We start from the raw sequence: 59,391 nt of genomic DNA, 5'->3' as shown, positions 1-59,391 counted from the left end.
TGGAGCAGGCAAGAATGCTGGGAAGACTGGCTGACGCTGTGCCAGCACTGCCCAGCAGCAACCAAAGCACCACTGTGTTAGCAGCACCTTTCCAGCTGCCTGTGCACAGCACAGCACTGTGAGGGCTGCTAAGGGAAACTGAACTCAGCCAGACTCAACACAACACAGTAGCTCCTGGTCCTCGTACTAGAGATTGGTTATCATCACTGTTAGGAGTTAACATGGAAGCCACTTTCACAAGCAGGCTAAAATTGTCAAAACTCAGCTGCTACATTCATATCTCCCTCCTTGCATTTGTGAATTTAATATAAACAACTTGTATGGCAAGTTGAAAGCTCTTTCCTCAATGTTTTTAATTCTCAAAGTGACAGCAGGCAGATTAGATTGTTTTCACACAGACTTTCTCTTCCTCAATGAATTTCTCTTTTTACTGCAAGTCAAGACTATATTCTTCCTCAGAATCCTACTTGTTCTCCAGTGATAGCAGCCTGTCCAGTCCCATTCCCAAGTACAGAACCTGTATCTGCAGATAAACATTTTAAAGGATGCCAGTCTCACCTTAGTAGAAGGCAAGATCATGGAGCAAATCCTTCCAGAAATCATGGTAAGGCATATGGAAAACAAGTAGGTGATTTGTGACAGCCAGCATGGCTTCACTAAGGGCAAATACTGCCTGACAATTTTGGTGGCCTTCTAAAATGGGCTTACACTGAGGGATGTGGAAAGGACAACTGACATCAAATTTGTGGACTCATGTAAAGCCTTTGACACTGTACCACATGACATCCTTGCTCTAAACTGGAGAGGGTGAACCACTCAATGAATAAGGAATAGGCTGTACAGTCTCACTCAAAAGAGTTGTGGTCAACACCATGCAGAGACCAGTGATGAGGGGCCTTTTGCAGGGCCTGGTGTTGGGACTGGCACTGTTCCATATCCCTGAGGGCAGCAGGGACAGTGGGACTGAGTGCACCCTCAGCAAGTGTGCCAATGACTCTGAGCTGCTTGGTGCAATCCACACACCAGAAGGAAGAGCATCCAGAGGGACCTGGACAGGCTTGAGAAGGGGGCTTGTGTGAACCTCATGGAGGTTGGTACAGCCAAACGCAAGTGCAAGGTCCTGCAGACAGGCTGGGCAACAAATACATGGAGAGCAGCTGTCTGAGAAGGACTTGGGGGTGCTGGTGGGTGAGAGGCTGGACAAGACCCAGCCATGGGCACTCACAGCCCAGAAAGCCAAACGTGCCCTGGGCTGCATCCAAAGCAGCGTGGGGAGCAGGGTGAGGGAGGGGATTCTGCCCCTCTGCTCTGCTCTGGTGAGATCCTATTTGGAGTGCTATATCCATCTCCGGGATCCTCAACATAAGAAGAACATGGACCTTTTGGAGTGCATCCAGAGGAGGCCACGAAGATGGTCAGAGGGCTGGAACATCCCTCCTGTGAAGACAGTCTGAGAGGGAGGATGTTTGACCTGGGAAGTGGAAGGCTGTGGAAAGACCTTCAGCACCTCAGCACCTTCCAGTACCTGAATAAAGTTGGAGAGGTCCTTTTTACAAGGGCATGTAGTGACAGGACAAGGGGAAATGGATTAAAACTGAGAATGGAGGTATTAGGAACAAATCTTCACTGTGAGGGTGGTGAGGCACTGGGAAAAGGTTTATCCACAGAAGCTCTGGATGCCCCATCCCTGGAAGTGTTCAAATCCAGGTTGGGTTTGCTTTGAGCAACCTGATCTGGTGGGAGGTTTCCCTGACCTTCACAGGGGTGTTGGAAGAGATGATTTCTAAGGTCCCTTCCAACCCAAACCATTCTATGACTCTATGCTCTCACAATGTAGTTATCCAACAAGGCACTTTTCCAGTGCCTCAAAAATAAAGCACTAGTGTCAAGGTTTGCTGCCTTTGATGGGTTCAGCTTGAAGAAGGCTTTGGAGGCTGTCATGCTCTGTGTCATTCAGAAGACAGGCCCTCACCCAGAACATGTAACTTGGGAGAAAATCACATGACAAGAGCTACAGTTAAAAAGAAATTACAGTTTTCCCTCATTTTCTCAACAGTTCATTGATTTTTATTAAACTCAGAAACTAATCAGGCAAATAGAGACCAGGAACACATAAGCTTAAAAATGGTGAACAGAAAGTGTAAATCTACAACAAATTGTAACCACTCAGTGGAGTAATTTAATAACCATTTAGTATAAAGATGTTGAGACTACTTTTTCACCCAGTGTCATATGCAGTGAGGAAAGCCTGTTAAGTGGTCTTTTCTTGCAACAGCAAAAAAAGAGTTTTTCAGAATCACCACAGTATTTAATATCAAGGTAAACAGACCAATAATCTCATTCAACTGATGAATTTTGGAGATGTCTCATATTTAGTTGCAACAATAGCATCTTCTTACTTAGGGTCTCTCTGCTTCTTACACATGTCCTGACATCTCTTTGACCTCCACAGGGACACTGATAGCAAGTTTCTCCAAAATGCCAGGACGTGGGCAGTCCTTAAAAGGCTTTGACTTTGGAAATCACTGTTTCTTCCCTTCTATATTAGGCAACCCCATACTGAATGGCTCACTCAGCACAAAGTTGAAAAGTATTTTTTAGGGAACACAAGTTTCTATAGAATATTGAATTTCTATACTGGCATCCATGGAGAAAGCATATTTGATGCAGCTTCTTCAGCTCCTCTCAGCTTGTCTTTTACCTTGGGCAATTGAGCATAGAGCACAGTACTCTTAATATGTGCTTCAGCATATGCATTTCAGGTATTTCTGCAATACCCAATTTTCTTGCTAGTTTTTTTCAGTGATGATGATTGTTCTATTTAGAAAAAACAGTTCTCGGTATGAAAATTTATAAATACAAACATGCTTGGAAGCAGCCTTCCAAAATGGTGTTACCACACCTGTCAGCAGCTATGTACAAATCAAGTAGGCCTGAAAGCCCTAGTGACAATGTTTAAATCCCCAGACCTCAGATCCTGTGGAAAAGATACATTTGACTTCCTTTGTTCAGCATAACATTTTAAAGCTGTTTTTCTGGAAGAGAAACTTGGGCCACACATAGAGTTTGGGAGTGTTTCAGATAGGATAGAGGCACTCACATTTGTCAGCCTGATAGCCAAGAGATTTTACATCCTCAAGCACATGGTAAAGCCATTCAATGCATGAATTTCTTATGTAGGTTCAGTCTCAGCAATGTAAATCTGTGGTTAACACAAAACTATTAGAGGTAGGTAATGATCACATGGTTTGCTTTTTCTAGCTACATTTAAACTTCACAGTTCACATTTAAGTTTTAGCTCTATTTTGATTTATCCCCTTTAAAAGTGATTTTAGGCTATGGACTTCTGTGAAACTCTTGTCCACTTATTTCCCATTTAACATTTTTCTCGTCAGAAGACACAATAAACCACAAAAATCAGAGAGACAATTCAATACAGTCAGAATCCAGATGTTTGCTACACAGGAACATTCAATGTTCATAATCTATTTGCCTGACATAAATTGGGACATTCAGAATGGCAAATCACATATGCAGAAGTGGTTATTAGTACTGATTTTTGTCAACCTAAAAAAGATTAAAGATTTCAAAAGAATTAAAGTAATTAGATACTCAGTGTGAGATGAAAGCATAGGTATTTTGCTGCCTTCACCAAACTTTGAGTTAATGAGAAACAAATATGCCTTGTGCAACCTTTAGGAAAAGCTAGCTCCACAGTCAACACACAGCCTGGAAAGATGTTGTAGAATAACTGGGGCCAAGGAGATAAGAAATGTAAAATCCATATAAAGAACACAGGGTAGCTTACAGAAAACATAGCAAGAAATGGTACCTGTTTTTTGAGACAGAAAAAGTTAAATTACTTGCCATGAGAATTTTTCTTGTTCACATAGTATGATTTTTCACTGTTACCCCCATATTTTTTGCTGAGAGACCCCGATGAGCCTCACAGATGAGAATGTGGTCACACACAGGACAACTCAGGAACCATAGTTCAGGATTTTGCAAGTATGGATTTGCCTCACAATAATCAAATACATAATTTTTCACTAAGCTAAGTAAGAACAAATATTTAGACTGTTGCCCAGCACAGACTAAGAACACCTTATTCAACTCTTCTGAAATTCAAAGCTACTCCCTCTACCAGGGTATGTAGTAAAAGCTAAGAAACTCAAATATGGTTCACCAGCAAGGCAGAGAAGCAGTGGTGAGGATGGATAGCTACAATTACATCTCATCTTCATTGTAACTACACTGTGTTCCAGAAACACAAGCTATCCTACCATGAAGTCAACTTGTTGTCACCATCTGATGTAAAGACAAGAAAATACCATGCTTTTTGGATCAATTTTTACTTCAAGATTGGTGTTGTTTGGTTTTAAATGGGTTTTCATCTAGGTAGACACCCATGACCTTAGAGACTTCTGCTCAGGGAAACTACTTCAGCCTTTGCTATCCAATATCCCATTAAGCCTATCCAGGAAAATGTGATTCCCACAGGAACTGCTGTAGTGAGCCCCCTGTCTGGGAGATCCTCTCTTTTAGGTATCTTGCTAGCTCTTTTTATTTGTGGCTGGGCTTCTGGTCACCTTGGCTGGTGGGCAACAAAACCAATTCCCAAGCTCTATCTTCGTTCCTTAACTCCTTCATGGTCCTCGAGTCACTACCTTTCTTTCACTCCCTAATCTTACCCTAAGCAACTCAAATAATTTCCACCAGTTTGGTTCCATTACTGCTCCACATTCTTCGCTCTTGCCTCCAGCCTCAGTATCTCCCAGTTTTCATTTCTCTTACTCTGCAACAGTCCTATTCAAGCACCTCATTCTCCCACTCCAGTACCAGCCTCACAGTTCTCTTGGTTCCACCCCTCTGGACTTTGCAGTTTTTACAATTACTGAGTCTCTCCTCCTCCAAGTTTCTACTGGGACATGTCTAGATCACACACACCCTTCCCCGCTCCTCCTCTGCTTTTCCAAGGAGATCACTATCACTAGTTGTGCTCCCAATGCTGCCATGGAAATTAATCTGTTATAGAAATAAAACCTATCTATACAGGTAGGAAGGCTGCTACAGCTTTGGACAATGGGATTGTTCTTGTAGCCTAAAGATACCTATTGGACCTCTCTGACATGTGTGCTAGGGGGTACAAACTACACTACCCTTCTCACTTGCCCTGCATTGCAAAACAGGAATCATGTTTATCCCCAAAGCTCTTTTTGCTGGCCAAAAAGATCTACATCCTGTTTCTTTGGGCTCAGCAGTGGCAAATGGTGCACCTAATCTGTTTCAGGAAGTCCTCAGTTGTCTTTGGAACCTTTAGAAAAAAAAAGTGCTGTTAATGACTGGCAAGTAGAAAGACGTTGTGGTGTCTACTGAATGCACAAACTGCCCTGCCACAAACACACCAGCTGCAAAGTTACTTGCTCCAACTGTGAACAGCACTTCAAGCATACAAAGTAAGGCACTAGTAAAGCACTAAAGAAGCTGAGAATGTTCATCATTACTCTAATTTGAACAACTTCAATGTATTGCGAAGGTTTGTCTTTGGAAGCAGGTTCTAATGCTACTCTTGCATACAGGTATGCTTCCAAAAGACTGGGCTGAAAATCTCTTATTGATGCACATCAATATGCCACACTCTTAGTGAACTTCACATGAAGAAACTATTTCAAATGAAAACTCTTTGTCTGGCTAACAATCCACTGCATCTGTGTAAAACCTACTCAGAAGAATTATGAGATTCATTTAGTAAGGCCACACAACCTTAAAAGTCCAGTATATTGAATAAAATAATTTTATTTGTATTTAATTAATTTGTTTATGAAAAACAAAGTTTATGGAATCTGAAAGTTGATGATAATAGGTAATTTTTAACTGAGACTTAATGTGAGAAACTCTCTACCCAAAAATATGTCAAACAGTAAGATTATAAAGAACTTTAACGTTCTGTGCTATACTGTATGATATGTAAACAATTTTGAAAATACTTCCCCATTATATATTTTGACACAGTATGCACAAATTTAAAAAAATAAAATTAAAATGAAGTTTAAATGCCTCAAGGGATTTCTTAGAAGTAAAGCCATCTGAAAAGCCATTTACAGTCTGCGGTGACAAATTTCTATATAATCAAAATATTCCCCATTTCACAATGCAGAATAACCTGCTGAAGGCAACTCCCTATCAAAGTGATGCCAGCAACACAGATCTGATTGTATGACTCCAGCACTTAAAAGAGCACATTGGTTATACATGGCTTTTAACCCTGGGCTACAGTTATGCTACCAGAACTAAATTCAAGTCTAAATCAGTCATGTAGAGAGGTGTGTGTCGTCTGAGTGCTGTTTAAAGTCCGTGTTTTCCAGATCTGATGAAGGTGGTGAAGACGCTCTGATGCTCTTGTGCTCACATTTAGGGCGGGATGAACTTTGCAAATACCAGATTCTCCAATTAATGACAAACCACAGATCCCAAAGTAGGCATGTAAAGCATCTGAAAGAAAGACAGAAAAAGAAAAAAAATATTTCAGGCTGTAACAGCCAATATTTAGCCCATATTCAAACACTTCAGAGTAATTACAACCAAGGAAAACAAATCATTAGGTGCCGTATTTAAACTTGAGTTTTCATGGAAGCAACACACTTCTGCCCAGAGCTACCAGCATGAACTAAGGTCCAAATTTCTTTTATAATAAGTTGTGCACTACTTCATTTTTTCTGAGTGACACAGCCAAAAAGCAAAAGGATTTAAGTATTTGAAAATAACCAGTCCAGAAAGCAAGTTTTTTTTTTCTTGCAAGCATTTTTTGGCCGTTTACTTTATGAGCAGCTAACTACTGAAGTAACAAAATTACTGGAAATAGCTGCCAACAGCAAGACTTAGAGAAAGTGAAGAAGCATTACTTTTCCTAGTTTCCCATTTTCCTCAGTGATTATCCTAAGGATGGGAATTCATGCAGCTTGATCAAGAGATGACTGCCACCAAAATGGGATACTCTTATTCTCCTGTTCCATGCTGCTCCTGATGTCCACCTTACACCAGGGTTGCAGCTCGCTGAGTCTGCCTCCTGTGGGTAGCAGCAAGCTATTAGATTGGATTAGCTGCCCTTGAAATCACAGGTGAAAGATAGGAAGATGATGGGAATTTCATCTGCCCCTTGAAAAAGCTCAACATGTAGCACTCTATGTAGGTGTCAATAATTTAGTATCCCACTAAAATGATCACAGAATCATTTAGGCTGGAAAAGACCTCTAAGATCAGATTCCAATGCTTAACATTGCCAAGACCAGCACTAAACCCTGTCCCTAAGTGCCATATTGTCTCTCCAGGGATGGTGACTCAAACATTGCCTTGAGTAGTGTGTTCCAATGTTTACAACCCTTCTGGTAAAGAAATGTTTCCTACTATACAATCTACATCTCCTCCAGTGTAACCTGAGGCTGTTTCTTCTTGTCCTGTCAGTTCTGTGTTAAATAATAATGCTAGTGACCTTCACAACCAACAGTATTTTGATGTCTGTTAGCATGGGAACACAGCAAGACTACAAAATATTATTTCCCTGAATAATCAGCTGGAAAGAGTTACTTGTTAATATTGCAAGTCCATATAACACATAGATTATCACCAGTAGTTGACTGTCTTCTGAAATTTCTTCTAGTCTTCTTCTTTAAAACATTACTGCACAGCAAAAACAGCTTGAGTCCCCATTTTAAACAGAGCTTTTATAAAGTAGGAGCCACAGAATTCAAAAATCCAATTCTGATTAAGTCTTAGTTATCTTTATAGTGTCAACATGATCAAAAGACAACTTGCCGTTCAGATATGAGACTGAGCTTGCAGGAAGCTCAGTTGTGTATCTATAACAATGAAAACACAGAAGCAATCTTTGTAATCTCGATTTATAGTCTTTCTTTGTATCAGAACTGCACTTTTAACTTTTTCCTTCAAAATATGAGCACAGACTTATGCCACCATCTGCCTGAGGAAAAAATGCTACACTAAGCCTGGAAAATACACAAGCATGCACACACAGAGCAAAGGAAAACAATTATTATTTGTCTTGCCTTTTTAAAATCTTATCTCAAACAGTCACAACTGTACTAAAAGTCAGAATCATAGAATCACAAAATAGCCTGAGTTGGAAGGACCCCACAAAGGCGATCAAAGTCTGACTCCTGGCTCTGCATAGGACACCCCAGGAGTTACACCACATGCCTGAGAGCATTGTCCAAAAATTTCTTGAACCCTCTCAATTTGGTGATATGACCACTTTCCTGAAAAGCCTGTTCCAGTGCCCAACCATCCTCTGGATGAAGAACCTTTTCCTAATATCCAAGCAAAACCTCCCTAATGCAACTTCAGGCCACTCCCTCATGTCCTGTCACTGTCAGAGCAGAGATCAGTGTCTGTCCCTCCTCTTCCCCTCATGAGGAAGTTGTAGCTGCAGTGAGGTCTCCCCTCAGTCTCCACTTCTCCAGGCTGAACAGACCAAGGGACCTCAGCCACTCCTCACACGGCTTCACCCCAAGGCCCTTCACCTTCCTTGTTATCCTCTGGACACTCTCTAACAGCTCAATGTCTTTTTTGTGTTGTGGCACCAGAACTGCCCCCAGCACTCGAGGTGACATGTACTGGACAGTTTGTCCAGAAGGATCTTGGAAGGAACACTACTGAAAGCCTCAGTTTACATCAACTGGCTTCCCTTGGTAATCTAGGGGGATAACCTTGTCATAAATGGAAATTAAGTTTAAGACAGGTTAACACATGATAGGTATTTGAAATAGACTTTTCTAATCTCTGACTCACAAGGTAAATGTTTCATTAAGATAAACCAAAAAACTCCCTCCAAATGATACTGTTAAATCTCTATGATGAGGAGGAAATACATCTAAATTCCCCAGAAATACTAAATTGGTTTTCAGGGAAGAGGCAGAAGCAAATCTATTACAAGCACTGTATTTTCAGTGTGGGTTCACCTTGAAAAATTCAGAACTGTTGTTCTAAATGAAATCATCAACAGATAAATACCAGGGCACAGATTCTAAATAGACTATTATGACTAAATTTTTATCTTATTTGGTCAGTTTACAAAGACTGTTTATCTCCCCCGTGCAAAATGCCACGGGCACTGAAAACACTACTGGCACAAGCTTTGTTTTCAGAAGCTTGCAATACCTTAATTGAATTCTAACAACTTTGAAAATTAAAAGATTTTAACATCCTTTTGAGTTTTTTCACTACTTCAAATTATCCACTTCTGAAAGCATAACAACTGTCAGACATACTTGTATAAACACAATCTGTAAATCACAGTACATAACTGTGTACATTTTGACTGTTTTTATAGATATCAATGACTTCTGAATATGGTTAAATTATTAATTTACTAAAGAAACAAATATTTTGATATATTAAACTCAATTTACAGACATTCCTTTAAGCAGACACAGAGATTCCTTTAAGCAGAACAGTTAAACACATACTAAACAGACAGTAATACTCTTTTAACAGTAATCTAAACAATAACAGCTCACTTCCTCTGTGGCGGAACAAGGAAAAAGTTCATCTCCCTCTTTCTACTTCAAGAATGAAAACCCTTTTATATTTTGAGGTTTTTTTGGTTTTGTTTGTTTGGTTGGTTGGGTTTTTTTGCTTTTCTGGGTATTTTTTTTGAAGGACACAGTTTCCCTTACACGTCTCAGATGTATGCTGGAATTTATTTCTTACCTAGAACACACTCAATGCAATTTTGAGAAGTTATTTTACCTGGATGGCTGTCTGGCCACTTGGCGAACCCACCAACAAGGCGATCTTGAGTTGACAGGATGTAATTTCGGTTTTTCTCAAAATTTGTATATTGGAATATGTTCAAGAGCTGAAAAGAAATTAGATTGTAACAGTAATATAAGTCTTACTATACTTTTAACACAAAGTCTTAACTAAGTCTTAGTATATTTTTAACACTAGAATATAGTGCCTATTTTTAAGATAAGCAGTAACAGCACAGGTAGCACTTATCTGCCAAACCTCCATTTCTGACATTTTTGCAAGAGGAAAGACATTTATAGTCATTGGTGCATATTGGTGCACTTGTGTCAAATATCTAACTCTTTCAAACAAAGAAAATAGTGCTAAAAGAAATCAAAACAAGTCAATAACTATTCCCTACACTTGTTCTGTACACTACCTTCAATGTTGCTCCCACCCAAAAGGAATAGCAAGTGTCTACAGGTTTGTTGGGTCGTCCATGGTATCCATTCTGTTGCCTCATTATACACCATCTTCTTATTCTGTTCAGCTCTTTTTCTGAAAAAACTTCCTCCAGTTTGCCCATCAAACACAGTGATGCAATACCACAAAATGTAGAGCCCCCTGTGAAGAGAGAACAGGGTTTGCTATGTTTTGACACACAGATTTTCTAAAGCCTGTATGATCTCAGTGAGAACTTTAACTCAGCTATTAAATCAATGGACTTTTAAAAGTATGAAGAAGTAAATTTTAAGTCTAAAATCCAAATAAATAAGAACATTCTAGTTCAGCAGGTATGTCAAAGGTGGGGGGGAACGCCTCAACCCATCTCTTGTAGAAATAAACCAGCTCATTTTCATGTTTCTTCTTACAATGCAATACAATTTACATTAGCAGCAGTCCAGAAACAAGTAAATGGAATTGCAACAGAAATATTTCTTCACTGGTAACTTAAAAAAGAAAGCTATTGGAATGCCAGCAATCAGACTGAAGCAGAGATGCCAAAGCCAGCCTCAGACACAATCCCCCAGAGAATATAAACAGAAAGAAGTGTCTGGAGAGCAGAAGGAAAAAAAAATCCAAACTAAAATTATTTTAAAAAAAAAGTGCACAGTTAATATGATGAAAAGACTCCTGGGCTCTCATGCTTGCAATACATACAAATTGTGCTTCTAAGGAATTTTTTGCTGTCAAGGAAACTTCGTGGTAAAAAAGATAAACTCATGTTCTTTGTGTAGCCCAGTCACCACTTTTTAAAGCCCATCAAACTTTATTTTGAGTCTAATACTTGATATGATAAAATCAGAGGGCAGGAAAGACCATAAGCAAGCTACTGACAGAAGACTTGGACCCCAAAGTTCCTTATAATACCCTGGTGCTGGATGACCCCAGGAACTGTATGATTATTTTCACTCTGATGCTGAAATGCAGTGTTCAAGTACTGCTATTTGTTATCACTAACATTCTACAGAAAGTTAATTAACCAATTGTTTTAATACCCAGGAGTATAATTTAAATTTTTCAGCTTTATTCATCCAGCAAGAAGGAAACGGACAAAATCCTACTGAAGCTCAATACTAAGGGTAAAGATAACAAACATTTGATAGGATCATAGAATCATTTAGGTTGGAAAAGACCTCCAAGATCATCAAGTCCAACCTTGGACCAATCAGTCAAACAGACCACAGCACTAGGTAGAGTATCAGTCACCTAAAAGCCAAAAACTCCTCTGTCACAAGCAGACTGCTACATCATGGCATAGAAACATTTTGTTTAAAAATAGCAGTCTCTTGGGGATTCCTATATTCAGATCTACCAACTATTTACAACAATTAACTGTTACTTCAAGATTTAAACCCACAACCCACAAGATGCTGTATCTATCAGAGGAAATGTTTCTATGTTTTACCAAAGCTGTTGAAATTGGAAATGATCAGTTACATTACACAAAATATCTTGCAGATAAAATCCTCAGAGTCACAATGGCGCATGTGGAAAAAGTTTGCTCTGTCAGCAACAGCTGAGAACTACAAGCAACACCTTTCAACAAAACACTCATGAGATAAGATTAATGGGAGTGATTAAAAAAAGCCTGTCTGTTCAGATAATCTAGATCTAAAGGAAGAAGTGGTATTTGCAGGTTTGTTTTGGATTTGCTCCTCCTCACACAACTTCCTTAAAAGTCAGAAAAGAAGGAAAGGTATGGCATACCCTGCACCTCCTATAGCATTTTCAATACCACTCTGAAAGGTGCAGAACACTTTGACATTCTTACCATGAGATTCCAGTCCAGCTCCCTGTGCCAGGCCATTATCATAAGACTGAAGAAAAAAAAAAATCCCACAAAGCAGTTACTTTAGAACCACAGCACTTTGACAGACATTGCAATTCTTAGTTTACCAGCAAAATTATCATCAGATCATTGCCACAATTTAACCTCATTGAATTCTGAACCTCCATAAGTTCTTGGCACAACACAGTTAACAAATCAGCTCTTTTTCAATGCACTAAGTTTTTATGACTTTCATGGAATTAATTGTAGTTGTGACATGTTAGAAACCTGAAAAAGGGTAAGCCACAAAAAAACTCCCATGTAATGCAGGTATAAAAAGAAAAAAAATGCATATGCAATCAAAACAAAACAGAATTAAACAGGTAACTTAATCTGTCTCTAAATCCAAGGGCAGTTTAACATTAAAAAAGAGGTAAAATACAAAGTACTACTATGCGTAGAATACTTAAATCCAAGCAATTCTTTAGTAAGAAGCAAGTACATCAGGCTTTAAAAAACAGTGAGAAGGGAACCAGAAGTAAGAAGAAAATTATAACATGCATTCAAATAAACTTAAATTGGCCTTTCAAATATTACTGTTAAAAAATACCACTACAGTGCTGAAAATCCACTCTGTTAAGTGCAACAGAAGGGGAAACTCAAGTCTGACAATGCACCAGGAGTATCATAGTTCATGTCTCTCGCAAGCAATCTAGGAACATAGGTATATGTAAGAATAATAATCTTTCTTCCCTAAAAATCCATTCAATCATTTTTCTTGGAAAGAAACAAAAGATCATCACAAAAGAAATTATTCATAAAATGGAAAATATTTATTTTACAAGAGTTCATAGAATACTTAATGAATTATCTCTGAACAAACACCACATTACTTAGTAGGAACAATGAGGAGTAACTCTTGAAGTTAACTTACATAGGCCCTACGTATTCTACAACAACTGCTCAATTAAGGACTGGATCAGTATATGATCAGACACAAAGCACCAAAAATCTTTCCCCCACATCCTCCAGGTGCTGACTGTGAATTTCTCATGTCTTCTCTAAAACAGTGGCTAGTAGATACAGGACACCATGACAAACCAACAATGACTCCCACAGTCCTAACCAAAGAATGGCTACAGGACTATCGTATCTTTAGAAATTACCGAAGGATTATTTTGTCTATCGGCTTTTAAAGCTGACATTGAGGGAAAAAAAATAAACAGAAGAAGATGACACAGAAGCTACACTAAAACTGTATTCCTAGTTTTGAGTTGTTGCTGCAAGTTTTATATTTGATACATACACTTCAAGCTGCAGCTTGATTTTTCAGGGTTGAACCAGTAAATTTTAGTAATCTCTATGAACTTCTGAATGTTAAAGCACACAATGTGAACTCTTCCTTTTTCACTGCCTTTTGAGAATGCAATACAAATGTGCTACCATGCTCCACAGATGCATTTATTGCTAAGAAAAGGCAAGCTGATTGGCAAAGCTAATTAACTCTACAAGCAGCAATTTTAAGAGGAGGTGGTTTGCTTTATGTATGACAAAGTCATTAGCTCTAGAAAAAAGCTATTAAGTGTGCATCCCAGACACTACTATGTTGGGCTGTACAATCAGCTTTAAACTCTAATAAACAATAGCTGACCCTTGGCTAACTGACACCTATTTATTTACAGACAGCAGCTGCTCTCTGGGGACTTGTGTGCCTTAAAGAGCTAGGGACTACTTTTATTTCTTGGTCCTTTTGAACTCCAGATACTGCATGCAAAAGGAGCTCTTGATTATTGCAGCATGAAAACTGCATAGATAAATACTATCCTCAGGAATTGTGAAAATCCAGTTCAGTAAAATCTTCACTTCAAAGTCTACAAGTTTTACAACCAGTTTACACGTATCAACAGACCAATACAAGTGCATTTGAAGAACACTACACTAGAAGAAGCAGATGATATTTTAAAAGCTTCTTGCAATATCTCTACCTAAAAAAAAAATTTTTTGTTGCAAAGAACAGTGTTATTCAGTTTCTGGAAGTCACTCAAATTCTCAGCATTCTAGTGTTTGCTGTCTTTTGATTAGTGATATATCTGAGTTTTGAATGTGAAAGACAAGAGTTGCTCTACACTGCTAAAAATTGTGTGTTGAAATCTGACTATTTTACTGACAATAAAACTGGTCAATAATTATTTTTGTGATCAGCATTGTATGAAGACATTTTTAGTCGAACAACAAGAAGAAGGCTATCAATTCTATATGAAGATGCAATTATTTTTAACATTTTAAACATGGTTTATGTTCCAATCTCTTGCTGTTCTTGACATGCCTAACTAAACAAATGCAATTCCTCATTCAGCTGTATTGAATTGTATGTCACAATTCTTATACTGCATCACTAAAGGCAACAAATTCCAAAGAATAAGCTAAAAAATCCACAAGCTTATGACAAAGAGTACTGCGGTTAACCAGTTACATTATTCTCAATCCAGATCAGTTGTACTTCACATGTACGGCAATTTGAAAACCTGAAAGAAGTTCTGTTAATTGTCATATGCCTCATCTAGGTGCACACGAGTGACACACAACAGTAAATCAAAACCACACCTTCAGGTCAAAGCAGTTTGGTACTGAGCAATGCAATCCCTTTTTTTCTGTAACTAAAGAGACAGAATGAGGTGACATTGTAGCAAAATGGGAATAAGCATTTACAATAAAGCCTATAGTTATTAATGGTATAGTTAGTTACACAAGGAGTAGCAAATGAAATAACCTCAAACAGAATTTACTTTAAATTGTTCCATTATATAGGTTAGTTCTAGCACCATCTACAAAACCTTAATGAGAGAAATCAAGCTACCATTCTTGGATGCCACATTTCAGTCATTGCCTTTATTTATGAGATACACTTTAAGAAATATCTGGCTCCTGTGATAGGTAATTAAGCTGAAATACATCTCAAGGAAAGTGGTGGAAAGAGATTAATGAATGAAAGAAAAGAACAACCCCTGCTGTGAAATGATCTTCACAATGGGCTACTCCCTGACTGTCTTGAGACTTCTTCAGACACATTCACAGCTTCTAAATGTGACCAAGCAGGATGCAAAGGTTTTGGGTCTTTTCCTAGAATTGCCACCCACATTGCAACTGAATTAACTCACAGAAATACTGGTGGGCCAAGGAGTGAAAACCCAGTAAACACAGACAGAACCAGTGTACATTTGCATACCAGCTCTGCAGTGAATTCACAGCACACAAGTGGTTTAAAGAAGTCCTACTGAACACAGTGTAGATTACCTACGAATTCACAGTAAACCTGGATAAAAATACAGTGTGTCTTACTGCACATTTCTACATGCTGCAATTACTGCTCCCTACAGAGCATTGCTTATAGGATCTATCTAAGTTAATCCCTGAGCTAGCCAGGAAAAGACACAACCTTTGTGATAAGTCACAGTGTCTTCTGAGCTTTGACCATGCCAAGACTTAGTTCTACTTTACTGGTGAACTGAAGCTTTAGTAGGAGGCCTTCCAAGATGTCTTGCCATGGTATGGCTTCAATTATTAGTGTTTTTTTTTTAAATGATACCTATTTTTCCAATAGGAACGTAATGACTGGAATTTGCAGGTGCAACAATTGATTCTAAGCTCTAGAAGCAAAGTTTAAATTTGGTTCAAGACCACACTACACAATCAATCTCCAGTACCACTTCAAAGCTCTAAACTTTCAAAAAATCTTCACTTACCTGCCCTGGCCTCAGAATAGGCTTGTTAATGGCCTTATCTGAAGTTCTCTGTCTGTTCTGTCTTAGAAAGAAACAGTTGCTTCTCCCTCTCTTTATTTTTTCACTGCTGCCTGTTACATTAGATATCTCTGTCACACTCCAGTTAACAATCTGATTTCCAGAATAAAGACTCCTACTATATTAAATACTCTTTTTACAGAAGCTGATTCATGCCTTTCACAGTTCAACTCAACTTTCTTTGTCCGATTCCGAGTTCCACCATCTACTTTCTCTTAGAAAGAAACAGTTGCTTCTCCCTCTCTTTATTTTTTCACTGCTGCCTGTTACATTAGATATCTCTGTCACACTCCAGTTAACAATCTGATTTCCAGAATAAAGACTCCTCCTATATTAAATACTCTTTTTACAGAAGCTGATTCGTGCCTTTCACAGTTCAACTCAACTTTCTTTGTCCGATTCCGAGTTCCACCATCTACTTTGGGATCAAAACTGCACTCAAATGTTCACAAGGTTAACTAACAGACAATGTGATGTACAGAACTACAATGAGGATTTTGCTCTTGGGTTTTGTTTTCTATTCTTTTGTAACACTTGATTCTCCCATGGTAACTCTGCCAACCTATCTGACTAAAGACCGATCTCAGTAAACATTAAGGTCCAGAAATTATCAGAGGAGGAAGAATACTCCCAAGCTAATCAGTAGGAGCAAGCACCCTGCCTAAGCATCTCTCTCAGACTGTGAAAGGAGAATGGATACATCACTGTCCTTGGGTGAAACCCACTGAAAGGATTCAGCAAGGATATTGTCATGCTGAGAACCCATGCTAACTAAGGTAAGCTACCAACTATGGGAGAAGGGCTCTTATGGGATGGAGGGGAGGAAGATTCCAGGACTGTATAGAAACCCACTTTTCATGTACTGCTTTCTGGGGAATGCAGGGGTGAGCATAACTTACTATGGGATGGCTAGGGAAAGGGTCAGTGGTAAGAAACAGAAGTATCAAATCAGACTGGGGAAGAACAAGCAAGGGGAAACAGAGGGGGAAATGGGATAAAAGGTGCTAGTAGAGTGTGAACAGACTGCAGGTCCCTATCCTTGTATGACTGAGCCCTGGCCTTGATCATCTCAGTCTGTCCAGGACTGTGGCAGTGTGCCAGAACACTTCTTGAGGTGTACAGTAAGAAATACTAAGACATCCAAGTACCTCCTTTAAAAATAAACAACAAATAAAAAGCAACTTGGTCTGAAGCAGGAGATTTTGAAGTCTTGTTTTAAACTTGTTTCTCACATAAATTTTACGATCTTGCTGCTGACAGCAACTATTGAAAACAGTAATTTACAACAGAAGTTGTGTGTCATCATAAATTTGGGTCTTCTTTGTGGACCACAAGAGTTTAATCTGTGTTTACTCACACTAAGGGAACTGCAATTTTCAAGTTTGCTCAGCTTCCTTAAAAGACTGTGTTTCAATCTTTGAAAATGTAATGCAATTAAACTAATGTAACAACATGAAAAATAATGGAAATCTCCTTTACTCCAATCAAATACGAAGACAATTTGCACAGACATAGAAAAAAAAGTGTACGTCCTCGTGAATATATTTTTTCATTACAAGTATCTAATAAATAAATTATGAAGTGCATGACTGGAAACACTTAAGCATGAACTGAAGTCAATAATTAGTTTATTTGAATCTGTGTATCTTTTAAAAAGCAGTACTACAGCTCAATGAAATATGAGGACTTTATTGGTACACTTTTCCAAGTGCTTTATGCACTTTTTCTAATTTACACAAACATCACACCTTAGTTTTCAAAAACTTGCTTTCAGTTGTTTAATTATTTTAAATAAAGAGGTTTTTTTAATACAATTTGCAATGAACAAACACACCAAATAAAATTATCTTGCTAGCACAAGCATTTTAATGAAAATACAAATGCAAAAAACCAATGTATTTTGTAATTCTCAACTCACTAGAGCAGGAAGAAAAAATAAAGAAATTACTGTAACGCAGTTTGGACAGACTTTTTTTTAGCCACAGTTAAGGAAAAAAGCTTAAAGCCTTAAAGCATAGGAAGAAGCAACGTTTTGTGAACACTCACCATACTTCTTCTAATGTAGTCTATTGCTTTCTTCATATCCATGCCTGACCAGTTATCGAGCATGTAGCAGATACAGGAAGCACAGTACACAAACCTCATATCATTCTCACTTCCTTCCAGCACTGCACAGAAACTGAAAGAAACATTTCTGTCTTTAAACACTGTTTCGCCTGTTAGACTAGAAAATATGAAATGTGGTTCCAAGAATTGCACAGTGTTTTCTTTAAAGATTAGTTTACAGTAGTCTCATAAATATAACCCAAAGCTACACTAGATTTTCTTTTTAGAAGATGTGATTCTAAGCCAAGTAAAATGCATTAGAACTCTAAACATTTAGGAGCCTGAGCAACTGTTTCCAGCAACATAACAATACTGGTGTTTATTTATTCCAAGATGTCTATGCTTACAGTCTTTCACCTATTACAGTATATACCGATGCATGACTTACCGTTTTACCTCTTTTGGGCAGAATTCTTTGACTTCCTAGGAATCCTAATAGCTCACAAGGCTTTCCTTACTGTAACTTGAGGACCAGTTTCCCAGGTATGTATAAATGTAATTGCTCATACTACGATTTCTAATACAAATGGTGAATCAGTTTTTAATTAGTTATTGTTTCAATCACACCAAACTCTATGAACATTTAAAAATTTTTGTATCTGGTTTGTTTTTGCACTATCTCAGAGACTCTAAGATGATGATGAATGCCCTGATTTGGATGTTTGCACCAGAAAGTGGCCAACAGAACCAGGGCAGTAACCACCTCCCTGTACTGGGCACTGGTGAGGCCATGCCTCTAGCTTTGTGTTCTGTTTTGGCCCCTCAAGACAAGGAAGACCACTGAGGTGCTAGGGAAGGGCAGTGGAGCTGGGAAGAGTTTAGATCACAAATCTGATGAGGAGCAGCCAAAGGAGCTGGGGCTGTTCAGCCTGGAGAAAAGAACACTGAGAGGACACCTTATCACTCAACTACCTGAAAGGTGGCAAGGTGGGACAGAGGAAATGGCTTCAAGTTGTAGCAGGTGACTACGTTAGTCACCTAAATTAGGTATTAGAAAAAAATCCTTCCTCAGAAGGGTTGTCTAGCACTGGAACAGGCTGCCCAGGGAAATGGTGGAGTCACCATCCCTGAAGGTATTTTAAAGACATTTAGATGCGGCACTTAAGGACATGGTTTAGTGCTGGACTTGGCAGTGCTGGGTTAAGAGTTGGACTTCATGACGTCAAAGGTCTTTTACAACCTAAATGCTTCTACGATATACAAAAATAGGTAAATGTTGAATTACCCGCGACAATAAATAAACTTTTAATTTTTTCTTCTAGGATTTGCTGCTTGGCAAGCCCCCATTTGTTTCAAAGAGCTAGTTAGTGCCCTCTGATGACTTAACTACTTCCAAAAAGCCAGCATATGTTCTATGACTCATGTGACTACCAATCAAACTATTTTTCTAATAGAACAAAAAAATTATAGCTACTTCTATAAAAACCATGTTTCTCACGTTTCATTCCACATGTGGGTAGTGGGAGTTGCAGCATATAAAATATCTTTTACCTTCCATCCTCCAGCTGGAGAGCTCTCAGTCCTGCCAGTATGGCATCTTTATTTACTCGACTTAAATCATCTCCAAGAATAACCAGACATGATAGTCCTGTGTAAGTCATTGCTATGTGCCCACTATCATAGGGATGAGATATACCTGGACCCTAAAAAAGGAGGAAAAAAATAGAAATATTGAAACATCACAAGAGCTTACACTACAGCAAATCTTTTTTCTTCTTTTTTTTTCTTTTAAGGTAAGAGGTAAACAAATAACTTTTCCCTTCACTCATTATGGTTAAACTGAAGGTATCCTGCTCGGCTTTCCTCATCCAACTCTGCTCAGCTCTCCTTATCAAACTAAGCTACTGCATAACTCTGCTGCTCTTGTAAACACTTGGTCAACAGGAACCTTTGGAAAAAAGCTTTCCCAAGAGCTCCATTTGTGAAACGATTAAGGAAAAAATGGGATGTCCTCAACTGTACCTAGGTTTCTACTGACACAACTGGGAATTAGCTTTCTGTCAGCTGGGTAAGCACTCTTAAACAGCGAAACTCTGGAGGTCCCTCAGCAGAGATTTTACACCATAATGATCTACAAGGAGAAAGCAGTATGAGAGATTATTAGTAATCTCTCTGACAACTGAAGCAATACCAAATTAGCCACTTACCTACTTTCGTTTCTATTTTAAAATAATAACTAGAATTCAAAGTATTTATATACCAAATAATTAAAGAAGCATACAGTATCCTAAGTTGGAACGTACGCACAAGGATCACTGAATGTCAACTGAGAAGCAAAAATTATAGTTAAAGGCTGACTAGTCCCACAATACTTGTCATAGAAATGGGGAAGGGATTGATACAGCTGTGCTAAAACTACTGTTTTTCTTTATGGTATTTTACAGGCCCATCCTGGACTGTCCCACTTCATGAAAACAGAGACCACATGTGAAAAGATGACTGTGGATACTTGGGATGGTTCAGTTTGGAGCAACTGGAAAGTAACTATTTTATACACAGTAAAAGCTATTTCAATACTGAGTAGTAGAGATAGATTTTTAAATGATATTTTATCAGCATTATTGCCTAATCAGTTGCAATTCATCCTAAAAACACAAAGAAAAAGCAGTATAAAACCAAATTTAATATTATGTTATGTGTAATTGGTAATTTTCAGGCAAGTCATGCTTATTTCCAAAGTCAAAAAACTTTGCTTCTAGTAAGAAACTGGTAGAAAAATTGTTATTACCCACTGGACAGCAAGAGACTTTCACTCAAAGGAATCAAAGACAATTGGGAAACAGAGGCAGAAAACAGGGTGAAATGGGTTCAGCAGCACTGAAAAAGCTGGTAACAGGTAAAAGTGAAGGAGAACAGGAGTGTATGTGCTGAGAGTTGCACCTCCTCTCCCTTATTTCTAGCCCTAGACCCTCTCTTGAGGTGTCATTACAAATCTCAACAGCTCCCACTCCCATCCCTGTACTGCCAGTGCTCCCATCACTGTCTCCTACCCTACACATTAAATAAACATATAAGGCACATTAAATTGCTTTTGTTAAGTGCACTCTACTGACCTGAGCTAATGCACTGGTGCAAACATACTCTGAGAAGACAGCAAAGGGGTATGGCCAGGGTCTGTTCTCTATGCACTTTGCCTTTTGTAAGAATTAAGTCTGTAGGTCCCACAGGAAATAGGTTTACTTAGATCTCAGAGATGAGTAAACAGTTATATTTTGTTGGAATTACCATCATGTTCTTCACAATCTCAGCCTTTTTTAAAATAATTAACAGTTAAAAGATTTAAGCTGGGGGGAAGCTTTCAAACATTTAAACTTGGCTCAGTGATGTGACAGTGTTCCCTAGTATATCTATTAGAACAGCCATTAAAACATAACTCATGGCCACCAAGAATTTCCAGTGACCACTGCAGAGCCAAGAAACTCTGCTGCAGAAGCACAGGTAAGATCTCTTCAAACACTGATAAAGAATGCTACTAAACATGCACCTGCACTGGCACAGTCCCACTTTCAAGAAAGGGCTCCTTCAAGCAGGTGCCAATCCGCACACGGAGTGAAGTGGTTTCGACATGTTTGCACAGAGTATGTGCTGAGTGCTAAGTCCACCAACTCAACACGCCTGGTTACAGCCAAGAAGCTTAATTAAGCTTTCAAAATACACAAGTATGTAGTTATCTAATTTCTAAAGAAATGCCTACTTAATAGCTATTTGACAATCTACCTTTTGCGTGCTTTGATGTATTTCACAACACACTTTGCAGGTGTTCATTTGGTAGGGGTTTTCACTTGCACATGGGTAGCCTCAGCTTTAGAGGCGTCTTTTTCACGTCATAATGACTTAAGTGCATCTAAAGCACATGATTTTAGCTATTTAGCTAATTTGACTAAAACTTACAGCACATTGGCAAATGTAGTATCTAGCCACTAATTCAAAGTAACTCTGCTTCTGTATATCTCTTTAATAGTTTCAAAAGTATTCTGCAAGACCTTGCCATGCCTCACTTTGTGGAAACACAAAATGCCCCGGGTTGGAAGGGACCTTAAGGTCATCTTGTTGCAATTCCCCTTGCAAAGAGACGCTTTTCAGTAGACCATGTTGCACGGGACCTCTAAAAATGTAATACAGAGATGTTTGTTTAAAATAAAAAAAATATGGAGTACAGAGATATTTTGGCCCAGGCTTACCTGGGTCTTTGCAGTATTTATTTTTATCTTACAATTACTTTTATATTCTATTTATTGTTATTATTTTAATTAACTCTGAAAAATATTTATAACCATTCATCTTTCACCAGTATCAGTGTTGCAGCCTTGAGAAAATACAATGTCATGTCAGGAACACGAAAGATATCTTTTTTTCCCCCAAGTGAAAGCATATGTTAATTACCACAATCTTACATAAAAGCTGCAGCTATTGAAAACTAAATTCTGATTCACAACACTTTTAACATACTAAAACTGAATCACAACACTTTCAACATACTGAAAAGACTTAGGCCTACCTGAAACTTTGAGGAGACTTTTCACCCCTAAATTAAAAGCTAGTTTAAACTGCAGTAACAGCAAATCTGAGACACTTCAAAATCTGGAGCCATTTCAGTATACAATTATTTTCTAACCCTAAAAGTAATCATGTTTTGAATGTGATGATAGAGGAGTCACTCTTAACCTTCATTCACAGTAAGACTGTCACAGTTTGTGAGGGCAGTGTGGTGAGTTGGTGAAGTGGATATGCTTTTGTTTCACTTTTGCTTCTGTCCCAAAAAGCTGCAAAGAACACGACTGTCAAACACCTCAAAGGCAACAGCTAAAACACCACAACTCCCAAATCAAACCCAAATGACATGCTCTTCAAAGATTTAGTAAAGCTGGATATTCTAACATAACCCTCACTTTTTTTTTATTATTTTGAAGGGCCGCTAGGGACTGAATAGATTTGGCTATCACTTTCCTAGAGTTCAAGAATGAAATCACTGTAGTGGCATGTAATAGATAGTAAATGTCAATGCAAATCCAAAATGCTTACAAGCTTTTTCAAAAAATATTTTTCATGGCAGACTTAACAGAACACTTTTAAATACTGAAAAAAGAAAAATTATATGACCATAAACACATCCCAGAGTCATGGCAGTGAATTTTCAACTCTTTTTTTCTGAGTTATTTCAGAACATTTCAAGCAACAATTTTGTAAATGTTTTACACCTTTCTTTGCTAATAAATCAAACAGATGTAATCCCTCAGATGCAGATACAATGAAGAAAGTACTGCAATGCTTGCATAAAAACCACATCTATCTGCAAACTATTTTCTAGAGATAGTGACCTTGCAGCTAATTTCTAGAGGTAACTTGATTCCACACCTTCATATCAAATGTGTAGTGGCCAACATATCCTAAGACACCAATGGACAAATATTTCCAGTAAAGATAATATTTCACTATGAAACATTTATTATTGGAAAGTGAGAATTAAATTAAAAAAACAGAAAGTGCTGGGAGGGGAAAACAATGCTCTGCCAATCCTACAGACTTTTTGTGTTCATGGCCCTTTACAAGATCTCAGAACTATATCCAGAATGAACTCTTCTAGCTTTGTGTGAAGCTGGGGAGGATTTGAAAAAGGTTTCCAAAAGTATACACTACTACTACTGCTATTTAAAATACTACACTGTAGAGCTGCTAAATGTGTGATACAGCTGGAAATGGAAAGTAGAGGCCAGTATGTAGGAAAGACTGCTAAAGCAGTACAGCAGTTCTGTCCTGTGTTTGAGAGTGAAGAATCAAATTATACTGAAAAGGGGACGAAAAATGTGTGAGACCACTAAACTAGCCTCTGCTAACCTCATTTCTGTATTTTATTAAAGGCATTTTCTTTTCATATGGAAGTTTAACTCTACTGAACCTCAGTTCACTGGATGCTTCAAAGCATCCGTTCGTATTGCCGTGACAAACAGGGATGAACAGATGTGCCTAAGTCCAGGTGGGTATCAGATGCAGTCAAATACACATGATTCAACACAGGAAGAGCTTCTTTCTACCAGTTGCAGACACTCACACTTGCAGTTGCAGACACTCACTTTGGAAGACACACTCAGGCCCAGTCTATCAATACATGCCTCCCTGGCTGGTGCCACTGCCAAGATTTTAGGTAGTTTTTTTGACAATGGGATGGCCTACATGGCAGCAGACACACTGGCAGCAGACGGGATTCACTTTTCTTAAAGGCCCTGGACAAGCTCCACAAGTGGGTCATAGAACCTCATGAGATTTAACAAGACCAAGTGCAAGGTACTACACCCAGGTCTGCACAACCCCAGACTGGGAGTGTACAGGCTGGGAGAAGAACAGAAGTCATCAAGAGCAAAGGGCTTGGGGGCCCTGGTGGATGAGCTGGACATGAGCTGGCCATGAGCACTCACAGCCCAGAAAGCCAAATGTGTCCTGGGCTGCATCCAAAGCAGCGTGGCCAGCAGGGCAAGAGAGGGGATTCTGCCTCCCTCTTGTGAGACCCCATACGGAATGCTGTGTCCATCCCTGGGGTCTTCATCACAGGGAACATGGGAACCTGTTGGAACACACTCAGAGGAGGCCATTAAGTTCATTAGAGGGCTGGGACCTCTCCTATAAGAAAAGGGTACAAAAGCTGGGATTTGTCAGCCTGGAAAAAAGAAGGCTTTGAGGTGACTTAATTGTGGCCTTCCAGTTCCTGAAGGGACCCTCCAAGAAAGATGGAGAGAGACTTTTTACCAGAGCATGCAGGGGACAAGGGGAATGGCTTTAAACTGAAAGAGGGCAGGTTTAGATTACATATTAGGAAGAAATTCTTTACTGTGAGGGTGGTGAGGCATTAGAACAGATTGTCCAGAGCTGTGGAATCCCCATCCCTGGAAGCATCCAAGGCCAGGCTGAATGAGATCCTGAGCAATCTCGCCTAGTGGAAGGCGTCCCTGCCTGTGGCAAGGGGATAGGAGCTAGATGATCTTAAGGGCCCTTTCCACCCTGAACCTTTCTATGATACCAAGGAACAGCATGTTCTGCATCACTTAATTAGGGTTATTCTGCTTGGCTTCTCTACCTCATGACAATTCTTCAGCTAGATAAGTTTTCCTTTGTTAAGAGAAGACCAGAGAAGGAGGAGACCGCATTGAGATAAGCCACAATTTGTGTGTCAGTTTCTTCACTGCTGTGAGAATTTAAGTTCTAGGTATCATTTCAGTATGTTTCTTATGCACATTTCTTAAAAGTTCTGCAAACATTTCAGTATTAACAGTACAAAATTCCCTGCCTTCCAGACATTCTGTAATTATGCAGTTAATATTATAAAAAAGACACAAGATCATTTATTACCTAATTGAAAACATTACACATACACATTCTTAACTGACCTTGGAGGGATTGAATGGCATCCCTAAATATGAAGAACCTCTGAATCCACAGCGATTCATATTTGATCCTGGAAAAGATTAAAACAATACTCAACTAACTTGTTTTGTTGAAACATTTATTATAAACCATAATTCTCTAATGAGACCAAGAGCCGTTAGTTCAACACTATTCACAGACTTAATAAAGTATGCACGTGTCTCTCAGTTCCCAACCTTAGTTTGGTATCTCTCCGATTAACCAAAAAAAAAAAAAAAAAAAAGCAAACCACAAGCAAACTTAACCTACTTATTGCTGTAGTGACAAAACACAAAGCATCAGATTTTAATTTGGTGGAAATACAGTTTGTGTCACCACAGACTTGTCTTCCAGGCTCACAAGAAAAAAAGAGAAAAGGACTGCTCCCCTGGGAAAATGGCCAGAGTTAACATATTTTTTTATTCCTCTCTGGATTCTTGCCTGGTAATACCATCTGTTCCCAAGCAGAACTGTTTCAAGATACTTCGCAACATGTTCAAGGATAAACAATTCACAGTTTTAAGCACATTGTAGCTATCAAACATTTCTGTCAGTAACACAGTATAATTTGTTTCAAACGTGTCACAATACCTGAGCAGTGGCACATAGAACCGTGAACCACACACTGTTAAGAGTTTAAGTACAGCTTTGGAGGGCTCAAACTTGCTTTGCGTGGCAAATCTCAGTTGTTTACTGCTCAGTGTCTGAAACTAAAAACCTAATGAATGCCACAGTCACACAGCAGCTGGTTGTTCCTAAATACTATCGACCTCTTTTAAGTTATTCAGCCTTTAAGCTAAAAATCCTCATGGACATTAGAGAAGATTGCACCACAATAAAGAAGAATGAATAGTTATAAAGCTGAAGAGTCTAAGTGACGTCACTATGCAACGTGGCCTACAAGCTCGAGTGCAATTTAGCAGCATATTACCTTCTAATTCTAAATATACTCTGTATATATGCAAAATTTAAACTAGAAAGGTTTTATTAGTTTAAGAATTTCAGTTTGGCCTGAAGTATGCAAGTTGCTCTGCCAGACAAGTCTTTGGAGCTAAGTGACATGGAGCAAAACACCTGCCATTCTCCACTTCCTCCACAGTTCAGTCAAAAGTACTTCTCAATGATTCTACACATGTAACAAAAGCAACCTCAGCCTGCTTAAAAGCTGGTGAGCCGTAGTCTGATCCACACAGAGGAGGCAGAAAGAAAGAAAGAAACAGAAATAAACAAAAAGAAAAAAAAATAGTAGCTGTTTTATTATAATGTAAACATTCTCAGCAAAGAACATTAATTTGTTCATTTGCAGAGTCAAAAACCTGCATTTCATGTTGCCTCAGCCTCTGCAAAGCACAAAAAATTAAATGAGTCTTAAAGACTAATCTAACGTCCCAAGGGACACTGCCAAAAAAGCATAACAATTTCACAAATGATACAATGTGAACAAACCAGTAAGAGAAGACCTAGAATCCCTGCCTGGTAAGTCCCAGATTTCCTAGGCAACATTGTGGGAGGGGAAAAAAAAAAATCACCATTCATTTTCAGTAAAAATGAACCTGTGTCTTAAGTGCTTAAGCAAACTAGAACACTCACTTTGAAATTATACTGGTGTGGAAATTTTTCACCTAGAAAAGTTATTATGCTACTAACACAGCTATTCTGGCCTGCTGCAAAGGATACATGCCACAATTAAGACACTCTGCAGTTTAACAGAACTCAGCTGACAGTTGCTAGATGGAAGGATTCACCTCAGAAATACCAATTCCAACCCTGGCCTTTTGGAGTGGAGCTTATAATTCATTATAAAGGTAGAAAGGGCATCATAAAACCCAAGTTTGTGTGCTGTTAGTGGGTCACTCTGATCGCCTTTGGAATTCACAGATGCTATACAAATAAATTAAAAATAAAGTAATGAAATAATTGTCTATTGCTCCCTTTAGATGCTCAATTTTCATGAAGTATTTCAAAACCTTTCTTGCACTACTAAGCTTTTTTCAACTAGAAAACAGCATCTGCAATTTTAAAATTGGATTTTAAAGTTGAATCTTTAATTCCATTGCTATGAATTTAAAATCTATTTTCACACTTTTTGTCAGAACTCCTCATCTCCCACTCCAAACTTCACACACTGGCTCCTAGGAAAAACAGAGACCAACATGCCCTTTAGGGAAAACTTTAGGGCAAACTTTGCAGGGAATTTGATCCTGTATTCAAATGCATTAATGTGCTTGCAATAGATGCTTCCTAGACTATTACAAGTGAGTTGCTAAATCTCTAGTCACAGTACCTGAAGTAAAAAATAGAATTCTGAATTGCTAAAGAAGCATTAAAACAGGAAGTGAAAACAGCTTGCTTTTAACCACATGACTCTGGAACACTGATGTAGTGTCTCGAAATGTTTTTTTTAGCATCCTGTGAGCATACTAGTTGAAAAGCAAATGAAAACCAAAGGCAAGTTACAGGAAATGACTGTCTTTAAGTTTATGAAAGAAACTTTACCATGTGAAATTTCATCTTCGGTAAAGTTGACTTTACTATTTTATTGCTATTTACTTGTACTTTTTGTTTTATGTAATAGCTTAGTATTGCTAATCAAACTCTTCACTTTTCTGAACCAAAAATGGGCTGTCAGAATCAGAAAAAGAATTAAAAACAAAATAGACCCAAATTAAAAGGACGTGATCGCAGCCTACGTCCCTTGGGGAAAAGCTGCTGGTGTGGTCAGTTCAGCTCCAGCAGAGTTTGTTGTGCCTCAGCTCAACTGCAGCTGTGAAATGGTACCACCTGGTGTTCACTTCCACCATCGACCTTACTTAGCCACTTTCTGCAGGAGCTTCAGACAGAGCAAAAAGGAACACATATTTCATAAACTGCTGTGTAACTGTTTGTGGTGGTTTGAAAGCTGAAAAACACACCTGGAAAAACTTCTCAGATTTGACAACTAAAGAGAACTGAGCCTTTTCCAAAACCAAAAGACTACATGCTTAAATCACGAACTTTCCTGTGAAGAAAAAGATGTTATTTATATGTCCTTAAGCCAGAAAGTCCTTAAGACATGTAAAAAAGAGCTTCAAGCGATGACCACAGACAACTTATCCTAGGATCTCTCTTTTTACAGACAGGGCATTTTTGTTATTTATATTTTATGACTTCTCTTGCATGGAAGGATTGATAAAACTTTTATCACTAATTTTTCACATTCAGAAAATTTTTCACATTCTCTGGCTGAAAAACTTGTTTCCTTTTGCTAAGTACAGGAGTTTACATACATTACTAACATCTTATATAATAAAATCATAGCTTTAACATAGCCTGATTCAGTCAGTACATCCAGATAAAAGTAAGCATAAGCTCTTCTCACTGAACTAGAGCTTGTAATTGCTCCTGTAAATCAAAGCACTAGAGGATGTCATTAAATGCAAAGTTGCATTCTCTAAAATGGAAGTTCATTATATATCCAGATAAACTGGATGTATAAACTGGATGTTTAAATGCAGCCATAAAAGAAAGTTATGCTGGAAAAAAATTGCATTTTTGCTCAAGAAATTAATGATCAGAAAGTTCACATGTATTGATGATTTTGAAAAAGTCAATGTCATTTTATACATTTTTTTCAGTACTGTCACATAAGAAGAAAGACTTATAAACACAAATCTGAATTTAGACTTTGACAGAAGTAAGTTTTAAGTCTGTCATGGATCACACAGGTTTTTCAGTCTAATATCCATGGCTCCTGGGGATTCAGACCAACAAATAAAATATGTCTTGGTATTCCTTTTGGTTCCATTTCTTAGTACAGCAAAGCTAGTGAAGCATCCAGCTGTCAAAAAGTACAATTTTCTTCCTTCTCCCATAGTGGGCTGGCACTGGCACTCCCAATCAACACAGTTCACCAACGCGACACAAAGCTAACCTTCTGTTAAATAAATAAATGCATGTTTTTCTGCCACTGCAGCAAGCTCTCAAGCAGGGTCAAACAAACACCACTGTTCCTGTGGGGGAGGATGGTGGATATGAATATGGCCAAGCAGTGTGCTTTCACTGTGTAATTAGATTACTTGAGTACAAAGCTCTGGATTCACTCTCTTTTAAAAGTGCTGAACTGGCCCTGAATGTGACTTGCAAGAAACTGCAATACATCTTTCTTAAATTGCTATGAGTTGAACTTTAGTTAGTTAAAATAAACTTGAAATTCTGTCAAGGATCTGCACTATAAGAGGAAAAACAGTAAAACATTAACATGATCTTAAGAGCAAGCAACTAGTTAAAAGAGGGTGTTTCGTCCACCATTTCTCAATTTCACTAACACTTCAAAAAGTAACATTTTAGTCTAAAAATGTATAATTTCTGCCAGGCTTGTAAAAGAACATTACTCTCCTCAAAATGGAAAAAGAAAAAGCCTTTTTTAAGATTTCAACTTCTTTCTAGGAGGAAACATAGTTAGGTCTCCTTGCAGCGAGCACACAAAGAAAAAAAACCACATAACAGCTATTGCACCAAAGTAAAGCATTCATTAAAAGGGAAGGAAAGGTAACAATGGCCAAAATCTCAGCAAGATAAAGCCAAACAATTTAGCATGAGTTACAGAAGACAGAGCTCCTTCAAACAAGCAGAAGGCAGCAGTAAGTGGAAGCATTCAGCTAAGAATGTTTTTCTGTGTGAAGCTCAGTTTGCACAAGTGATGTGTTGCCATTCCCTCCTAATTAGAAGTGGTATTGAGCCACTCTCCGGAAGACTCGAGCTAAGCTTATGGTACTAAAAGGACATTTTTTGTTTGAATCACAGCTACCACAAATCCACAGAAGAATACAGTCTAGCCTGAACAGATCCTCATCTTCAGCTTCCTTAAATGCATTTTGATTAGGCTCAAGAGTATATGTTTGCCTTCTTATTCAGTAGATCAAGATCTCAACATGAGTGAGGCTTTAGTTTCACACAGAATTTCAAAGGCTACAAACCTTTGAAGTGAAGCTATCATTAGCCATCAGACATATTACATACCAATAAATACAAACATGTCACTTAAGACTATCACAGGGTATTGCGAGACTTTATCTAAGAAGTGCTTGAAACCACCAAATTCTTAATTTTCTGGCAGGTTCTGTAACACTCTACTTGGTGGGTTGACTCCAACCAGCAGCTGAGGCAAGAAAACAGAGATGAAGAGAAGACTCACAGAGTGAGACACAGACAGTTTGATAGGTGAAGCAGAAGTTGTGGGCACACAGCAATGCAAAGGAGGAATTAATTTACCACTTCCCATCATCTGGGCAGGTGTATAGTCACTTCCCAAAAAGCAGGGCCTCAGCAAGTGTATAGGTTACTCAGGAAGACAAATGCCAGAACCACGAATATTGTCCCCTTTCTCCTTCTCATCCCAAGGTTTTACTGCTGAAAATTATGTTAGATGGCGTGGAGTGTCCCTCTAGACAGTCCTGAGATCAGCCGGGGTCAGCTGTCCTGGCTGTGTGTCCTGCCATATCTGCCATGGGAAAAGGAGTGCAGAGGAAGCAAAAAGAACCAGCCTCGACTAGCACCACTCAGCAATAGCTGAAAGACTAAAACACTCTTTTAGTACCAGGCTCAGAATATAGCAGATTAGAGGCTACTACTAAAAAAAAATAATTCCAGCCCAGCCAGTTCACCTACTATAAAAGTTATTGATAAAAAATAAACAGATACTAAGTTTGCAGAGCACCAACTACTCTGTCTCCCATCCACTGGAAAAAAAGACCCTAAGGTAGTAGTAGTTGTCAAAATAATATAAATTTGGCATCTTAAAAAATGTTTTAAATAAAAATCAAGTTAAATGCTGTGCATAAAGGAACCTTTGGAGAGAAAAACATGAAAAGCAAAAAAATTCATTTTTCTAATAAGAATTACAGGAATTCTCTTTTTGACTGATACAAAATTTTGGAAACTCAACCACTGATGCAATCAAGAACAAACCCCAAAATTCAGTAAAATCATATTACCACTTAATATGTAGCTTTTAAATTGGTTTTCAGTCCCAGAGCCAAATTTTGTGAAGACTTTCATTGAATACAATGTGGTTACTTTAGATTGGTGGAATTTATCATTATAAAAGAGTATTTTAATTTAAATTTTTATAAACCATAAAAATGTCTTTTTCCATGGAAAGAGACATTTATCAGAATGCATGAAAAAAATGTCGCAATAGCACGTTTCTTTAAGAGTAAAACACGTGCTTTCTTGTGGTGTGGTTTTTTTTTGTTTGTTTGTTTGTTTTTTGGGTTTTTTTTTTTTTTGTTGTTTTTTTTTTTTTGTTTTTTGGGGTTTTTTTTATGTGGACAGATTGCAATCCATCAAGCCAGCAATGTCCTCTTTAACTAGAGATGCACAAGCACTTTGAAACCAAAAACTTCAGTGCTGTAGCCTACCTCAGTTTCGTCACTTCTCCAAAGAGGCCAAAAGAGGGAGTAGGAGCTCTGCTGCCGGGAGGCTGCCAATTAACAAGCATTGCACCCACCCAGGATTATAAACCAGAGAGCATTTTACTGGAAGTAGACATTACCAGAGTGTAGGTGTTTCCTTATTCACATTTAGTCATTCAATATCCAACCTGCTGCTATCAGCATCATTTACGTTTTTGCACTTTCTATTGTCCAACAGAAAATGCAAAAATGAAATACAAATGATGCTGAAGTTTTAGCGGTCAAGTGACCAGATAAGAGCAGAGCTATTACCAAAAGCACAGGAAGAACAAGAGTTACTAGAGTATGATACAAAAATACAGGAATGAAGGGCAGCTTGTTCTTCTAGTGAAAAGCAGATTTATTACTCGGAAAGCACAGAGTGCACTGTCAAAAGTGCCCTCCCCAAAACTCGTCTCAGTTTTATGAGGGGATGACAGCTAGAAAGAGAAGGAGCACATCTCTGCTGAACTGTCAGCCTCCACATCAGCACACTGGTATTTTTACTGCCCTCCCTAGGAGGCTCCAGACAATGGCAATATTCTAAAGACTGACCAGGTAGAATCCCCAGAGAATTAATGCATACTATCAAAGACAACAAACAGAAATGCCTGTTCTAATTTCTCTTCTTGCAAACTTCCCTCTTCTTTTGGAGTTAAGTCCCAAAGACTGGGATAAAAGTCACAAAGTGAGCAACTCCTAGAATCAAAGCATGTACACTGTGCAAAGATTTCCTAACAGTAAGGCACAGGAACCTTCTAATCACTAAAGAACTTTGTAGGAATACTTATGTAATCCAAACTTCTATTTTTCAAGAATCAATCCTGGAATGCAATACAAGAAAAAAGAAATCTATCAGAACTAGTTCATGTAGTGGATCTGATGGTTTCTAAATCTCTAGAGTAAGAAAAAGGATTTTTTAATTACCATAAAATAAAGCATCATCACTCCTGACTTCCATATGCTTATTTCATAAAACTGATTTTAGACACCCAATTTGTTGTATTTAGAGACCCTATCTGTTGTATATAATTAGAATAAATAATAGAAGGCAACACAGAATTTTCTGCCTACATGTATGCAAAGTGCATGGATGGATGTATTCATGATTTTATAGACAGACAACTGGAATTGCCTTTTCTCTAGAGACCACCAGCCGGGAGCTATGCCCACACCAGCATTTAACATAGCAGAACCTTCTGTCATAGAGCAGCAGTGCCTCACCCACGTCTCCCTCCTTCCTTCCCGCCCCTTTGCAGTGCAACCAGCTATTCACCTGGGCTGCCACACAAAAACTGCCAACACCAACTAGCCCACAGGAACAGCACATCCCTAACTTCTGTCAAAGCAACCAGGAAAGGGACATGTCCTGCAAGTTCCCTTGCCAGCTTTTCTGCTATGCACCCTCCAATCTGAGGAGAGCTGGGATTCACCAGCAGCATTATTCCTTCTCACAACCTAGGTAAATTCAACCTCCACAGATCTAAGGAACATCAAGCAGGGACTCTGTTTATCCTTTTTGCTTCTTACTCTTAGACCTCCAAATCTCCAAAATCTGTTGCAAAAAACTACCCCTGTGACCACAGGTCCTGGCATTGAAATGGCAGTCAATATAATCACTATTACACTTGTAATACTTTTACAACGTAAGCGTTTCTTTCAGAACCAGGTGAAACATTCCTCTGAAATGCCTACAGGTGCAAATTTATTATACTATTTTATACTGGCTGATCTTCAAATTAATTTCTGCTTTTTCTAGCTTTATTACTTGTGAGGAATCTATATCCAAGATCTGCTCAACATCACCACCTGAAATTATCAGGACTATACTTTAGGAAGTTCAACCTTGTATTTTATAAAAACAAGAGTCATCCACTATCCCCCAAATAAAAAGCAAAAGTAAAAATGTTAATATCAATAAAAAAAACTAAAAACTCACTCACTGTCTTCTGTGGGAAGGACCTGCAGGGAATAAATCCATTCTATTATATCATCTTTGTTCACCACATCTAAGGAATCCAACATATCCAGACCAGAGAGTGCGAAAAATGCAATTGTCAACCTAAAAGAAAAAGATAAGACTTACACTTCCCACCATAAATATCATGGGGAAATTAACAAACGGTTGAAGCAACAGACACATCTATGAATTCTCAGCCTTTGACAGTGGTGCAACACAGAGCCTAGCTTAGAATACATGAAAGCCATCTACTGGACAAAATAATGTTCTCTATACTGAAAACATTTCTCTGCCTCATCAAGGTTTTTATATAAGCTGCCCCTCCTTTTATATAATAATGATATTTCAATTAAAAATTTACATGAGAGCCTGTTTACCCAAAAGAAAACCCCAACAAAACCCACTATAAAGTAAACTAGGTTATGACATTAACATATGGAGCACTAGTTCTCTGTGAAGAATTCTTACTGAACAATCCCATAAACATGCATTAGGTGCATATGCAAGGTAACCCTTAACTATAGTAAGCTGCCTCTTACTGTGTCTCAAACCCAATTTCAGATTCTCAGATGTCAATGTCAAACAGCAAAGCCTACTTTGTAAGCAAATAATGCGTAAACAGCCATACAGAATAAATTAACAACTACAGGTACTTATTTCTGGTCCTTGGGTGTAAAGCAGCCTAGATGACTACCTTACTTAAACACCTAAAATTAAGCATGCCACATTCAAGTATCCAACAGAGCAGTGGAGCACCTAGCATGATGAATGTCCTTCTTTTCTACAACTTGTTTCCTTCCATGAATGTGTGCTATCATACCTGGTAACTAACACCTTCTTTACTGGGTTTGTTTTAAGCCATTGCAGCCACCCATTGCATGGCCCTCCAACAGTGCATTACTCACTCTGACAGAGAACCAAAGCAACAGCACCGGGTTAGGAACTCGGGAGAACCTACTATGGGAGAAAATGCTCATGTAATGGTACCTTGGATGTTCTGACTCAGACTAAAATTAGCTGGATGTTTACTTTGCCACCCACACTTGTCTGCTGATCCTTCTAGAAATTCTCGCCCTCCATACACCAGATAAGATGATGGATTGTGAAACAACTGCTACACATGCAGAAACTAAAATTCAGTATGCCGAGGAAAGCCAACAGTTAATACCAACTTTCCTTACAAGATTAAGCTGTAATTCGTATTTACCTCACAAACAGGTGAGTCACCTTGGCCAGAGGTTGGTACCTCTGAAGAGACACATGTGGACAGGAGCCTCCACAGACACTTAATTTCTGCATGAGGTTCTGCATCAGAACCACAAACAGTACGACCATGTGAGTCAGCCCAAAGCACACATCCAAAAGAATTATTCTAATTAAAACATAGCAGCCAAATGACAACACAGCAGATGTTAATCTTAATACAGTGGCACAACTTCCTACGTTGACATTCCTGCCAGCAGGCTGGTAATATATGCATATTTACTGTCATTATTTCAAGTAATTTTTTTGAGTAGAGAAAGACAAAAAAAGTATGTTGTGCACAAAAATATTTCTATGTAGAACAAAAGTGTATTTTAACCCTTCTGATGATTAAGAAATTGTCTTCCAAAGCGCAAAATTTACACTTCAAGGCTTATATCAACTTTTTCAATTGATCAGATCTCAGTTTAACCCAGAATTTGACCCTGGATAACAAATAACCAATTTAAAAAAATCACTATTTTATTAAAAAAAAACAACAAAGGAATTTACTGTTCAGCTACAATAAACTATTTATTTGAAACACTGCCTCTATATTCAGATTTTCATGAATACTGACAATCTTTTATTAGAACTATTAAAAAGACATTTTCACTCCATCTTATCCAGCTAAGTTACTTCCAGTGAGGCACAAATATGCCAACATCAGCACTAGAAAACTGCTGCAAAGTCCAAAACCAAAAGGCTATACAAACAACAGACAGCAAATCTCACCGAGAGTTAAAAATGCATATTTTATACATTTTATACATATATTTTATATATGTCAAATATATGAACTTAAAAAGTGGTTTTAAATACAGTAAGGGTTCAGTTCACTTTTTCAGAGTCGACTGTCTGTCTCCAGCATTACTAAAGAACAGCCTTTAATGTGATGCAATTTATTTACAGTGGGCAAGAGTGTCTGGCACCACTGGTCATACACAGGTTGCAATACAGCTGTTTAGGTACTGCATCTTTACCCCGTATGCTGTCCTCCCTCACAGAAAATTACAGACATATACGCTAGCAAAAGCAACTCTTAGCAGCACCTCAGGTGACAGACACATGCCAAGAAGAGTAAAAATTTTATCTACAGCCATTTCCACAGAGGATGGCCACCAGGACATTCTGGATGGCAGATTCAGACCTCTCTGGCTTCCAGAGAAGACAAAGGCTACAGTTTTACAGAAGAATTCAAAAAGCATTGGAAGTGACAAATTTGAGAAACTGATTAAGTGTGCTACTAGAGCATCATGAAGTACCAGAACCTAAAAGACTTCAGAAATCAGAAAATTGCATTCTCCTGCAAAACCTCACAGTACTAACAAGTAGCGTGCATGAAACACTACCAATCAGAATGCTTCAAAACCACTCTTGCTGCAACTACTGTTGCATGCAAATAACTACAGATAAAAATAATTAAGGCTTTCAGGCAAGAAGTTGAGTAGAGAACACGAAATTAATTTCCTTTATTCTCCATTACTGTCTTACAATCTACAGCTTCACTTGGAATGCACCATCACAGTGAGGAAAATTACCATCCTTGTCTGGTGACAACAAACACAACAAACACAGTTTTCTACTGCAGTGCAGTGAAAAAAAAATCTGACAAACCACTTTATTTATTTATTTATTTAACAAATGTCTCTTTAATTTAGTTGAGTTTTCCCATCTAACTCAAAACAGAACCACTCCAATTCAGGAAGAGGGGAAATTCAAATAAAAAGGTAACAGCATTTCTTTCTGCAGCTGAATCAGCTCCAGAGGTTTGCTAAAGGTTTGCTGAACTCAGTGACCTTGAATTTGGCAAAAAGGGAAACTTAACACCCTTGAAATCAAACTGGAGATTATGCATTTATAAACTCCTACTCAGAATTTGTCAACAGACAGGTGTGCACCTCTGCAGAACATGGCTACATTGTCAAAGGCCTCTGGAGATCACAGGTCCCACCTTTTGAAGAAAAAAGGGCCTCAGAGGAGATGATCCAGAACCGTGAGAAGCCACATCCTCAAAGGTGACTCCACCTCTTCAATGGGCAAGCTTTTTATGGTTAACTCTGCTAACAGCGAAGAACATTTTCCCTACAGCCACAGAATTCCCCCCTAAGTACCCCATTCCCACAGCCTCCTGCCTCATCACCACGATCCCTTGCAAACAGTACACCTCCATCTTTCTTTGTAAGTAGTTTCCCACCCATGGAAGAATGTGATTAGATCCTTCCTTCTCTGAAGGAAGAAGGCTGAAGACATCCCATTTCTTTATCTCTTTTTTTGAAAAGGTTAGCTACATGTATTATCACTCTAATACATCTGCACGCTTGGATTGTTTTAAGGCCTATACATAGATAGGCACAGGATGCCTAGATTTCCCCTTGCTGTCACCTAAAACAAATGAGAAAGTAAACTGAAACATCAGCTAATTTTTAATGAATAAATGATCTACAGCTCTGCAATTAAAATTTCACAAAATTACAGAACAGCCAGGAAAGGATCTCTGGAGATCACCTCATATAACGCCCTTCTCCTAATGCAGGTTTACCCAGAGCAGTTTCTACAGGATTGTATCCAGGCAGGCTTTTAATATCTCCAGGGAAGGAAACTCCACAACCTCTCTGAGCAGTCTGTTTCAGTGATCAGCCCAGTGTGAGGAGGCTTTTTCTCATACTGAGATGGACCTTCCTGTCTTTCTGTCTGCTGCCCTTTGCCCTGTCACAGGGACCACTTAAAGAGTTTGGCCCCATCCTCTCACCACCCACCCCTTAACAAACTTTAATGCACTGCTAAGACCCTCTCTCAGTCATCTCTTCTTGAGGCTGAACAGGCCCAGCTCACCCAACATGAGAGAGCTCACAGGCCAGATGCTCCAGTCCCTTAACCATCTTCTGAGCCCTCTGCTGGCCCCTCTCCAGTAGCTCCATTTCTAACTTTTCAATATAAAGTTGTCTTATTTCACACACAGCTCAGCACTATCTGTTCCAGTCCTGACATGTTTATGCCATGTGTTTGTGCTCTCAACCAAGATAAAGCAGGATGACCTGATCAAAGCCATGGAGCATTCCAAACAGGATGACTTGCCACACATTTTAAAGTGGAAAAAATCTTACTATTTTATTGGCTGAAGAATATTATCAAACCATTTACTTGTCTTCAGTATTTTATCAAGGGCAGCTGGATAATCACATCACTGGTATTATTATGCTTTCGAAGTAAGAATATCAAATAAGTACATTCTGAAGACATTACAGGAAGAATGCAGCTCCAATTCAAAGTGAGGGCCATATTTCACTAGTATTTTCTCTTTTACACTAGGTAATTAAGACTTTAAAATATTTGCAACATGAAGAGGAGTCTTCTGTCTGCCGAAGTAAAGCTTAGGTGATTTATTTTAAAATGGCTTCCAGGGCGGATTAAGAGAGGGAAGCCTTGGATTTAACCAGATAAGAAGGATCAACAGGTCTTCCCTCGTGGACGTCAAGCAGTTTACGCGAGCAGTGACTGCACCTCTACACTAACACGTAATTTTTTGGGAGCCGTCTGCTGGTGGGCAGATTTATAGGGACATTTTTCCTTCCGGCCGCGGGGCGCTGCTCCCGGCCGCGGGAGAGGGCAGCGCTCCGGGAAGGGCTTCCCGTCACCGCGACCGGGAAGGGAGCGCGGCCGGGCCCGGGACGGGCGGGGGGCGCCGGGCGGACACGGCGGCGCCCGTCCCGCCTCCCGCCGCGCTGCTACCTGCTGGTCTCCAGGGACGAGTAGCGCTCGGGCAGGATCTGGAGGCACCGCTGGAAGAAGCGCACGTGCCGCTCCCGCAGGAAGTCCAGCCGCTCCGGCTCCCCCGGGCACGGCGCCGCCGCCGCCGCCATCTCCATCTCGCCGCTGCTGCCCGCGCCCGGCGCGCCCGGATCGCGTCAGCCGGGGCGGGGAAACGGAAGGGGGAAGCAGCGGGAAAGGGAAGGGGAAGGGGAAGGGAAAGGGAGCCTCAGTGCACTGCGGCGGGGGCCAGGGTGGTGATCCCACGCTTAAGGGCCGCCACAACGGGGGAAACGCGCTTCTAATGCCAAGGGACATGGCAGCCGGCCGGTGTGAGAGCCGGCGTGTCAAACCGCAGGCGCGCGAACACAGCGGTAATACACGCCGTGGGCAGGCCGGCTCCGCGCCGGGAAGCGCTGCTTCGTGCTGCGGCAGGGACAGGCTGGTGCGCAGCTATGACCCTCCTCTCCAGGCTGGGACAGCTCTGACAAGAAAACAAAAAGGCTTAAAGTATAAAAGTGCGCTTGTGTCATGCTGCACACCCATCGGTCCGCTCCTCACCTCCGAGAAACGCGCACCGGCCGTTCTGCAGCTGCTGGTGCCATCTCTTGCCTGCGTTCCTCCCAGCCCTTGGAAGGTCTGTTCAACCTGGATCGCTCTCTGGTGACCCGAACCTCGACCTCAGAGTGAAACAAACAACCAAAAATAATTAGCCTTTTTCGTTCATCACAAAAGGAGTTCCATCAGGCCCACCGGGTCTCCACCATAAAAGACAGAGACACTGCTTGCTGTCATTAAATGTTAATAATTTAGTAATTTAAAAGGTCAAACTCTTGTTAAACCCAGTGTACGCAAAATGCTTCTGGGAGACAGCCTACTTATTTAATTAATGGTAGAAAACTATTTGAAAAAATGAAAGCCACCACCCATATTGGAGCCCGCTTTTATAGGCCTTACCTAGTGAAATACCACTGTGAAAGACATGAATTCTAGGGGGTTTTGCCATTTTTTTTAAAACAGGAACAACTATGCCTGCTCCAATTCTGTCTACTGATAACAGGCAAGACTTTTTGTTTTATCAACCATTTAGAATATTTAAAACAATTGCTTTTTAGATCAATGAAAAGGAAGTCTGCTTAAACCACCAAGCTGCACACATCTCTGGTTAAAACAAACAAAAAGTTACCTTCTCTCTTAACTTTGCCAATCTTTTTTCTTTTTCCTGTTTCTCTGTCTCTTTAGCATGTTTCTGCAGAACCCTTAGCTCCAGTTTATGTAGCTCCTGAAACATAATGAGTGGAAAAGCAAATTTTTCTTTGGAAGTAAAACAAATGATGTAAAAATATACATGCAGCATTTTCACAGCTTTTTTTTTTTTCTGTTTATTTTTGGTTGTTTTTTGCTTGTTTTTGTTTTGAAATTACTGCAATAGTAAAGAATAAGGTTTCACTAGGTAGCTACATGCTATAGCTTGTCCTGCCCAAAGAAATTACAGTTACATGGCTTGGAAATAAAAAAGTAGTTTTTTGGAAACTACAGCAGTATTTGGAACAGAGTAATTCCAACTCTGTTTATAAAAGTTTACTATGAATGCTGACAATAATATCAATTCTCCATTAACTGCATTTACATTGATATAGGATCTGACTTCACCTAACAGGTACTGAAACCTGCAGGATGTTCAAACAACTTTTTCTACCTCCCATCTGAATACAGCACTTAGATCCTCTGAAGTCTTCTTAAGAAGCATAGCCCAAGTACTTTTTCACAAAAAAAAAAAATTACTGAAGAAATAAAACCACTTCTATATGGATAAAGAAATATGAGCTTGAGTAATCCTGTAGAATTTAGATATTGAAGAAAATTGATGAAAAGGAGCATCTTTGTGTATCTTACTGTTTATCTGCAGTAGATGCTGTTATTTGTAATGAATTAATAGTGGATTTAGATGAATGATACTTGGATTTTAAAGCTTGTTAAACTGATTATACTGTAGTAGGATGTATCAAATTTAAGACAATGGCATGCAAAAATGGAGGTGAAATTACGCACATGCTCTTGAAACTTAGACATTTCTTCTGCAGCAGTTTTCTTCCTTCCCTCCTTTTCAGCTTCCTCCTTCTTCTGACTTTCAAGCTTTTCAAGTTCCTCCTTAACTTTTTTTTGCAAGGTATTCCTTTCCAATAATAACTTCACGTGGCTTTGGCGCTCTTTTTGTTGCTTTTTCTCTTTCTCTTCTAGTTTTAGTTGTGATGCTTGATCTATTGCAAATGCTACTACTTTCTGTTTCTTCCAGACTTCAACTGCAGCTTTTCTTTTTCTTTCTTCTTCTACTTTTTGCTTTTGAGCTTCTTCAAGCTGTAGCATTTTTTCTGATTTCTCTTTCTCCTTCAAGTTTCTTTCTTTTTCTTGCTGCTGCTTTTCTTTCCACTTTTTAATTGACTGCAAGAGACCACAGGAAAAAACCCAAGGATTTCATAAAAATTTTACATGCAAATTAAAATATTCACATTGATTCGGTCTGATGAAGATATTTGTTCCAAGAACACAAAATGCACATACGAATTAAAAGTCTACTGAAGGCAAAACCTAAAACCAAGAAGTATCTATATGTGTTTTCTCTCTTTTTTTTTCCCTATTTTATGGATCACACAAGCAGGTTTACCAGATGTCTGCTAAAACTGTTTCAGCAATAATAATAACTTGTTATGAATGTTGATGCAATATACTTTTTTAATGCAAACATATTTCAGTTCTTGTTTTCTTTCCAATTAACCCACTGTTTTATAGTACTTATGTCAGTACATCTTTTATTACTTAGATAGTTCTTGAGGGAATCATAATTCTGCATGTCTGTCTTAGGTGTATTGCTTATACAGTGGGACACATTCTTAGAGACAAACGTAACAGGAGAACAGGATCACTAACTGCTCTGGGCTTGGCACCTAACTTGCTAAATCACTGACTTCAAAAGCATTTGTAATATACTTTGGCAATACACAGGGCCACTTCTCTGTGTTGTTAGGTCTTTGCCTATTTGTAATTATTAACGACAAATACTTTGGCAGGTTGGGGATGCTAAAGGCCTCAGTTATATACTGTCAGCTGTAAGACAAATCTGCCTAGCACTACAACCAGAGAGGTAGATACAAAAACAAGATGGTATGCATTTCAAAAATAAGTACATTTTCTGAAATCTTCAAAAGCCTTAGAGGCATTATTTTACCTCTTTCTTTCTTTCATGTAAAATTACATATTCTTGATACCATTTGTCATGCTGTTCTATATCTTCTTTTGTTCTTCCGCTGAGATACTCAAGGGCTTCATCCATGTAAGATAGCCTTCCTTTGTATTTTGTCCGTATTTTCAGAAAATTTTGATGATCATAATCATCCCAGCCTCCCTGCCGCCCTCCTGTTCGCTGAAGAAATTTTTCAAACTCTATTACTTCTTTGGGTAGGTGAGTTTCCAGTGTTTTATCAACTGTGACCCTGGCTGAAGGTAGCTTCCAAACTTTTTCTGCTGTTGAGCTCCCTAATGCCCACAGTTCCACTCTTCTCTCAAAGAGACTGAGCTCGTTACTGATAGCATTTTCCTCTTTCAAAAGCTGTTGATATCTGAAAAGAGACAAACACTGAAATGTAAGGAAAAAAAATCCAGTATTGATTCTCCAAAATTCTCTCATTGTCAAATCTCTCTCATTCACCAAAAATGAATTTCGGAATTGTTCAATGCCACACAAGAGCTATTCTTCAAAGATTAAGAACTGAAGTGGTAACAGCACAGTTGTAATGATTGGTGATAAAGCCCTATACAATGAGAATTAAGTTACCCTTTTACTGAAAGAACACATTTATGGCATGCATACAATTAACTCAATCCCCTCCTGACACGAGTAGAAAGAAAAAGAAAACCCCCCAAACCCGATTAGAAAACACAACAGCAACAAAAAACCCGCCACAATCTAATCTCTTCTACAGCCTCTCTAAAAAGCCTATTCATGGGCAAATTTTGTTACATTGGAATGCTGCAATAGTTGTATAAACACCCTGTCTAAAAGTCAGTTTATCAAGATTCTAATGCTGACAGCTTGTGCTACCACAGGAATCACTACCAAGACAGTAAATCATAAGAACAGAGTAAATAATTAAAACAGTTTGTTTAAATCTAAACATTTAGATTAATGCAGTTTTCATTGTGTCTTACAGCAGCCCTTTTTCTAGTAGCTGAAGCATGTATAAACATACATTTGCCTTTGTTCCTCTTTAAAAGCATTGATTGCATTTTCTATTTCTTCCATCATTTCCTTGATCCTGTCAACAACTATAAAAGGAAAAGAAAAAAAAAAAAGCGTATAACTTAAGAAGTCTATGTTATTTATCAGCACTATCCAGAAATGCGGGACTTGTGGAGACTTTCAGGATACATATCTCAGTGTACAAAAAACCATGCATTTCCGTCTCAAACAGCCTTAAAATTCTTATTTATTCAAAAGGTGTGGTTATGAAAGGACTTAGCTAACTGGATGCAAATGCCAATATAAATGTTTATTTTCCTTAAAGAAGTCTCACCTTGACTAACCTTCAACTGACATCCAAAATAAGACAAGACTTATCCTAGAGTTCCACTTTTGTTTCTTATAGCAATGCAGTTAATAACTTAAGCACACTTAAGTTTACATCACACTACAGCAATTCTATTTAACCTGCAGGCAACTACTATTACAAAGCTGACAAAGAAATATCAGAGTAAGACTTTGTGCTCTACTGTCAGCATGCTGTAGTCCTGACTTAAGATGGTAATACAGCTGTCCAGAGAAGATATATTTTGCAGTGGAAGAAAACCCACCTGTTAGATTAGATTATATTATTAGATTAAAATCTCTGTTAAATCAGCCCAACATCTCTATGGACACACTGAATGCAGTTCAACTAACTGTATTTTGGTAAAGTTATACAAACTAAAATTAATTTTTCAGCTTTCATGCCTTATTAGTTCTTAGTATCTTAACTGACAGTTTAATCATTTTTTAATAGATAAAACACTGGATAAATGAAATGCGATGCATTTTATCTAGCATCAGAAAGCCCTCAGAAAGTAGGAGACCCTCAACCTGAGCTTCACAAAAGGTAGTAGGTACCACATGAGGATGGTTCTTTCAGAACCTATTTCCCAAAAGTTGTAAAACATCCAAATTGAAAAAACTGCTGCAGTATTTTATGTGGAATATTTCAGTTTACATTTCAAACTGGTGGCTAGAAATGAGTTCCCTGTAGAACCTACTCTGTGACCTCTTACCAGATCAAAGGGGCTACCTGGTAGTAGAATACCAAGTTTATTTTGCATAAGACTGATAGGAAATCTGGCTTTCAACAATCTCAAGGAACAAACACACCCCACTTTTAAGACCACATAAATTTCTGTTTCCACACAGAACTGCACAATCTTTTACCATTTCTTAGGTTTCTGCCATTTCTAGGTTTAGTCTTCCCTTTCCAGATTCCTGCAAAATCTTAGTGTCCCAAGTCTGCAGGAGAAAGACAACTATGCAAGAAACCTATCTGTAGAGGAAAATGTTTTTAAACCTGTTGTCTTGACTTACACTCTGGCGTAGGCTTCACATCTTTCAATTGCTGCTGAAGTCTCTTCACATTGTTTTGTATTTTTGATAGCTGCTGCAGAATTTTAGCTTCTGTTAAACAAAATAAGGTGCTGATAGTTCTAACAGTTTCTTTGTGCATTACATTCAGTAAAGGAACAAGAGCAATGAAGTGTCCAAAATAAACCAGGGATACTAAAATAAACCTTAGATACTAAGGACCTGTATATCTTCTATCCTAAAAGATTTGGATTAAGGAAAGTACAAGTTCCTGCTAAAACCACAGAAAATCTTACAGCATACAGATCATGCTGAAAGACCTCAACATAGTAAATGTGAATTGGGGGGGGGGGGGGGGGTTGTACACTTTCATATCTTTTAGGATATACTCCTTCACATCTGACATGTAGTGCTCTCATCATTGTCGTCTTTATTTTCTCACAGCATCATTTCCATCCATATGCCACGCTCCCTTCTTACCCATGGAAAACAATTTCTGAACTTATAAGCTTAGTCATTCCTCAAAAATGTACATTTCTTAAGGACTACAAGATGTAAAGGACATTCTAAGATTCCTTAAATAAAAGGTGCACATCAGAACACATGGAAATTTGTAAGAAAGTATACTTTTAATTGTTTCTGTATTACTTTTCTTCACCTTATTTTGATCTGTATCAGATGGTTTGCACGATTTATACGATTATTGTTCAAAAAATTCAGGTACTGTGAGTCAAGGGAGTAACTTTTTTTCTTGAACTATATTATACTCTGTAAGTGGAAGAGATACTGTAGGACAGACTGTGTACCAACTCACAGCACTATTTGACCTAGGAATATTCATTGCCCTAAAAAAACTCAAAAAATGCAAACACAGGACAGTTTAAAGGGATATTTAAAGGCAACAATCAGCGTGTGAACATTGAGGTAAGAATATTTTTACTGTACCTTAGCTGGACTACATTAGGTTTTGCAATATACATATAAAATTCATTCCAAGTTTCTTGAACAGTACCTTTCCACCACAGTGGTTTAACAGTGAAGATTAAAAGACAACAGTTAGTAATATGAAGCCCAAAATGTTTATGCTTCTGAGTTTTACTGAACTCAGTGAACTGTCTGTTTCTAAGATGGTGAAATACCATCTTTCCATCTTTCATCTAAACTCACCTCTCTGTACTACTGATTTTTAAACCATTTACAAAAACGACCGCATATTAGAAAAAAACCAAAAGCAAATAAGCCCAAATAAAACCTCACTTACTTTCCATTTTCCTGCTGTCAGTCATGCTGTGTTCCAGCTCCTCAAGTAATCTGTAGTCTACCCTGAAATCACTCTTCCTATTATAAAGGTGTCCAGTTTTGTCTTTTTCTATATTTGCAAGCCTAGGAAGAAAGGGTGCCATAGTGAGTAACACTCAGTAACGCCCCAAGATTTTCCAAAGTTAGTGTGCAGGCTGTGTTAACAGGACTATCTTAGATTTTATACAATTTCTGAAGCTATAGGATTACACACCACAGTTACTCAAGAACTTTAACAAGAAATTAGCAAGGAAATCACCTCAGTGGCATGCAGTGGTCTACACACTGAAATTTTATGTGCATGCATTCTCTCTGGAAGCCTTGCCAGAGTCTTCCCTGGGAAGTGCAGGCAGACAGGCTGTATTAATGCAGTGGCACGCCTAGATGGAGCCCCAGCACAGACAACATTACAGAGGGACGCGGAGCCACAGTTAAATGGCATGCCTCACTTCAAGTGGCTTGGGAATATTTACATTACCCAGCAGCCAAATTTTCCGCCACAACCCAGGAGCCAGGGTAATCAAGGTGAACTAGATTCAGACACACAGTGTAAAACATTGGTGTGAGACCAAGTGCCCTGTTCAATCAGGGTTCACAACTGCAAACCTCTCCTTTAGTCAGATGGCTACATTAGCTATTCCACATAAAGCTCATCCTTTTGAGAACTCCCTGTTCTTTCAGCTGCCAGTGTAGTTGTCATCAGCAGGTGGTCAAGATGTGGGGAAGCAGATTTAAATCACTTCTATGCCTAAGCTGTTTTGAACCCTTGTTTTTGAAAACAGCAGCCTAGATACTCTAGCAATCTTCTATTGCTGCAGTGCCCCTGTTGTTGGTTAAGGGCTTTAGGTCCTTAGAGGGTAAGCACAGCTAAGTAGGAGGACTGAGAACTCAATTGTGCCTCACACATTTCCTTTTCTGGTGCACCTAAGAGCAGCAATTTGTATTAAAGTCGTACTACACGACTGGCCACTGGCGTAAGTCCAAATAATTCAATTGTAATTCAAACAACAGGGCATTTTGGAGCTCATAAGCCTATCCTGAGCTACTGTAGCAACAACAGTTGAGCTCCTGAAAAGGATACCTTTAGGCTAAAGATTTCATTATTATATACTCTTTGAACCTCGAAATAATAATGTTACCTCCTGAACAGAATGAAAATGTACTTATGATAAAGTGTTTAACTTACTGAGCTTTTAGCTTTTCTGCAGTTCTTATGAATTCAACTTTCTTAGCTCGTTCACCTTTGATCTTCCACCTCTGAACCTGTCGGCCAGCACCTGGAGTACTGGAACAGCTCTCATTCTGCAGATAACAAAATCAATTGTTATTAACAACTTTTTTTTTTTTTGTTAATTCTCATTGATTACTTTCAAGCAGACAACCCCACAGTGCAGAGCTCAGTGTTCTATTGGCGCGATTCAAGTAAATTTAAGCGGCAGGGGCACGAAAGCGGAGTGAGGGGCGTGACACGCCCGCACACACGACTGCACTGCTCGGCAGAGAAACGCCGAGTCCGCCACACCGAAAGGCTGTCGCAGGCGCTGGGCACCGCGGCCAGCCCGACACACCCGCGCAGCCCGGAGCTCCTCCGGGAGGCTGCGCTGCCCCGGCGGCCTTTACCTGCAGCCGCCCGGCCGCCGCCGCCAGCGCCGGGGCCAGCGCGGCCATGTTGTCGCGGGCCCGCCCAGAGGAGGGGCGGCCCTGGCCTCGCTGCCGCCATTAACTCCTTCCTTCCGCGGGCCCTGGCTTCGCTGGTGTTCCCGAGTTTGTGTGGATTGCTTCTTTCAGGAACGCCGGGATGTACCCTCATTAGCCTGTCGGAATGTGGAGAGTTCCACATGATTCAGTGAATTCTGGGGGGCGGCTCTGAAGACCAGAGATTTTAGGAACCGGTGTTTTCCCGACTGCAGGACACAAACTCAGTCACAGATGCTCCCTGAAGATAGCCCTCCTGAAGACATTGTATTGACTAATTCAAGTTCTTAACAGCACTTTCCAGATACATTTTTCCTCTTTGTATTTTATGACTATACTTGTTCTCCTGGTATTTGCTGAATAGGAATTAAAAAGTAAAGGCGAACATTTCAAAGCCTGGAAATACTCTTCAGCATAAAATAAAGAGGGTTGTTCTCACAGATTGTTACCTAAAATGTTATAAAAGTATTCTCAGTAGTCTTTCAAAGTCCTCTTTGCCTTGGTCTTCACTATTAGATGTAAGAGAAAAAAGTTATGTTAGCGTTTGCTTTCTTTTGGTGATTGTCAGCCCTTCCAAGTTTCCTGTTAGTGTGAGCAGCAAATTGGTCACTTGTTGGGGACTGCTCTGCAGCAAGCACCTTTTTTTTCAAAAAGTGCTTTAATAAGGTGTTTCCACTCATAGCGTAACTCAGGTACTGCTCAGTAGTTCACCAGTTTCTGGCTAGTCAGTCTTTATGACTTTTGCTTTATTTGTGAGTTACTGAGGACTTCAAAGAGTTGTTCTGGAAACTATATGAAGGGATATTTCAGATCTCAGAGCATGGTTAGATTTGGTTACTTCTGGCTTTGTGCAGCAGGGACTCGGACATCCAGTTGCAATGCTGATATAAAGATGAACCCTGGATTTCAGCTGTGCCAGGATATTTCTTCATTCTCTCTGTGGAGAAAATTTAATTTCAGCCAGGATATGCTTGCAGTGGGTTCACCTTGACTGGACACCAGGACTCCACGAAGATGCTTCACCACTTGCTCTGCTCAACAGAACAGGGGAAGAAAATGAGGTGAAAAACTGATTGACATCAAGGCAAAGGCCAAATTGGGAAGCAAAAAAGTTCATTCTCTAATTGCTCTTAGCAGGTGATGTCTGGCTACTTCCTGGGACTATGACCCCAGTACATGTAGCAGTTGCTTTAGAAGACAAACACCTCAATAACAAATTTTCACCACCTCTTAGCTTTTGTTTTTCACATCATGTGGTATGGAATGTCTTTCTGGTCAGTTTTAGCCAGCTGGCCCAGGTGTGTCTCCCTTCCCAGCCTCTTGCACACTCCAGGCCTGCTGGCCTTTATGGGACGTGTTGGAGAGACAGCCCTGTTGTCACCTAAGCATGCCTCACCAGGAGCCCAGCGCTGGAATGATCTCAGCCATTGTGGCTACAAACACAAAGCACAGCTGTTTGAATGTTAACTTCATCTCAGCCAGACCAAATACAATGCCACAACTCTTGGATGGCCTGTTTGCCAAACAGGTAATCTGAATCCAGAAGAAGCTATCTAGATAATTATGTCATTTCCTTCTGACCTCTACACATTATTTTTTCGGCTGAGCTTGGTGGTTGAAGTCAATGAATCCCTGACTTCTCTGTGTGTTTGGCTTCATAAAATCTTCCAAGATTTGGCAGAAAAAGAAGTAATGGAAATACAAGGAAAAAATAGAAAAAATAAAGTTGATAACATTTAAAGGAATAGAGTACACAAAGAATAGGGAAAAAAGCAAATAACAGAAGAAAACCTCTAGAAGATGCAATGCCAACAATCAAACAGTTGATCATGGTCACCTTATTTCTGGCAGAGGTTTAATATGTCACAGCATTGATTCAGCAGTATCCGACATTTTCTGAAATCCTTTGAGCCAAATAGAGAGACAGGACTACACCAGAACTCAATATTCCTATCCATGAGATCCTTGAGGAAACCACCTGTTTCACCACAAGATACAAGCATCCCCATAAGAAACACTTTTCTAAGTACATGTTTCTCTTCAGAGTACCTTTTTCCCCCTGCTTTATATTGCTAACTTATTTCTGAGACCTTGACAGGGATGCATTAGGGCAGCTGCAGAAAAGACAGACACTGTAACAGTAGCAAACTGGAATTAGTTTGAAGAGTAAATTAATAATCAGAAGAAACTAAAGCCTTTAACCCTCTGAGTGCAACTATCCACTTGTGAAGGCATTCATATTTTTCTAGTTATCCCACACCATAAAAGCACCCTGTTGCTGCCACCATGGGCTTTCCCTGTATTTTTATTTGTGGAAATGGTGTGTCCACTCTAGCCTAGCCTCAGACTTGCAAGTCAGAAGTAAACAAACTCAGGACTTGAGTTAGTATAATAATTAAAGAAGAAAGAAAGTGGATATGGGTGCTGAAAAAAAAAGCTGTTGAAGATACCTAGGTGATAAGTGCTTATTCTGGGAAACTGTAATAATGGACCGGGGGCATGGGGTGGATAAGCAGAGTATGGAGGACAGCTGATAAGTGCACCTGCAGTAAGTGCAGTAATGCAGTTGTGAGTAAGGATCAATGTTCTGCACTATGAAGGCAGAATGCTTTCATCTCTTTTGCTTTTGTCCACCAGGTGTCATCTGAGAAGCACATGATAGCTACTAAAGGCTTAGTTTTTGGGTTTGTTGTTGTTGCTGTTGGGTGGGTTTTTTGTGGGTTTTTTTTTTTGTTTGTTTGTTTGTTTGTTTGTTTGGGTTTTTTTGGGGGGGGGTTTTGTGGGTGTTTTTGTGGTTTTTTTTTTTTTTTTTTTTTTTTTTTTTTTTTTTTTTTTTTAAGAAACCAACAGCAAGCTGCAAGCTTTTAGTGTCTGTGGAGAGCAGAGCCTGCATTCAGCCCTTTGGCTGTCTCTATCCCTCTTTATGAGATGATCTGGCCCATATTGATATCATCAGCTTCCTGTTATTTGATGAGGACTGAGTGGTCATCACTTTTTCCTGTGAGTCCTGACCTGGAGTGCTGGCAGACTTGACAGCCTGGACATAGACAGGGTGGTGGCTCTGCAGCTGCAGAGCAGTGTCTGTGTCCCCCAGTACCTTCTCCTGCCAGTGACTAACTTGCCCCAGAAGTCAAAGAGGTCCAGACTTGACAATGGCATTATAGAAATTAATTTTCTGTTCCCTAAATGAGTGCCTATTCCACTCACCTCAGCTCAGGTAGAAGGGAATTTGGTTGGTGGCATGGTGGCAAGGAAAGGTAGCTTGGCTATCATCTTTAGTACCCTGTAGATGTTCCAAAGAAACTAAAAGCACCAGATGTGAAAAGAGGCCTGGAGTCAGTAACTTAGTTTTAGTATGTGTTTGTAGGAGTGTTGGAATGCAAGCCTCTCTGAGTTCCTCAGAGAGGGAGATGGGTGCAGGGGTTGAATTAAAGCCTTTAGAGAAACTAAGATATATCAAACCACATAGATATGAAGTAGAAGTGTAGGTTTAAGTTTTAAGTAAATAGAAGTGTAAGCTGTAGTTTTAAGAAAGTTTAAGTTTTAGGTTTTAAGTAAGTAGAAATACATTCTAAGTGCCTTAAGAAACTGTACCAACTAGCAAAGGCCCTAAGACTTCGTTTATAGTTCAGCAACTTAGCTCTAGTCATAACAAAAACATAGCAGAACCTTGCCACTAGAACAGATAGAATTATTCACGTAAAATAGATAAAACTACATGCATAAATAGATAGAACTATTCACGTAAATAGATAAATTTATTCCCATAAATTTGAAGTAAGAAAACAGGTAGTACATTTACATAAATAGATTATACTATATACGTAGTTTTTTAGGTAAGAACTGATACTACTTTTGTACTACTTTCACACGTTAGAATCAAGTTCAGATTGGTTTAGAAAGAATGTTTTAGAATCATGTTTTTAGCCGATTGGATGTTTTATAAATAAAAAGCACCATAGTGGGGTACAATCATCATCAGCAACATAATCTTCAGCATCAGCTTCACCATCATCATGATCATCACACCATCAACACATTAGCAGCCACGAGGAGAAGAAGATGACAGAAGAAGAAAGAAGGAAAGAAAAGCTGTGGTCCCTGCTGCTAATGCCTGGAACATCAGACTGCTACTGCTGCTGCCCAGGACATTGGACTCTGTGCCTGAGAGCAGCTGTTGCTGCTGCTGCTGTTCCTGCATGGAACCTGGAACTGTAGACCAGAAAGCAGCCTTTCAGCTGCTGCTGCAGCTTGGGACTCTATACTCGAAAAGCTTTAACACAGACTCTAACACCTCGAACTCTTTGCCTTTGAGACTGATATATTCATGCAATAAACAACCTTAGACCCAGTAACAACCTTGACAACCTTGAGGAGAATATAAGTGGTGGGTATAATAAAAATAAAATTAAACAGCTGTATTCTAAGTATCCATTGAAATATCTGTTCAAGTAAACCACCCTCCCCTCCCCATCTGTACCCTCATTGAAATCTAGATTTCACATTAAAATTGAAATGGAAACCAAAGGGGAAAAGAAAAAAACCTTGGCAAAGTCCAAGGGTCCCAAGTGAACATAATTTTCCTTTTCTTCCCTTTCTCCTGATTTATAACTATATAAAAAACAACTGAATAATTATTAATTCTATTAATTACTTTTCCCCTCCAAATCTTCCCCTCTTTTTTTTTCCTGTTTTCTAGAATTTTTAATATGTTTTCACATAATTTCCAACTCTCACAGCTTTTGTAATTATCTCCTTGTTTATCTCCCTTTTCTCTTATAAAAGGAGAAAGAAAATGTTTCCCACAACTATACTTGAAAGAAACAAAAAGAGATCGTAGGCATGCCAGTAAAAAAACACTTCCTAATGTGTCTTAAGTCTCTAAGGTTTTCTTGAAAATCATTCTAGATGTGATGAAAGTGTTAATTCTAAGTTCAAATCCCAGTGTTCCAAAATACTGCTCTTCTTAGATCTTGGCAAGCAAAGGACAGAAAAGTGCTCTGGCAAAATTACAGAAGATTTTAGTCTTTGCCAAACCTCAACACAGCAAAAAGTTGGATGCTGTCCCTGGTACACACTTGTACATTCAATCAACAACCTTAGCAGCTGCTTGTGTTGGGAACTGGCAGACTGTATAGGTCACACTACTACATCAGTCATGCTGGGGCTTTAAGACCTTACTCAGCAGCTGTCTCTGCCACTTTTTATCATGAGTTTTTAATTTATCAGCTCCTATACTGCTTTTCTGTAACTTTTATTAATGCAGTCAGGTGTGATTGACTTTCTTATGGCCTTTTGTTGCCCTTTTCTGAAGCTTCTGCAAAAAGCTGCCTACTTTGGGCTGCTGGGAGATTTTCTTCCTCCTGTCACCTGAAGGCCAAGATTTGACTAACTCAAGCCACACTGAGCAGCACTCCAAAGACCTCAACTAGTCAGAGACCAATAAATGAGAATGTGTTACCAATGTAATGGAGGGTTCTCTAGGGAAGTGTGTGCTGCAGAAAAGAGAGTTCCTAATGGGTACATTAAAACTCTTAAGTTTTATGATTGCTTTTGTTTTTCTCGGTTCTGGTCCCTACCAGCTTGCTATATTACCTATGAGCGTTAAGTTATTAAATTAGTGATCAGAATTAGAAGGCGCAATTTAGAATGTAGTAATTCTATATTTTTTCTTTGTAGTTACTCTAAGTCCTTATGCTTAAGCAGCTGAAAGAGCATGTGTGTGACTTGTGACTGTATCTGCACAATCAGCACAGCAACACACATGTGTTAATCATAGCCACAATTTTCACCTCCATTATTCTGGTTATATGGCTTAAAGGTGCAAGACACATTCACTGCTATTTAACATGTCTTTGTAGTTTAAAACAGGAACACATAAAGTCCATTTACAGCAAAACCCCCCTAATATTGTCCAAATTCAGATTAAAAAATAAACTTGAAATAGGGACAGCGTTTACTGCTTTCATGGCCACCATAAGGCTATTGCAGTTTCACAGATTATTCCAGATTTCAGTAGCACAGAGTTAAACATTTGTGGCTTCCACAGATTTACTCTTGCAATGAAAATAAGCAGTTTGCTAGCAGGTTTTATTCATATCCACTGAGCTTTATTTGACCAACACCCATTTATCAAGGAGAAGCACCTTCCAGACCATATTAAATATTGCCTCTAATTTTATATCTGGCCTCAGAATAATTTGCTGGAAAATGTGGCAGTACATGTGCAAGAATGTACCAGTCTTTGCCAATATTAAGTCAAGTAAGTGTTTGAGCACAAGACATGGTAAAATTTTGTGGGTGTTAAATAGGATCTTGATACTATTTTAGAGGAAGGGATTTAGTGAAGACCCTCAACATATTGCTTGTTCCACTGATCTTTCATGGTCTCTCTTGTGTAGCATACATTCTCAAAGTCATGATTCTGGGATAAGTATTCCTGATTTCTGTCCTGATAACGTCCCACTGAAGTCATTAGGAATGTTGCTGTATGAAAAAGTTGACACAAATGATACTTGATGCTTTTGATAAGGTTTTGGACAGGTTTTTCCACCTGAAATACTACAGAAGCAGCACTGACAAGCAGTGAGATGGGAAACAGAGCTCGGGAGGTTTTAAAGGCCTTCATTTAAGCTCTTGTCCTAATTTGTAATTTTCCTTGATTTTAAAATAGTACTAGAACAAGAAGACATCCAGTAGAAAACTTAAAAGTGGAAACAGATAGGCAACAAGGCAAGGAGAAAGACCACCTGTTACAAATTCAGGGAATGATCTGGTAGTCTGCTGCCATTCCCACAAAACCGTGCCTGTAGCAATACCTTTTGGCACCTCATGATGCCACTCCTATGGTCCCAGCATAGCCCCAGGAAGCTGACACTATAATAAGAACGTGAAGCATACTCTGTGTCAATGAAGTTGCAGATGTGTTTGAAGACGATGATCTCTCCTCACATATTTAGCCAACAAGAAGCACGAAGTGGCATAGACCGTTTTATTTTTGTGTTGCCACTCCTGCATAGCTACCTTAGTAGGATCTGCATAGCCATTATTGATTTCTATCTGCAGTAGACAGAAATTAGAAAATAGTTTAAATTACCAAGAAAGTGAAAATAGATCAAAGGAAGATTATTTTTAATCATCTGTTGGAAGCCTTCAGTGTCAGGTAAGGATTGTGGTAACAGGGATTGAAAACAATTTAATTAGTAAGAAAGTCACAGCCAAACAGAAGTCAGTAACTATGTTTTTGCAATTTTTTTTCTTTCCTATTTGTGTTTTTTGCTCTTCTTTAGATACCAGATTTTAAAGAAGAAAATGAAAGCAGAGCACTTTTGATTAGTTCCTGCCTGTTGGCAGAACTGCAAATTATCAAGCTGTTTTCAATGAAAATGAATAGGCTAGCAGAATATATAAAACACAGTCACTTGCATCTAAGTGAAGAAAATCTTTACATGCATAATGTGGTATCAAATATGCAAGGTGCTAGAGATGGCTGGAGTGAAATAGCTCACAGTGGAAACACAGCGATGCAGTGAGTCTGGAATACGAGATTTAGGAAAAAAACCCCATGTAAACATATGTAGAGTGTTTGTATAGTATGCTATCCTTGCTAACTGTGAGCCTGCACATCACAGTGGCTTTTAGTTAGATAATCCTGTCAGGACCAGAAATGTATTTGGTTGGAAAAAAACAGCATTGTGGGGCACTGCAGAGAAAATGAGGGACACATGCTTGATTTCTCCTCAAACAAGCTCTTGTATCAGCCTAAGCCACCCTTCAGGCACTGATAAGGACATGCTGTTAGTCATACAATGAAATTTTTTTCCCTTAATGAAGTCTAAGAAAGAGTAATTCTGATGATTATGTGTCTGAGAGAAAATAGCCTGCATGAGAAAGGTGAGAGGCTTGACTATATGTTGACTATATCCCTGGCAGATTGGGACAAAAATATGTAGCACAGTATGTTTCCTATTAACAGACTGTTAATAGGAGAATTTGCAAGGATAATTAATCAGCAGACAGCCTGGCATAATTAGATGATTTTAGCTGTGTATGGCCCAAAATCTAAAGGTCAGGGTGAGATTACAAGTGGTTTTAATGCTGGTAAGAGTAATATGCTCACAAAGCCAGCTGCCAAACTGGTGTTTTTTGGTGTAGGCTGTTCTGTAATATTGCTAAAAATTACATGCACAGGTTTTCACTTCTTCCTGTGTTCAATGGGTAGTAATCACAGGCCCAATCTACTTCCCACGTAAATCTTCACAGGATACTTCTGAGCTCCACACAGATGAGTTACACCCAGAGCTAAAGCAGCACAAAAGAATGTTTTAAGTCACTGCTCCCACTGCCACTCGCCTCCTTGCCTTCTGGCTGAGTTGTCACTTCAGTACCCATGGGATGGGGAACAAAAAATGACCAGCTGGATGCCAGGACTTTTCTCTTGTCTGAAGACACACTTCTGTATCAATGAATACACACTGTCAGTGCTACATAAATAAAAAAAAATAGCAGCTATTACTCAAGGCAAAGAAAATACAGATGTGTGCCCTTTACAGATATTTAGCTGAAGTTGTCTTGAGAGAGGTATTAAATGCCTGAGCATACAATAGTCCATTTGGAAGCATATTTTTTGTTGGTACATGATAATGCTGGAAAACATCCTTCAAGTTCAACATTCCCCTTAGAAACTATTTCACTGAGCAATTCTGCCATTAAGCAAAATGTTATATGCTCTGACAGAACTTCTTGGGCAATTTTCTCCATTTCCAAGCAAAGTTCATGTTTCTTTCTTTCCCCCCTGTGTCATTTTATTTATCAGAGAACTCCAGTAGGACTGATATACTGTCTCTCCCTCTGACATCTGTCAAGAGCCATTTCCTGTATACTTTCTTTTAGGGAGAGCATATCTGGATCCTGATCATTCTGGCTAGTCAGATTACAAAATCAGAGCCTGCCACTCTACTGAGAACTTTTAGTATCCCAATTGTATCCAGCAGTGCTGAGGATAATAAAAGTTTATGACAAAATACTGTGAGTTATCTGATGCTAGTGTGCCTAAGAGTAATTTTTTTTTCTTTTTTTTTTCCTCTATTGGAAAAAAGAGTAATTTTTTTTTTCTTTTTTTTTTCCTCTATTGACGTTTTCAGGTTTTGTTTGCAAAGGGGTGGGGTTTTGTTACAGCAATGCACAGAGCACTCAAATGAGTACCATTTGCTAGGACTCAGGGACATGAGCCAAGGCACGCTCCTGCACTGACAATGCTGATGTAATGTGATTTGAAGAGTTCCCCCCACATGGAGAACCATAATGCAGTGAGGTACATGAATTCAGCACGATCTCTGTGTCGGAGGCCTCTATTAACACAGCAGCACACACACTAGCATTTCACTACCTCTTCCAAAAAAAAAACAACCCAGTCCTTCTAACCTTCTGCTTTTGTGCCCTTGGCACTAGATGCTGCTATACATTAAAGGTCACTTTGTGTTGTTTCCCAAAGCCAGATGAATGGCCCAGAGGGATTTGCCAATGCTCCCATCCCCAGGTGGCTAAGAGCTGATGTGTTGTCTATTCCATTCCCCAGCTGAGGGAACCTCACCACCAGGTGTTGAAGCTTGTTCCAAAATAAGAGGCCATGTACCTGGAGATGGGTGACTTTGATGGGGATCTGGGACAATGAGTTCCACAATGGGGAACCTGGTTGTTCCTGCAGATCAGCATCTGTGGTTCTGTCTTCCATCCTGCCCTCAATCTCTTTCTGGGTGCAATCAGTGTGATGTGTGCGTCTGACTGCCAGATTATTTTTCATTTCACAACTGCTCTGATCGTGTTTGCACTTTCACAGGTTCCTGCAGGGGCGAAGGAACAGGCACAGTCCCCAGCCATGAAGTCAAAACAAAATGCTGCCTTTCAAATCTGATTATTATGTGTCGTATCTCAACTTACTCCCAGGAATATGCATAGGAGAAGTGACCAAAATGCTTTCATTTCATACAGCTTTTGTATAGCTTGGCTTTTATCTGATGAGATTACACTTGGGTGGATGAAGAGGCAGATGCTGACAGAGCCCTCTCTAGCACTGCTGCTGGATCATCTGCAGGAAATAAGAGTGACTTCTTGGCTGTGGAGACACCCTTTCACTCAGCCTATGCCTGCCAGCTCTGTCCTGTCACATGTAGTGTCTGTTGGAGTCAAATCCTAACCCAAATGCCAAATCCTGTAACCAGGTACATGCATAGATAACTGGACTTGGTTGAGGAGGTCTCCCATAAAACAGATGTTTGTGATCTGAGATTCCAAGGTACAGAGGAATATGTAACACAATCCCCATGCCAATACTAATTGGTAGCCTCAGGACACATTCTTGTGGGAACATGCTGGTATCTATGTATGGTCTGGTTTTAAGCATTTCCAAAAATGACCTTAACCATCATTCCTTGTCAAACAGCTCTATCTTATCTCTCTTAAAAGTATGTCTTCAAAATGTTTTATTATTTTGCTATGCCTGGTTTGCCAGACAGGTTGGAATGTTCTTTGTAAAGGTCACAGAAGAGCAAGGAAATGAAAAGAAAGATCACTGCTAGGACCATTGCTGCTCTAATCAGCAATTAGAGGAAAAAACGAAGGCAAGGGAATTTACAGGTGTTTGTGCCAACCCCCGTGTAACTCCTGAGACTTAATGCACAGGAATTAGTATTAACCCAAAACGTAAGAATCAAATTCTTCCAGATGCTTTTTCCAGATTCATTTATAATAGTAAAGCTTTGAACATTTCAATCATAGTGTGCTTTTTAGTGAGTCAGGTCATGTCTCTCCATAGGCTCTTTTTCTTAGTTAGGCCCCATCTGACCAAAAAATGCTGCATTAAACTGTATCTAAAAGAAAGTGCAATACAAAATTGTACAGAATGACTAAACCCCAGACCTGTGCCTGAGATATTTAAGCATTTCTTCTGATGTATGGAAAGCTTTCTGTGGGGTGCACCTGAGATGGTAGCTGCTGTCACAGCTCACCAAAAAGTGTGAACAGTAAGTGCCATTTTCTGTCATGCTCCAGTCCTGAGGACATTTTCATTCCATGTTTGCCATCTGCTGGGTGTTCACTGGGGGGCATGAAAGGAGCCTGTGGAGTTCCCCCATGCTGTCCTGGCTTGGGGCAGCCGTGCACACAGCTGCTGTAGTGACACGACTGCTGGGTGCCCAGAGATGGACACAATGAATATTCAGACATACTTCCTGTACTCGACGGAAAAAAAAAAACAACAAAACCAAAACCAAACAAACCCCCAAAAAACACAAAAAAACCCACAAGAAACAAACAAACAAACAAACACCCCCCAAAACAAACAAAAAAAAGGATAGACTGTTATACTGGGTTTTTTGTTGAGTATTTACCTGGAGTTGCAGAATGAACTCTTCCCCACAGTATCTCTACATGTACCTAGATAGTGGCAGTAACCTCTGTCTTTACAAACCCCTCTCTGCATTATACTCACCTACATTTCAGTATGTTACATTGCTTTACAAAACCGGACTATTACTTAAAGTAAGACATAATTAAATTGAAATACCTTTCATTACAGTAGTTAAAGACTATTGGGAAGTAAAATCTTGTACTTTACTTGAAATAGAAGTGTTCACTATTTCCTTGCGACAAGGAGACAATGACCACTGAGTCTCAGACATGCTGTACTATGTTAACAGTGTATGAGGATCACACTTATTTTTGTTAAACAATTAATACCTTATGCCTGCAGAAATACAATTTCTAAATCAGTTTGGACACATTGTCACGCACAAGTCCTTTAAAAATCTCTGCTAATCTGGGGTTAAATCATAGCTGTCTTTTCTACAGAAACCAGTACCATGGGGGAGAGATCCACCTTGTGCTTTTTTGTCCAAAGCCAAATGGACTAATCAGATATTCCCCTGACTGTAAAAACTAGTGATAGTAAATGGATACGTTTAATGCATTTGCATTAGTAATCCCAGTAGATATAATTAAAAAGCTGGTTTAAAGCAGTTATCATTTTCATTTGAAATTGCTGAGCAAAAGCCAGCTGTCTAAAAGCCAGAGACGGGTCAGTATTACAAATTTAATGC

General features: G+C 39.2%; 2 protein-coding genes across 3 annotated transcripts; both read right to left on the bottom strand.

The window, feature by feature from the left end:
• Window positions 1-2,044: 2,044 nt before the first annotated feature.
• PGGT1B (protein geranylgeranyltransferase type I subunit beta) lies at window positions 2,045-38,823 on the bottom strand. Its single transcript, XM_064405759.1, is given in 10 exon segments — window positions 2,045-6,355; window positions 6,358-6,492; window positions 9,766-9,874; window positions 10,187-10,371; window positions 12,023-12,068; window positions 17,866-17,998; window positions 19,417-19,568; window positions 25,305-25,372; window positions 33,695-33,813; window positions 38,686-38,823. Coding segments are annotated over 10 exon segments (1,128 nt in total). The 5' UTR covers window position 38,823; the 3' UTR covers window positions 2,045-6,311.
• Window positions 38,824-39,048: 225 nt separating this feature from the next.
• Window positions 39,049-47,294, bottom strand: CCDC112 (coiled-coil domain containing 112). Of its 2 annotated transcripts, none has more exons than XM_064405757.1 (10): window positions 47,222-47,294; window positions 46,788-46,903; window positions 45,564-45,685; window positions 44,306-44,395; window positions 42,951-43,026; window positions 41,930-42,320; window positions 40,756-41,145; window positions 39,890-39,985; window positions 39,265-39,383; window positions 39,049-39,187 (listed from the first exon to the last, which is right to left on the bottom strand). In XM_064405757.1, the coding sequence occupies exons 1-10, from the start codon at window positions 47,267-47,269 to the stop codon at window positions 39,157-39,159; spliced, it is 1,479 nt and encodes a 492-aa protein (XP_064261827.1). In that variant the 5' UTR covers window positions 47,270-47,294; the 3' UTR covers window positions 39,049-39,156. The 2 variants fall into 2 exon arrangements, with proteins under 2 accessions (XP_064261827.1, XP_064261828.1); XM_064405758.1 differs by lacking the exon at window positions 47,222-47,294 and adding an exon at window positions 46,984-47,101.
• Between the last annotated feature and the right edge of the window lie 12,097 nt (window positions 47,295-59,391).

This window comes from Passer domesticus, chromosome Z, assembly GCF_036417665.1.
Source record: "Passer domesticus isolate bPasDom1 chromosome Z, bPasDom1.hap1, whole genome shotgun sequence".
Classification (NCBI taxonomy): domain Eukaryota; kingdom Metazoa; phylum Chordata; class Aves; order Passeriformes; family Passeridae; genus Passer; species Passer domesticus.
The sequence above is the reverse complement of the archived record's forward strand: the minus strand, read 5'-3'. Positions and strand labels throughout refer to the sequence as shown.

What these genes read in the sequence shown, in the direction of transcription:
- CCDC112 (XM_064405757.1), bottom strand. Translation starts at nt 47,269, where the DNA reads ATGGCCGCGCTGGCCCCGGCGCTGGCGGCGGCGGCCGGGCGGCTGCAG. An exon ending in CGGCGGCCGGGCGGCTGCAG is followed by an intron (nt 46,904 to 47,221) that starts GTAAAGGCCGCC and finishes TGTTATCTGCAG; the next exon opens with AATGAGAGCTGTTCCAGTAC. An exon ending in TACATGAAAGAAAGAAAGAG is followed by an intron (nt 41,146 to 41,929) that starts GTAAAATAATGC and finishes GGTCTCTTGCAG; the next exon opens with TCAATTAAAAAGTGGAAAGA.